Source organism: Peromyscus maniculatus, chromosome 20 (genome assembly GCF_049852395.1).
Source record: "Peromyscus maniculatus bairdii isolate BWxNUB_F1_BW_parent chromosome 20, HU_Pman_BW_mat_3.1, whole genome shotgun sequence".
NCBI lineage: Eukaryota > Metazoa > Chordata > Mammalia > Rodentia > Cricetidae > Peromyscus > Peromyscus maniculatus.
In genome coordinates, this window is record NC_134871.1 from 1022900 (window position 1) to 1094988 (window position 72089).

The following is a 72089-nucleotide window of genomic DNA, read 5'->3' on the forward strand; positions in this document are numbered from 1 at the left end:
GGTATTTGACGAATCAGAGAAAATAATTCCATTATCTATCCTATTTTGATAATTCCAAGATGTATCTAATGTACTTTCTATCCTAATTAATTTTCAACTATAACTAACTAATCTTCAACCATAACTAACTAATCTTCAACTCCCTCAGAGACCCAAGAAGGGAATAATATTAGCTAACAAAAATAAAAACAGGAAGTGCATGCAAGCAACTTCCAAAAAAATTTTGTGAGTTGACAGAAACAGCCAGCTGCCTGGGCAGTCACCTGAGGTTTCTCCGCAGTGTTGGGGCATCATCTTCAGCCTATAAGCTTAGTGTATCTGACAGACTCATTTGTGAAGTAGGATGTACACAAGGTCAACAGTTCAACCTCACATTGGGTGAGAGCAGTTCACGTACCAGAAACACCTGAATTCCACTAGTGTCCTGTCATGATTCAGGATTTTAAATTCTGGAAATTGTTGACAGTTTTTTAATTCAGCTGTCCATTCTTCTTGGCTGTGTATATATGGCTTCATCTCAGCATCCCCTTCTTCTCCACATCCCTCTATTAAATGCCAGTCTACTTTTGAGAGGCATGAGCTTTCAGCTGCTGTTCCATTGTACAACAGAATCCATCGGCCCTCTGCCTGTTAAGCTGCCTTCGAAGAAAAGGGCACCGTACCTTTTCCGGATGCGAAGGCCACTTCAGGGATGGGGCCATATTGTCCTGGCCTCAGAAGATGCCTTTTGATAAAGCCATAACCACACTTGTTTTGGCAAGAATCAGTAGTCCCTTGTTTCGTGATCTGTCTGTCCATTTTGTCCTGTTGATTTGATGATACTTTGTTGTCCAGTGGCTAACTTTTGCCAGAATGAAAGTTGACTCCATATGCAGTTTCTTCAATGCCCATATTTTCTCTAAAGTAGATTGGTACTGCCAGGAGCCGACATGTCTCAAAAAAGAAAAATTTTCTAAGTTATTAAAACATTTTAAATGCCATATTCTGTAGATCTCTGAAGGGTTTGAAGATGACCTGTCTAAAACATCTCTGCTCAATTTTTAAAACATATCTAATATGACTACAAGTTCTATGATAATGTCTAACTACTAGCTTTCATTTCTTTATATCCTAATAGTTGATAATAATAACATTCAAGAATCAGAAATTTGCATTACATTGTTAAATGGATGGAATAAATACAATTAGAAATATACATATAGCATTTTCTAACAATATCAGTTTCAAATTTGTGTACAATATAAAACAATTCAATCCAATGTAAAGTATTTTAAACTAGTAATTGTCTTTTTCTTTTCTTTCTTTCTCTTTTTTTTTTTTTTAAACAAGAACTTTAAATCTAATCTCCTTTGCTTAGCCTTTTTCCTAACCCTTGACAATAACTTGTAACCAACCCCCCTAAATACTGAAAATTATCCCAGACCCAAAACCCATTAAAAAGACCAAAAAACCACCCGCCCCACACCACCTCTTTGGGAATGTGGGCGTCGTATTCTTAAAATTGCTTCCTGCTGGGTATGGGCGAAGTTTTCTTTATCCTGAAAGAAAATTTTTAGGTTACTTGTCAAATTCTAGGAGAGGTAACTATATCCTTCATTATCCAGTCTGTGTATAATGCCAAAGTTGAGGGTTTATCTCAAGTCCTTATTCAAGTAGTCTTTGAGACTGGATCATCTCAGCTAGTCATCTCAAATTTGCTCTGAGCACCTTGTAGTTCAAAGCTGATCTGTGGATGATGTTTGTCAGCTTAATGATATTATTATTGTCCACGTGGAATTGTTGTTGTTGTGGGGCCCCATCTTCTTTCTGGAGACTTCAGTTGATATTAGGCCTGGCCGTGATTTCCTGCAGAAAACTGATAAGAGACTCGAACACAAAAACATATATATGCAGCTAGCCTTTTTTTCTAGAATTAGTTAGTACTCTATGTGACCATTCATATCTTAACAAAGTTTAAAATGTATATATATATATTAATCTTGTAAATTTTGATATAAAATTTATACTTTGAGAACAGTTTAAAGAATCAGAATAGAATCAAAGAGTTGAGATTAGTAATAGAATAGTCCCTTAATTAATTTTGCTTTTGTCCTGTACCATAGCAGAAATGGCTCTTATTCTGGCATGATACAGGGAGTTTGCATTTTCCTTTTAACAACATGCTTGATTTTAAAGAAGGAGAGAGCCATTCTCCAACTCCAAAGTCAGCTTTAAATTTTAATTGAACTGGGACTGTTAGAAGACCAATAGTGTTAAATCTTTAGAGAAAAGCAGAAACAAACATTTAGGAAGACATAAATTTTTTTTTTTTTAGATAATATATACCCATACACCGTTTCACTCTGTTTCTTGGGATAGATGATTTGTCCCTTTTCTTCAGTTGTCTCATTTGTCCAGTGTTCTTCAGATTCCTTAACCTTCATTCTCCTAAAAGACAAAAACAAAAACTTTTCCCCAAGACTAATTTTGGGGATGTTCCTTTTTGGCAAGTTATTATCTGATGAAATGAAAAGGCATGTTTTATTGATACAAGTTAGTTTAAATTGGATGTTCATGCTGGTTGATGAACTATCACCTCCTCTAATTAAGAGGTCTCTCTTGTTCAAATCGAACCTTTATCAATTTTGATGGTACCCACAGCTTATCTTCTCCTGTAGAAACAAAAGCAAAACCACGTCCCCAATGTAATACATACCCTGGTTTCCATTCTGAGGTCAGCACATCCTTAAAGTATATAGGCTGATTTAATTCTGTAGTTTTTTCTATTATCCAATGTCTCTCTGCAGCTGTTGTTCCTTTCTCATTGGCATTCAGAAAATTCAAAGTTAGAAGAGCATTATGCAGTCTATTTCTGGGGGTTTTTGTTACCCATTTCTGTTTATTTAGCATATCCTTTAGAGTTCTGTTTGATCTTTCTATAACTGCTTGACCTGTAGGATTATGTGGTATGCCTGTAATATGCTTTATATTGTAATAAGCAAAAAACTGTTTCATTTTAACAGAGACATATGATGGAGCATTGTCAGTTTTGATTTGTGCAGGTATACCCATGATGGCCATAACTTCTAGCAAATGAGTGATTACAGAATCAGCTTTTTCAGAACTCAGAGCAGTTGCCCATTGAAATCCTGAATAAGTATCGATAGTGTGGTGTACATATTTCAATTTTCCAAATTCTGCAAAGTGAAACACGTCCATCTGCCAGATTTCATTTCTCTGAGTACCCTTTGGGTTACATCCTGCTGGTAATGGCGTCTGATTGTAGAAGGAACAAGTAGGACATTTCTTTATTATTTCTTTGGCTTGTTGCCAGGTTATGGAAAAATCCTTTTTTAAACCTTTACTATTAACGTGATGTTTTTTATGAAATTCTGAGGCCTCCAGCACATTTCCTATCAATAATTTATCAATCTCTTCATTGCCTTGTGCTAGAGGGCCTGGCAGACCAGTATGGGATCGAATGTGAGTTATATATAAAGGATGATTCCTTTTCCTGATTGTATCTTGTAATTGAATAAATAGTGAAGTTAATTCTGAAGCATCAGGGATAAATTCTGCAGTCTCAATATGTAACACCACTCTTTCAGCATACTGAGAGTCAGTTACTATGTTGAGAGGTTCTGAAAAATCCATTAATACCAACAGAATAGCATACAATTCTGATTTTTGCACTGAATTATACGGACTTTGAACCACTTTACTTAAATTTTCTGATTTGTAACCTGCCTTTCCTTCTTTGTTGGCATCTGTATAAAATGTACGAACTCCAGATATGGGTTTTTGCCATACAATTCGAGGCAAGATCCATTCAGCTCTCTTTATAAGATCAATTCTATTGCTTTTGGGATATTTGCTGTTAATTTCTCCCAAAAAATTACTGCAAGCTCTTTGCCAAGGTTCACTTTCTGTCCATAATTTTTCAATGTCCTCCTTAGTTAATGGTACGACAATTTCTGCTGGGTCTATGCCTGCTAATTGACGAAGTCTCAATTTTCCTTTGTAAATCAAGTCAGAGATTTTTTCCACATAAGTTTTTAATTTTTTATTTGGTTTATTTGGTAAAAATATCCATTCCAATATAATATCTTCCCTCTGCATTAATATTCCAGTAGGAGAACGCCTAGAAGGTAAGATAACCAAAATGCAATCCAGCTTTGGATCAATACGATTCACGTGTCCTTCATGCACTTTCTTTTCTACCAATGCTAATTCTTTCTCAGCTTCAGGTGATAATTCTCTTGGACTATTTAAGTCCTTGTCACCTTCTAAGGTTTTGAACAAATTAGTCAGTTCATCATTTTTTACCCCAACAATAGTTCGTAGATGAGAAATATCTCCAAATAATCTTTGAAAGTCATTAAGAGTCTGTAGTCTATCTCTCCGAATTTGTACCTTTTGGGGTCTAATTTTTTGTAGCTCTATTTTATATCCTAAATAATTAATAGAATCTCCTCTTTGTATCTTTTCAGGAGCAATTTGTAATCCCCAGCGAGGCAAAATTTTCTTTACTTCTTCAAACATTATTTCTAAAGTATCTGCATTTGAGTCAGCTAGTAAAATATCGTCCATATAATGATAAATTATAGATTTAGGAAATTTTTTACGTATCACTTCCAATGGCTGTTGTACAAAATATTGGCACAGAGTTGGGCTATTCAACATTCCCTGTGGGAGGACCCTCCATTGAAATCTTTTAACCGGTTGAGAATTATTATAAGTAGGCACTGTAAAAGCAAATCTTTCTCTGTCTTTTTCTTGTAAAGGTATTGAAAAGAAACAGTCTTTTAAATCAATAACTATGAGAGGCCATCCTTTTGGTAACAGAGTAGGCAAAGGCATCCCAGATTGTAGAGAACCCATTGGCTGAATTACTTTGTTAATTGCCCTAAGGTCTGTTACCATTCTCCATTTACCAGATTTCTTTTTAATAACAAATACAGGAGAATTCCAAGGGCTGGTTGATTCTTCAATATGCTGAGCATTTAACTGTTCTTCTACCAGCTCTTCTAAAGCCTGGAGTTTCTCTGTTGTTAAAGGCCATTGCTGGACCCATACAGGCTTGTCTGTTAACCATTTTAAAGGTAGAGCTGTTGGTGTCTTTGGAAGATCATCAGTTATTGTGCCCTGTTCTTGTATAATATGGATGGCTGGTGACCACTCATTAGAACAATATCTTCTAATATTTCTCTCAGTAACATGTGCTAGTTTATGATTTGTTTCTGAGATTGGAGGGATGTTAATCTGAGTATTCCATTGTTGCAACAAGTCTCGACCCCACAGGTTCATAGTTATGTTAGCCACATATGGTTTTAATTTTCCTCTCTGTCCTTCTGGACCTATACATTCGAGCCATCTTGCACTCTGTTTCACCTGAGATAATGTCCCAATTCCTAACAGTTGAACGTTTACCTCCTGAAGAGGCCAAGTTGGATGCCAAAATTCTGGTGCAATTATGGTAACGTCCGCACCTGTGTCTACCAGACCAGACAACAAAACACCATTTATTTTTATCGTTAATTTTGGTCTTTGTTCATTAATAGAAGTTTGCCAAAAAATTTTCTTTATGTTTTCTCCTGAATTTTCTATTCTCTCTGTTTCATCATTCTGACCAGCATGATTTATTCCAATAGGCATTTGGTTATTTAATCGCTCTCCAGAGCAGGCATTTCCTCTATGGCTGCCGGAAAGGTTTGAACTGGATTTGCACTGGGGGCCTGCCTGAGGCCCCTCTGGGAGTTTCCCGAAGACTGAGGCAAAGGATTACCCTGTCTGTCCTTTGTTGATCTACATTCGTTGGTCCAGTGTTTTCCCTTACCACACCTTCTGCATACTCCAGAAGGAAGGGGCATTCTGTTGCCATTGTTCCTTGAAGAAACATTGTTTCTGGAAATGACCTGTCTACAGTCCCTTTTCAAATGTCCTTGCTTTCCACATCCAAAACATCTAACACTCCTCAAACCTTTTGAAATTACTTCTCCTACCCATGTATCATCATGCTCATCAGCTTCAACATTAATTGTTTCTCTAATCCAATCTTCCATAGGTGCAGATCTTGCCCTTAATGGCCTGATTATTCTTTTGCATGCTGCATTCGCATTCTCAAAGGCCAAAGATTCAATTATTGCCTTACCAGCTTCTGAATCCGAGACCGTTCTCTTTACTGCTGAAGCCAGTCTTTGTAAAAAATCTGTAAAAGACTCTTTTGGGCCTTGCTTCACCTTTGTAAATGACTCAGATTTTTTTCCTGGTTCCTCAACTTTGTCCCATGCATTCAAGGCTGCCGTTCGACATAAAATTAGGGTTTGGACATCATATAAACATTGTGCTTGTGCTGAAGCATATTGGCCTTCGCCCATAAGCTGATCCTGGCAAACTTGTACTCCTTTATCCCTCCATTGTTTTTCTATGTTTTTAGCCTCCTCCTTAAACCAAGTCAGAAATTGAAGTCTCTGGCTGGGTTCCAGAACACCTTGTGCGAGGTCCCGCCAGTCCTGTGGTACTATCCTATTATATGTTGACCAAGTGTTTAACATTTGCTTTACATATGGGGAATGCATGCCATAAGATACTATTGCCTCCTTAAACCTTTTTAAATCCAACATTTCAATTGGAGCCCAAGTATTTTGTGTAGCCATTTGATCAGGCATCTGCTGTACTGTTACAGGATAAATTAAGGGTGACTGTGTGAAAACAGGCTTTCTTTCTGCAACCTTATGATCCCGACTTGAAACAACTTCACTGTTAATTTCTTCTGTCTGAATTTTTACAGGTTTAACAAGTTCTTCTAACGCTGTTATCCTGGCACTTAAATTGACTATCTTTTTAAATATTAAAATGTGGATTATTATAGTGATGAGGTGCATAATTCCACCAATACTAATATTATATAGTTGTTCCATTGCCAGACTGCCTAAAATTTCGAACAAAAACCAATTTTCTTCCAATGTACACATAAAACCCATTTGTTTTTTAATGTGGAAAAAAATTCTCTTTTAGATAGTTTCCTTTAAAATATCTGATATATTATGACTTACCAAATCTGCGTAGAACAGTAGAAATCCGAGGGGATTTTCAAAGCAGCCACCTAGTGTCCCAGGTGTAAATGCAGAGAGAGAGAGAGAGAGAGAGAGAGAGAGGAAAGAGAGAACGCACAAGAAAGCGTAGCCGGCTAAAGCTTAAATGCAGCCACGTGTTCCCTCTTGTGCCGAGTCAAGGCTTGGGTCTGGCTTCCTTAAGCTCGGACCACGTGCGTGGGCTGCTCACAGACCTAGGCCCGGGCTAGAAGTTGCTACCCGGACTAGGACGCCAGCAGCTCGGACTAAGAAGCCGTTCGCCGCCGGCCGCCGTGTGCCGCCGCTGCCGCTGCCGCCGCCGCCGCGGGCCGCCTGCCGCCCTTGCGGGAAAGCGGACCTGCCGCCAAGCCAAGCAGTTTTTAATGGATTCTTGTCACGTTGGGCGCCAGATGTAGATGTAACCAACCGTCTTATTAAATAAGAAACACAGAAACAATGTAAAAGAGAAAGCCGAGAGGTCAGAGCTCAGAGCTAAAATCTCACCCTTCCTCCTGCTGTCCCAGCTTCGCGAAAAGAGACCTACTTCCTCTCGGTTCGTATTTTTAAAGTATGTTGTTCTGCCTTCTCATTGGTTGTAAACCCAAACACATGACTGCCTCGTCACTGTCTGAATGTACAGCCCCCTAGGTCTTAAAGGCATATGTCTCCAATGCTGGCTGTATCCCTGAACACACAGAGATCTTATGGGATTAAAGGCGTGTGCCACCACCGCCACACTCTTGCTATGGCTCTAATAGCTCTGACCCTGAACACACAGATATCTATGGGATTAAAGGCGTGTGCCACCACCGCCACACTCTTGCTATGGCTCTAATAGCTCTGACCCCCAGACAACTTTATTTATTAACATACAATCAAATTAATATTTCAGTACAAATCAAAATAATATTTCAATACAATTAGATTACCACCACAGACACCTACTTACATATTCATACAAATCAACCTAATGACCAAGTCCATGTAACAAATGGAAGATTTGAGATGCCTAGGATCTTTTTTTATCACCAATTGCATAGTTTAAGGCAGAAACTCTAGATTCCTTTTCTGTTTTCTTGTTTTCTCCTTACCTCTTCAGAGCCTATATACCTCAAACACAAATGTTTCTCCTTAATTCCTAGAGCCATTGGCTTATAGATCTCTTTCGTGTTAGCTTTCAATGTCTCACTTCTTTTGACACATATTTTCTGCATAAATCACAAAGCAATTCCTCACAGCTTTCCTTTTGACACATTTCCTCTTGTTGTTTTAATATTGTGCAACAAATTTTAAATGTTCAATTCTTTGCTTTGCTCATGTTTTTCTGTTTGCTTATTCTAGCAGGATGTTGCAGTGTCTGGGACAGCAAACATCAGGAAAGTATTTATTGCTTGAGAGTCTAGTTTCCTACTTACCAACATGTGTTGAACTAGAGTTGTTCTGAGATCATAATGGATATGCACATTTGGAGGGGAAATATCTGAGACCTGGGAGGAAAAAGTGCTATTCCACCAACCCCAGAAGGAATGCATACAGACTGAGGTACAGCTTCACTCCTGGCCAATGCTTTTTCTATTATTTACTATAGCTTTTGCAGTGGATCAGTTAAGGGTGGATAACTTGTTCTCTAGACTTACTCTGTGGCTTCTGCTTTGTTGAATAAATTCAAGGAACATTTTGATCAAAGAACTTGTCGCCAGCGATCTAGCTCTGATAATACCCATTATTAACCTAAGAAAAGTATTTAAGTTCCAAGACAGCTCCTAGAGTCAAGCTACATATTTCTTGGTGTAAAAGCTTTCAGAGGTGGTTGGTGGGCTCTGCTAGTGACTCACCAGGCCTTCACAAAGCTGTCCAGCAAACCTTCAACTACTTTCTCTGGCAACTTTGCTGCCCCTTTCTTCATATCTCTTCTAACACAGCAAGGAGAAATGGAAGAGTCAATACTTGGGAATCCAAGCCAGCAGACCATATGGAAATATTTGGAGATTAGAACCAACACATGTGCTGGACTCATCCTGGGTGAGGCATTTATATCCCCCTACAGTAAAGAGGAAATTGCCTGCGGTGGCTCACTTTAGAGCAAGCAAACATGGCCTGAGTCAAACTAGCCTCACCTCCATCACTTTCTCAAAGTGGAAAGCTGTGAGTATTCCTCACTGTTTAACTAAGGAGCACATATAAGGTACCATATATCCTAAGATAGCTGCTCTGGATGAACTGAGAAGAGAGGACACCTTACATCAATACAGAACAAGGTAGCAAACTCCCAACACTGCCACTATCACAGTAGATCACCTACTGTGAATAAAATGCCCCTCACTTTTATTTTCTTAATTTTAATTACAACCATATGAAGAAGACATTGCAATTCTGGTACAAACAAGAAATCCAGTGATCATCAGAATAAAGAATCTACATGAAGCCAAGCATCATGGATTATGTCTATAATTCTAGTATCTGGAAAACTGAGGCAGAGTGTCATTGTCATGAGTTTGAGACCAGCCTTGATTACATTGAAAGTTTCAAACCACCCTGGGTTTCATAGAGAGTTCTTATTTCACAAAAAAAAAAAAACAAAAACTAAAGAATAGAACTGAAGGATGTTAGGAGGAGGAGGAAGAAGAGGAGGAGGAGGTTGTTCAAAACAAGCAGTCAGAGAGTCAGAGTCACATGTAAACTCTGATACAAATTCCACAGTCTTTCTGTCCTGTTAAAGATGCAGTCATCAGCCCATGACCAAGAAGAATGATTGGAAGCAGAAGCATGCAGATAAAAAGAAGCAGTAAGGATTTGAGATTGCCCCATTGTGAAGCTGTTCAATGATTTTCTATAAGGCTATTGTCTTTTTATCTACTGCTGGGTCCTGAACACCAGTCTTTGGAAGGGAGAAGCCTGGGTAGATGGATAAAAATGAATGTGAATAAAGGCAATCTAGACCTCTCAGTTAGACTGGTATGTGTGTTCTAACTCTGTCTTTGCTGATATGAGGACCCTATGGGAGATGCAGATACCTTTCTTCATGGCACTAAACATAACTTACCTGTCTTAAAATGCTGAAAAGCTAATGAAGGAACCAGGGAAACAGTACCAGTTGGATCAACTACTGCCCTATGTTGATAGGGGGAGCCAGGAAAAAGTGACATCTGTAATTTGTCATACAATACTGGGACCTTTCAAAGTTTGCAAAAATTTAGTAATCCCATTGAAAGACTCCATTTTGTAGTTCAAGAACTGTGTATTTCAAACATTGTCATAAAGCCCCACAGTGTGTGCTCTAAATTCAAACAAGATAAAGGTAGTCTATCAAGCTGGAAAACCAAGTCAGTATAACATAGGAGTTTTTCAACTCAAATTCCCACCCAGTGTGGAAGAAAACAACATCCAAAACTATTGAAAGGAGAGAAAAGCATCTGAAAACTCTCACCATAATCTCTCATCTTACAGAGCTACATATTTGCTCTCATCTTTCTTCTTTCTTCCTCTTCCTTTTCTTTGTCATCTTCTTCTCTCCTCCATATTCATCTTCCTCCTTCTCCTTTGTCTTCTTCTTACAAGTTTGTAAGATGACAAAAACATCCCTTCGGCTGTTGGGAACAGATTGTCCCTTTGGCCCCAGTAGAAGAGAGTGAAGAGCTGACAGACGAGTTACATGTCTGAAGCACAGATATATTTTGATTTCAGCTTCAGTAGTTTGAATGGGATGACAGAGGCTTTTTATAGAAGTTTTGTTTTGGCCCTTTACTTTCACAAATCTGTCTTCAATCAAGAGGAATCCTGTCTCCTGCAGGGTGATATATCCACAAGAAATAGTGGTACGTTTTAGCTAGATCTGAGCTTCACAGCATCCTGAATTCATGGATTTTTAGGAAGATGCTCCATTGGGTGAAGAGCCTGGTCATCTGAAGATAGAAGACAGGTCTCCTCACCTGTTCAAAAGCTGACTTTTGCCATTTCAGAGCATAGTAAGGTGTTGTAGGTTCTTCTCATGTCTCCTTCACCCAGAACCATGACATTATCTTCAGCAGAATGGTCTTTAGCTTAGAAACAGTTGTGATTTAAAGAATTTCTGGAATAAGGTGGCAACAAACATGACTGAGCAAGTATCTGTGGAGTAGAATGTCAAATCCTTTAGTCTAGCTGGGCTGTATACTGGATTTATTTTAGTTTTTTTGAGGAATATCTATAATTATTCCCAGAGTTGCTGCACCAGTTTGCATTCCCAGAAACAGTCAATGAGGGCTCCTTTCTCCACAATCTTCCCGGAATTTGTTGTCAGCTGTTGAGCTTATCTTAGCCATTGTGACTGGATACGAGGAAATCTCAGAGTTGTTTTAACTTTTATTCCCCTAATTACTAAGGATGATGAACACTTTTGGCATGATTCCTTAGCCATTTTTATTTCTTCTATTGGGAACCTCTATCGAGATCCGTAGCCCATTTTTAACTGGGTCATTTGTTCCCTTTACTCATTTTTTTCTGAGTTATTTCTATATTCTGAATATTAACTTTCTGTCTGATGTATCACTGGTATATCTACAGTAAATGGAGACTGTTACAGAAAAATCACAACTGGACACAATGCAATGATCAATGGATTGTAGGGAACAAAGCTCCCATGGTTACACTATAGCATAGTTCCTACATCTATAGCTCAGGGAATATCATAGAAGAGGGGGCAGAAAGACTATGAAAGACAGAATACCAGGAAGTTGTGAAATAGTCTCTCTTAGACATGGCTGCATAAACAAGACTGGAACAATGGAATTATCAATTGAAGTGTTAACATGGAAATTTTCAAGGGTTCCTGCCCCTTGACAAAGAACTACTGTAGACAGAGTTTTCCTGTCCAGGGAACCACTTTCAAATTACCACACTGAGGTTTATATTAGTTATAAATGCCCAGCCAATAGTTTAGGCATGCTACTAGCTAACTCTTACATTTTAATTAAATCATATTTCTATCTATGCTTTGCCATGTGGCTCATGGCTTGTTATCTCATTTTCTGCATGTCCTATTTCCCCAGCACCTGGCTGGCATCTTCCTCTCTTGACTCTGTGACTCTGTCCTTCTTTCTCCCAGCATCCTCCATTTAATCGCCCCACCTATACTTTTTGCCTGGCTATGGGCCAGCTTTTATTAGCCAATGAGAGTAATGCATATTCATAGTGAACAAAAGTATTATTCTACAACATTTCCCCTTTTGTCTAATTAAAAAGGAAGGTTTTAACTTTAACATAGCAAGATTATATATAACAAAATTAGTTATTAAGAATTACAATTACAATATATAGTCCATTTGTACTTGGCAAAATTAGAGAAAATACTCTATTATCTATCTTATCTTGGTGAGTCTAATAACATCTAATTTATCTTTTATTATAACTAAGAAAATATATAACTATGACTATCTAGTCTTTCACTCTGTCAAAGACCCCAGAAGGGTGAAATGTTATGTAATTACAGGGGCATCAAGTTGCCTGTACAGTCACCTAAAATTCTTTTTTAATGTTAGGGCATCCAACTTTGACCCATAGGCCTAATATATTTGACAGACTTTTCTCAGAAGCAGGGTGTTTTAAAGGTGTGTCATACCTTGTCTCAGCAAAATTTGATAGTCACTTTCTTTTGTGTCCTGCTGTTCTAGTATGGACAGTACCTGTCAGTAATTGAGGCAAGGGCAATCTCTTTGCCCATATGGCTAGCTTTTACCATAAAGAAAACAAACTCCATATGCAGTTTCTGTGATACCCATCATCTTCTTTGAAGTAATTGGTGCTGCCAGGAGTAGACATGTCTGACTGTCATGAAAAACCTTAGGTTGTTAAGCATATTAAATGTCATAATCTGTACTTTTTTGAAGTTTTTAAAGACCATCTATCTATTTTAACATATCTGTGTATGACCTTCAAAACATAACTAGTATGACTATAAGTTTGACTATTACAGATGACTATTAATCTTATATTGTATATTTTAAATGAGCTGTACAATACCCCAAACAAGAGTAGAAACATACATATAGCACAACAGAAAATTAAAGACAACTTTAAATTTGTATCAGTAAACTAAAATCTATACCAATGTAAAATATTTTGAAATTAACAGTTGTTTTTTGGGGTTAGAGTAGACTCAATAATCTACCATTTTATCCTATTATTTTTATATCCTACACCCCTTTTCCCTTAGAAAGAGATCTTTGAATTTAACACCTTTGTTTAGCTTTTTTTTTTATGACTACGACCAATAACTTTTTGTAACCAAACCCCATAAACAATAACAAATATCCATAATTTATTTTTGGGTGATATGGGCATCATTCTCTAGAGTACTTCCTGTTGTTTTGGGGGCACTGTTATCTTTGAGGTTCCCTGAGAAAATCTAGGACAATGGTTAAGTCTTGGCTGGAGTAGTCTATGGGATCGGACCTTCTTAGCCAGCCACTTTGAGGCTATTCTGGATGCAGAACTCAGAAACTGTAACAGAAGTGCTCTGAGATATTCAATCATCTGGGCCATCTGCTCCCATCAGATATTTTTCAAGGGGTCTGCCTCATTCACACTTGATTTTTCTTAACCCAGAATAAATCCATAGCCTTTCACTTCTCATTGAAACAAAAGCATAACCTCTCCCCCAATGTAGCATATCTTTTGACTTAAAATTTGACACTAAGATATTTTTTAAAATATGTAGATTAAAATACAGAATCTAGACTCTCCGTGTATTTTCCATCTTTACATGGCTTATATTTTTCATTACTTTATTTCTTTTTAAAAGACTTTACTATTTTATTTATTTATTTATTATTTATTTATTTATTTATTTATTTATTTATTTATTTATTTATTTATTTTTGGTTTTTCGAGACAGGGTTTCTCTGTGTAGCTTTGCGCCTTTCCTGGAGCTCACTTGGTAGCCCAGGCTGGCCTCGAACTCACAGAGATCCGCCTGCCTCTGCCTCCCGAGTGCTGGGATTAAAGGCGTGCGCCACCACCGCTAGGCTACTATTTTATTCTTAAACTATTTTTATATACTCTTTTTCTTTTCTCTCCCAAGCCTGTGTAAATTTTTGAATACACTGTAACTCATTCAGAGGTTCTTTTTCATCTGAATCTGTTCTTACTGTGTATCTGTAGCCTTTTCTGTCTGCATGAACAAAACTCCAAATCTGTCATGCAGCAAACTGGAACTCACAGGTAGCAGCTGAGAACCATCTCTCTGTACTGTGGCCCATGTGAGAGACTGCAGGAACCCACCACACCATGCTGCTTAACACATGACAGTTGATGGCCAGCTCCATCTTGTGGGCAGTGGTCAAGAGAGGCTTCTCTGCACTGCCGCTGGCATGAGTGACTTGGAAGCCCAGCGTGGCTCTCTTTCTGAGCCTTTAGAACCTTTGAAAGCTTTCTCTGTTCTTATGTGGATCCACACCAGATGGTGGGTGCCATATGTAGGTGAAGTTTTCCTGTCCTGCGAGACACTTCTGAATTACCACACTTAGGCTTATAAATACTTATAAATACTTATAAATACTTGGCTGATAGCTCAGACTTGTTACTAGCTAACTCATACATTTAAATCAACCCATATTTCTATGTATACTTTTCCATGTGGCTCATAGGTTGTTACCTCATTTTCTACACATTTTGCTTCCTTGGTGGCTAACTGGCATCTTCCTCTTTCTACTCTCTCACTCTATCCTTTTTTATTCCCAGCATCCTCCATTTGATCACCCCACCTAACTTTTTGCCTGGTTATTGACCATTCAGCTTTTATAAGCCAATGAAAGTAATACATATTCACAGTATACAGAAGGGTTCTTCCATAGAACAAGCAACTAATGACTGCTGAGAGAAGAAGAATTAGGCTTCCTCAAGGATGAGCCCCTTGTATGGTTATCCAATACAAAGAGGTCATCTGTGACCCATATATACACTAACAGTAAAAAAATGGACTCAGAAGGTTGTATTTATATATTTGTCCATATATACATATGTGTCTGTAACAATAATAATAATAAAAGAAATTATCAATTTGAGAGTGGAGGGACATTGGAAATTTTGGAGAGAGGAAAGGGAAGGGGGATTTATGGAAGTATACTTTAATTAAAAGTGTAAAATACCTTCTGAAGTCATTATTTTAAGAATTTTTTTCTTACATTTCTTATCTTACTGCTGCTTGACAACACTGTCCAGCTTCTTGCTTTCTTCTTTGGTCACTGCTGAGATAGAGGTGTATATTTTTTTGTGTTCATATCTCCTCCACTGTCTGGCTTTACTTTATAGTAAGAAAAGTTCTCTAAGTATTTTTCCAAAGTGATTTTGATTTCCCCAAATATCCTGTGAGATTGGTAGGTCACAAATTTTACCAACTGAGGCTGGGACCATGATTTAAGGACCAGTGGTTCCCCCCTCATAATTAATTATTTTCTAAGTAAACAGTTCACTGATGCCTTCCCTGTCTGTGTTTTTTTTTTTTTTTTTTTTTTTTTTTTTACCTGAAGTTCCTGTCATCATATGGATATTATCTGTTTATTCCAAGATTCATTTCAGGGGATCTACCCTAACATAATGTCATGATCTGAGACTTTAATGAATTTTACTCCATTGTCTTTACCATAAGTCTAGTTATATATAATAAAACAAAAACTCAAAAACTTCTTCCATTGGAAGCCAACACTTACAAACTCTTGTGAGAAGTTGGATAGAAATTTCACTTTTTTGTGATAATAACTAAGCAGTTCAACTGAGAGTGATAATTCACAGTTGTTGTAGTCACAGCTATCTGGAAGAACATTTGTCAACTGGCTAAAAGAAGGGTGGGATGATGGATCACTCCATCCCCACATTCACATAGCTATTATTGGTTAACAGATCAGAGTTTATTCCACCAAAAATCAGCCCATTATTCTGAGTTAAACAGGAGTATACTATTGTAAAGACAAGATTTCTGCCTGGTTTTGTTTTGATTCTTTGTTTATGGAATAATGTTACAACAGACTTTTCTCTATTTATACCAATTTGGCCTAACCTTTCAATCATCCCAGATCTACACTTCAAATGCTGATTATTGGTGTGTGTCCCAGTGGTTGCCTAATACCTTTCATACTGTCTGTCTACACACACACACACACACACACACACACACACACACACACACACAACCACCTTGCCCATACACAAGTCATTTTATATAAATATTTTATCCATATTTTTAAAATGTATAATTTATGTCTTCAATTTTTAAACCATCTGGAATATGTTTTCAATACAGCATGAGTTTTGATATTTAATTTCTTCAAATATAGAATGCTCATTACCATCACTTTGTTTTTGAAAAGTCCATTTCTCCAATACTTTGTCACATTATCTCAACAATATTGTAATATTGTTATGTTCATGGATACGTTTCTGAGTAGAATATTCAGTTCTAGCTACCAATATCACATAAATTTTTCTTTTGTTTTTCTCTCATACATTATACCATGACCAAAATTTCTCCTCCCTCCACTCCTACAACTCCTTCCCCCCTCCTCCCCTCTCCCAAAGATCCACTCCTCTTTTTCTTCCTTTCAAAAAATAAAAGAGCAGGCCTCCCAGGGATATCCATCAAACATGGCCTAATAAGATACAATAAGACTAGGCACAAAACCTGATATCAAGGATGGACAAAGCAAATCAGTAGGAGGAAAAGGTTACCACGCACCAGCAAAAGAGACACACCCCCAACTCCCACTGTTGAGAACAAGAACACCAAGCTACACATTTAGGTATATGCAGAGAACATAGCTCAGACCCACACAGGGTATGTGTTTGTTGCATCAACCTGTGTAAGCCCCTATGAGCCCTGCTTATCTCTGTGGGCTGTGTTCTCATGGTGTCCTCTAGTCCTCTGGTTCCTATAAGCCTTTCTCCACCTCTTATGTGAGGTTACCTTGACTCTGCCAAAGGTTTGGCTGTGGGCCTCTGCATCTGCTCCCATCAGTTTGCTGGATGATGCCCCTTTGATGACAATTGGACTAGGCACCTATCTATGAATACAGTAGAATATTATTAGGAAAATTTAATATATATAAAGAATTTAAGAAACTAGGTTTCAACAAACCAAATAACCCAGTTAGAAAAATGTAGTACAGACCTAAAGAGAGATGTGTCAATAGAGGAATCCCAAATGGCTAAGAAACACTTTAAGAAATGTACAACACCTTTAGCCATCAGGGCAATGCAAATCAAAACTACTTTGAGATTCTATTTTATACCTGTCCGATTGGCTAAGATCAAAAAACACAAGTGACAGCTCATGCTGGTGAGGACATAGAACTCTATTGCTGGTGTGAATGCAAATTTGCCCAGTCTCTTTGGAAATCAATATAGTAGATTCTCAGAAAATTGGAAATTGACCTACTTCAAGACCTTTACAATGCCTGGGCATATATCCAAAGGATGCTCTGCCACTTGCTTAACTATGTTCTTAGCAGATTTATTTGTAATAGTCAGAAGCTGGAAACAACCCACATATCCCTCAAGTGAAGAATGGACAAATAAAATGTGGTACATTTACACAATAGAGTATTACTCAGCTGTTAAAAACAATGACGCCATCAATTTTGAAGGCAAATGGATGGAACTAAAAAAAAATCAACTTGAGTGAGGTACCCCAAACCCAGAAAGATAAGCATGGTATGCATTCACTTATAAGTGGACATTAGCTGTTAAGTAAAGGAAAATAATCATGGTAAAATTCACAGACCCACAGAGGCTAAGTAACAAGGATGGCTCAGGGGGGTATTTGTGGATCTCTCCAGGAAAGGGAAATAGAATAGATTTTGCAGGTGGACTGGGGACAGGTGGGGATAGCAAAAGGAAGGAATCAGGGAAAGGGTGGGAGCGATAGAGGGAGAGAGTACTCAGATTGGAATTCCAGTACAACTGGAATTGGGGCACATTTGAGGGTGATACAGAAACCCAGTGCAGGGGGAAATCCTTGGAATCTATGAGAGTGACTCTATTAAAGTCTCTTAGAAATGGAGGATACAGAGCCCAAACTGGTCATCACCTGTAACCAGGTAAGGCTCCTAGCAATGGAGCTGGGACATCAATCCAGCCACAAAACCTTGAACTTATAACCTGTCCTGCCTGAAAGATGTGCTGGGGTAGTGGCAGCACAGAGCTTGTGGCCAACCAACGATTGGCCCAACTTGAGGTCCATGCCACAAGAGGGAGCCCATACCTGACACTGCCTGGATGGCCAGGGACCAGAGGCAGGACAGCCCTGAGACCCTGGATAAAACCAAACAAAACTGAAAAAAAAAATACACATTTTAATTAGTATATCTTGTAAGTCTTGACATATGCTAGAATCCTTCTGACAACACACCAGGATGACTCTAACTTTCCACTCTCATTCATCCATTCATAGGGATTGTTAGGGTGATTGCCCTTCATTTCCACCAAATAATCTTCTCTCTATTGGTTAGCAAATTAATTTCAATAAATTTTTATCTCTGGTCTTAATTAAGACTTGTCACATAAACCAACATAACAGGTTCCCAAGATTAAGTCTGAACCATGATTCTATCAGCCACAGCACTAAGGAGACAAAGCTTACATCCATAGCCTGCCCACCCTCTAGGAGCTGAACTTGGCAGACCATGGCATGCACCCCATGAAAGGAAAGCTCAGGTGTTCAACTGCAGTTCTGAATTAGTTCATTTTGATGTCGCTATTCGCATACTCTCCAGTCTCACCGAGCTCATCTCACCTTCCTCCTTTGGCTGTGACCTTGCTTTTGTTACTGAGAAAACGGGAGCAATTAGAAGAGGATTTCCAGTTCTTTCAACAGCACATTCATCACCTCAGCACTGTCTAAGTGCGTTATTTTCCTTCTGTTAAAATGGGAGAGCTGTCCTTGTACCAGTGCAGATCAATTCTTAGATTTAGGGACTGTGTTTTATGCTGTGTCAACTACACAAAACCTTTCTGGATTCATTTATTTCTTCTTTCTTGTGTCTTTATTTTCCCCTCATTCACATTAGACTACAAACAGGCTGTTACATTTTCCCAATGAAAATAAATAACAAGCAAAAAAACAAATCTTCATTTAGAACATGTTTGAAGGAAGTCAGTCTTGGTGTTTTGTTTTGTTGATTTGTTTTTACCTACACTCATCTCGATTGCAGACTCCTTGGAGTTGTTTATACATTTGGTTATCATTTCTGCTACTTTTTTCCCTCCCTCCCTCCTTCCCTCCCTCCCTCCCTCCCTCCCTCCCTTCCTTCCTTCCTCCCTTCCTCTGTCTGTCTTTTCTTTCCTTCTCCCTTCCTTTCCTTTCTTCTTCTTTTTATAACTCCCAATTCTCCCCTTGGCTCCTGATAAGATCCTTCCAAGTTCTCCTGCAAAGGAACATCTTCCTATAGCCCCCTTAGCATTCCCTCTTCCCCTTCTATTGTATTGATTTCATTCACCTCCTTCCCTTCTATTTCTCACTCAGGTTGAATGCTCTTTCAGGTCAGGGAATGGGCTATGATGGTCTTTGACTTCTCAACATGAAGATGCAAAGCACACAATGGGGTGTCAGTGTTCCTGGAATTGATGGATAGAAATCAAGAGAATACTTGAGGTGAGAACTGACTGGCACTGCCACAACAATGAGGTCAAATTCAGGATGATTTACAAGAAGCAGTGAAGAGGGAAGATGTTTCGGTTACTACTGCAAGCATATTATGAAATTGCCTCATCTTGGATAAGATAACATGTCTCTAAGCAAGAAACATGTGTTACTTTCTGTTGGAAAAGAGCCATTTCTGGGTGCAGATTTGACAGAATTATATCCTGGATGCTATGTAGTCTGATGCCCCTATTTTAATTTTCTTCAGATCTCACTTCATTTCAGTTCATCTTATGTGAAAACGATGACTAAAAATTAAATTATGTCCTACCTTGATATTCAAAGGGGAGGAAGACCATGAATTGTACTCTTAATATTTTTTGACCAAGTATTTTACAAATTGCCTAGTTGAAGAAAAAAAATAGTTAAATTGGTGCCCCATCATTTTATATTATTAGTCACATAAATAAGATTATCTTAGTTGACTCTTTCATAAGTTATAGTTTTCTATTCTCCAATGTGACCTATTCTAGCTGTCTCTATTATGAGGGGAACAGATCTTTTATTAATCAAGGTGTCTATGTAGATAAAGATAGATGCCTACTGATAATGAAGCAAAGATGATGAACTCAGAATAGAGACATAAGGAAAGAAGCCCACTTGTAGCATACAGGACATACCTACATGTCCACTTCCAGGTGGACAGCTCAGCACAGGTCTAGCTAGCATACACCCCACTGAACTCTTATGCCAGCCATGGTGTTGCTATTGAAAAATTGCATCATGACTCATCTTATCGTCTACAGTTAGACAACGATGGCAATGGGAAAAGCAGTCAATAAGGACTATAACAACACCAAGGACTGTGTATTATCTTCCTGTCTATATTCATTGTTCTGCAGTGTGGAATAATTTCTACTTTCCTAAAGGATGGATTAAAATAAATATCAAATGATAGATACAGAATAGTTTTCGTACTGCTGAAAGAAAATTTTATTAAGGGCTGGAGAGATAGCTTGATGTTCAAGAGCTTTTGCTGAGCAGAGCTTCAGCAAACATATAAGAAGTAGGCTATGTATATCCATCTATAGCTAACCCTACTGTGTTGGATCCAGAGATAAAAGAACTGCTAGGATTTGCTGGCTGCCAGTCTGGTTCCAAATTCAGTAAGAGATCATGTTTCAAAGGATTGGGTGTACAGTGATTGGGCAGGACACTTAGTGTCTTTCTCTAGTCTCCACATCTAACTTTCCACCACACACACACACACACACACACACACACACACACACACACACACACACACACCTTAGTAAAATGGAGATGTGGATTCTTAATGAAGTGTTTGAGCCTTAAAAGGCTTAACATAAAGGGTAAACAGCAAAGACGATAGCATTGATCAGACTAGACAGAATGGGATGCTTCATGGTAAGGCAACAGTTCTTCCCTGGTGGTAGTTTTACCCCCAAGGGATACTAGGTATAGTGACCTGGACACATGTGGATGGCACTACTTGAATAAAGGGATACTAGTGGCTAAAAAGTTGAGATCGAGGATGCTTTTAAGTATCCTAAAGCACACCAAATACTCTCCACAAGAAAGAATTTCCTGGACAAAAATATTAATGATGTTGAGTATGAGAAACACTTCTCACAAGGCAAACCCAAACAAAATTTTGACCTCATCACTGAGCTGTGAGGCTTGAGAAAATGTTTCTTGCCCATCTCTGCCTCTGTTTCCTTGTATGTATAATGAAGAATCAAGATCTATCTTACAGAGTTTTTCCAGTGTTGTCTTATACTTAGTAAATATCTGCGACACTTTTGTGTGACCTGGAGAATAATCCTGTAGTATTTGGGGATTATTTAACTATGTCTCCTATCCTTGGACAAAGGTTCTTTACTTGTAACAATGTTGTCAGATGGTTATTCATTTTGTTTTCTGATTTCTGTGAGAGCCAAAAATTGTATTTAGATACTTTAATAGTTAGGTATTATTCTCTTAAATTGTTTTTAAGGTATTTACTCAAAATTTCAACTCACTCACTTGAAGGGTTTTGTCTGGAATGGTACAGCAGAAGTCACATTACTCTTTCACTCAGTAGCCCCCAAATGTCAGCAAGTTACAGCATCTGAGAGTAGATAGGGATGCTTCCTGGACCACAGCCATAAACCAAGAATAATTATGACTGTCTCACATGTATATTATGGTAATATCTACCACGAACTAACCAAAGTTGCAGGATCTTAACTAATGTTTCCTAAGTGAAATTGTCTTATGGGTTGTTTCCTTTTGCTCTTATCCTTGTTTCAAATTCAAATTTAATATCAAAGATCAGAAAACGGTGGGGGAATAGTTTAAAAGAATGAATGAAGTCCATAGAATGTGTAGATTATCTCTGTTTCCGTCCATGATGTTTTTGTCTGGAAAAGGGAAAGCAGAATTGAGTACTCCTCAGTCCTTAATGCACAGTCTCTTAAGATCATCCATAGTTGATGCAGAAGTTCAAGATTCTGAACCCAAATCACAAGGCCAAAGAAATGTAGATCAAAAAGACTATAAAGCCTAGATGTCCCTATGATGATGCTTACACAAGAAAAACCTTTCATCCAGACATGGCAACATTTCTTAATAATTCTGAGCAAAAGTGCCCATTTACTTTATGAAAGTAAAGAAAAATATTGTATGCACTATCTGCATCTCAACTCTAATCTACTCTGTTATCAGAGAGTTGGTTTCTTCTTTGCAGCAAAATTTCTCTCTTTAGCCTCATCATGTTCCTTAGTTTATATAAAATCTGTTTTCAATTGCTTAGAGTTTGGGGTTTTTGCTATAGTAGGTCTAGTTTCTCTATCATCATTTGTTCACATCAGTCGGTGTTTTTTCTTTCTTGTGTTTTATGTCCAAATGGAACAATTGAATCACCAAGAAAGGATGTTGCTAATGTCACATAGTCAATGTTCCAAAGATTCTATAGCATGCAAATGATATATAGCATAGCATAGCATAGCACAGCACAGCACAGTATAGCAAAGCATACAAGTGATACATATCATAGCATACAAGTGATATATAGCATACAACTTCTGTCATCAGTTCCTGCTCCTCCAGCACCAGCCCTCCTCTTGAGATAGGATCCTATCCCAGGTAGAAAGCTAGTTATTCTAATGTTGAATCATGTTTTACAGTCATATATTTTGAATATACACCTTCACAGGTTCCCACTGATTTATTTACTCATGACTATTAAGTCCATAGAGTGCTGCAGAGACTTTACAGCCTGGAGACATGGTAACGGAAGATGTTATCCCTTCTCTTAAGGAACCAGTAAGAGGCAATCTTTGGCATGAGGTACTTTCACTTCTCCAGTGGGAGAAGAAATCTCTAAGTCATGAAAACTTCAGTACATCCAGTCTTTAGGGTGAAGACCATTGATATTTTTCCTTTTCAGAAATAGGTGGAAAGAAAAAAAACCCTGCTAATATAACACAAGAGATTTTAAACTATTTTAAAATGAAGTTATGACTACATTTTAACAAATTTTCTAGAGCATCTAATGGTACACTAGTTTTTGAAAACAGCCTAGAAATTCTCCAGTTCACCTACCAGATGTGTTAAGATACATGAGGAGGCGTGTATTCTTTGAGGTTTATAAACAAACGTGGGATATTTGTAGTATAAGAATTGGGTTTTAGTTACAGCAACAGATCACAAAGAGTCAAATGACACTTGTGCCCACAAACAACAAGCATGGAGTTCAACTAGAATAGACTGAGCCCCTCAAAACCACAAATGCAGGTAGTGACAGGTTTAAGGTCACCCAGGCTAGTCCAGTGTTGATTCATGAGCACCAAGAGACACCACCTTTGCTAAGAAAAGTGATGCTGTGACAAGTAGGGCAACCAAAGACTAGCTGAAACCTCTCAAGGAACTTTTAAAATACAGTCTCATAAACCAATGCTCTCATTCTTCAGAAGGTGCCACAATTCAGTTCACAGCAGAAACTACTTAAGAAGAATACTCTTCTCATTGAAGGCAATCAATCAGAATCCACGTGACTTTCACAGACTGTGCAGCTATGTCTAAAATGTCCTGACTCTCACAGAGCAAGCAAACACAATGGCAGAGAGTGATAGGGCAAACTGGGACTCAGTGGCTTCACTGTCAAAGTCTTTTATTGAAGTTCATTGGGCACGAGAAGTGAGTTGTGTATGAAGTGGGATAATGCGGACTGCTCGGCTATGTCACTGCTTTGGGGTCTTGATTTCACATTTTTAAAGTAGGCGGAGAGTGAGAAGCCTTAGAAGGGCTAGTCAGCATCCATGCAGTCCTGTGAGCCTCTCAGGCATGGCCCTAGGGTGGGGTTCTAAGTCCATCCAACCTCCATCACCATTTTGCTGTCTGTGGCTAAATCACAGATCAATGGTGTGTCAGCTTGAGGGCCATTGTCACACTCTGTGCTTCTTTCCAGGAAGTCTTTTTCTGTTAAGAAGGCTCTCCTTCTTTTATCTCATTCTGACACATTTTGCCTATTAATTAAGAGAACTAAATCAGCCTCAGAAAGATAAGTATCACGTTTACTGGAATTTTGGAGTCCTAGTCTTTACAGATACATAAGATTGGAAATGTACAGATGACAAGGAAATAGAGGCAAAGTCTCTGGAGAGGAATAAAAACCAGAAAAGGAGGAGGGAGAGGGACAAGAACAGGGAAAGGGGTAGAACGTGGGGAAATAGACTCAAAGTGCATTGTGTATTTGCATGAGGACAGCCTTATGTAATCTTATATAATGAAAAACCAACGATCTAATCTTCTTTGAGCCCCATGGCCCCTCTCATTTGCATAGTGCCTTAATTTTCTGCCTCAGTCCCTCATTAGACTTAGTGAGTCTTGGTATCTGACCTGTATGCCAAAACAGAGAAGGGTCTTTTAGGAAGAAAGGCAGAATATCTCTTAAAGGAAGTGCTTCACAAGACTCTCAATTTAAACAACTACAGGCTAGGAGTGAGCAGGAATCATTGCACATTAGGAGAATAAATTTTCTATACAATGGTTCTATAAACATTTATTAAGTGCCTCTGCTATACCTAACACTGCACTAAGAACATTACATGTATTTATGTAATCAATTGGATTTAAAACTTTCAACACTGACTATGAATCTGAAAATACATCTATTTAATTTCTGATATTTTTTTTCTTTCCAGCTGTGCAAGTAGAAAAAGGCTTGACTATGTAGCTTACAATGGCCCTGGATAAAAAAAAAATCCTCTATCAAGTTAGTATACCACTACAACCAACTCTAATTTTCTCCATAATACCTTCCTTTAAAAATTTTAAATAAGACTTAAATTTTAGTATATAATTCCATGACCTTTAAAAAATATGTGCATCTATACAAATATATGCATATATAATTACCTTTCCCTCCATTATTTATACTGTCCTTTGTGTTATCACCTTAATACAGAATACAAAATATTTAAAGCAGAAGCAAAAAGCCTTAATATATTTTCAGTATAAGAAACTTTACTATCAGATGGAAATTATTTTTTGTCTACTCTATTTTGATGTATGACAATTATCTACTTGGAGCTTCTTTTGTGTATGGTATGAGATAAAAGGGCTTTCTGATTTCTGAAGAAGAGATAGTAAATGAGAGAGGTGACATAGATAGGTGGATAGAGAGGGAGATGGATCATTGATAGATACATAGTTGACAACTATTTCTTACTCTATTGGTTCAAAATACCTTGTTTTTTTTTTCTTGTCTATCTACCTGGTGTACTTTGTCAAACCAATCACCGAGGCACATAACTAACACTTTGAGGAATGTCTCTTTGTTGTGCTGGTTGATCCTCAGTCTTTAACCAATTCTTTGACCTACACTTCTTGACACCATCCTTTTACAAGTTTGCGTTGCCTATTTTTAGGTCCTCTCACTTTTGATATTAATTTTATATGACGGTCTGAAACTTACTTAAAAATAACTGGCTGAATTTGACTGAGACCATCGACTTATTGACCTGGAAATGACCTAGCATCATGTTAAGTGTTCCGATCCATGAGAACAGTGCCTTCTGTCAGGCTTGTGTCCCCTTTAGTTGCCTAAATAATGTTAACTTTAGCTTTCAGAATACAGAGGTTGCGTATCCAATTTTGCAAAACGTGTCCTAAAATATTCCATGTGCTCATGAGATTATGAAATACAGTTACAATTTTAATTCCCAATTATTTATTATTAATATACAATTGCACAAGTTAGTTTTTCATATTGAACACTTCTGTTAGCTCACCAGTCTGACATTTCAGCTCATATTACGCTGTATATTCATTAGAATTTCTATATGAATTTTAACTTTTACATAAGGGATAGTTGCTTATTTATAATATGTTGCCTTTTTATTTCTTTTAAACATACTCTAATAATTGAACTCCTGGGATTTTATTCTTCTTACTGTTGAGTAGAAATAGTGGGAATCATCACCTTGTTCATATTTCTGTTTTGGGGGGAGAATGTATTTAGCTGTAAACCATGATATATGATGTTAAAGATAATTATATGTGTACTTTCTTGAGAATGTTTCCTGAATGTGTTTTTCTTCATCTTTTTGAGATATTTATGTAGGGTTTCTTCTGTATTTGGTGGGTATGTGGTTTGACTTTGACTAAATTATAGTACACTATCCTTCTAGTTATTGTTAGATTCTATTTGTTGACTGTAGTAGAATATTATTTTAAGGTGTGTTACTTTTGTTTATGTTGTGTTTGTTTAACTCTGTGAAGCTGTGTTATGGTGTCTATGTAAAACACCTGTTGATCTAATAAAGAACTGGCCAATAGCAAGGCAGGAGAAAGGATAGGCAGGCCTGGCAGACAGAGAGTATATATATAAAGAGAAAACTGGGAGGAGAGATGTAAGATGTAGGAGCCAAAGAAGGAGAAGGAATCCAGGGACCTGTCACCCAGCTACACAGCAAGCCATGGAGTAAGATTTACAGAAATTAGAGAATTGGAAAAGCCCAGAGGCAAGAGGTAGACGGGTTAATTTAAGGAAAGCTGGAAAGAAACTATGCCAAGCTAAGGCTGAGCTGGGTGGTGGGCCCCTCAAAAAAAGAGTAAAAACAAACAACAGTTATCAACTTGTTAAAAATATTATTGTCCATTTTTATGAAGCATGTTTCTTTATAGTTACCTTATTCTGGTAAAGAATGTTTATCTGTTGTAGCTATCAAGGTAATGCTATTTTCGAAAATCAACCTGAAAGTGTTCCCATTTTCCCTTTCAGAGTTTGTGTAAATGGATACATATCATCTCAAATGTTTAATACAAATTACAAGACTGGAATTTTCTTTGTGGCTAAGTCTTGCATTTGCAAATTCAATTTATTTAAAATTTGTAAGTATTTTTTTTAATTCTTATTTTATCAGCTTTGGAAAAATCATACGATTTAAGGAGCCTGCACATTTTATCTATATTGTCACATTTACTGTTGATAAATTATTTATATCCAAGCTGGCATTTAGTATTGGTAGTGAACATTCTTCATTTCATTTTGATATCACTGTTTGTTCTCTCTGACTCATCTTTCTCTGTTTGCCATTAGTTTTCCTTGACATTTTATCAATTTTGTGTTTTCCAAATAAAGAGATTTTGAATTTGTTTAATTTTTGCTATTTTCTATTTCCTTGATTTTTATAGACATTATTTCTGCTCTAATACTTAGTTTGAATTTTAGTTCTTTTTGCCATTTATTAGTGAAGAACATTATATTTAAACTCTACCTTTGTTATCTACTATCAACAGCACTGTGCAGCTATTTAGAATTGTTTGAAAAGTTCTTACTTGTAGCTTTTTATCTGTCATATTATTATTTTTCATTTTAGAGCAATAACGACTGTTCTGTATAGTTGCTATTTTAAATATTTAATCCTGTTTGTGACTAGGCATATGGTCTTCCTTGGTGAATTTTCATAGGTACTTGAAATATTTTAAAAGAAGCAATCAGTTCAACTTGCTGTATTATGCTATTCAAATAATCTATATCTATCTTTCATTTTCTTCCTATTTTCTATAACAAACAAAACGCAAAACTCTAGATTTATCTTTCTTTAAAGCTGCCTGGTTCTTAAGTGTTTGAATGCATTCTTTCAAAGTACACACATACTTAGTGTTATGCCTTGATAAATGTGAGTATTTTATCTTCATAAAACTATTTCGACAGATATCTTTGTATGTTAAATATGCTTTGTATGATATTAACATAGTGATTCAATATTCTTCACACCTAGTGTCTGTATGGAATGCTTTTACATAATTTGAAAGTTACTCATGTCTGTGTTTAACAATTGTTTGTTGACAAAAATATTTGGGCTGTGTCTGTGCCTTATGGAGTGTCTATTTAGACCATTTATATTTAATATGTTCATAAATCTGGTTGAATTCAAAGCCAATATGCTGAGTTTTTGTTTTGTTTTATGTTTGTTTCATGTATAATTTGCTCATTTTCCCTTTCTCACTGCATTCTTTGAGACTACTATTTTATAATTAAGTTTGTTTTCTGTTGATTTTCAAGTATGCTACCGTGATTTATTTATGGTTACCCTATACCTTACTATATATACTGTGAACTCATTACAGTCTCTTTATTATATTTAAGGAATAATATCATTTAAAATATGAGCATGTTATATAGCATATTTCTAATTATTTATAAAATCCTTTATACTGTCATCATAATACTTACTACAAAGTATTTAAAATAGGAGACAAATGCCTGAAATATTTCTCCTCTTTTTTTAAATTTAATTTAATTTTATTTTACAATATAATTTAATTCTACATAGCCACAGATTCCCTTGTTCTCCCCCCTCCCACCCCCACCCAGCCTTCCCCCCAGCCCACCCCCCATTCCCACCTTCTCCAGGGCAAAGCCTCCCCTGAGGACTGAGATCAACCTGGTAGACTCAGTCCAGGCAGGTCCAGCCCCCTCCTCCCAGACTGAGCCAAGCATCCCTGCATAAGCCCCAGGTTTCAAACAGCCAACTCATGCACTGAGCACAGGACCTGGTCCCACTGCCTGGATGCCTCCCAAACAGATCAAGCCAATCAACTGTCTCACCTATTCAGAGAGCCTGATCCAGTTGGGGGCCCCTCAGCCATTGGTTCATAGTTCATGTGTTTCCATTCGTTTGGCTATTTGTCCCTGTGCTTCATCCAACCTTGGTCTCAACAATTCTGACCTTTATTGCTTTGTATAGAACTGGAATTTTATCTGGTGTCTCATTCCTTCAATCTAAATTTTTTTTTCTTTTTTTTTTTTTTGGTTTTTTTTATTATTATTATTAATTATTATTATTATTATTATTATTATTATTTATTATTATTTTACAACACCATTCAGTTCAACATAATAGCCACAGAATCCCCTGTTCTCCCCCTCTCGCTTAATGGTGTATATGAGTGTATGCATAAGTGTATGTGGTGTATGATGTGTATTTGTGTGCGTGTGGTTTGTCATGTGTGTGTATGATGTGCGTGTGTGTTTCTGGTGTACGTGTGGTGTGGTGTGGTTTGTGTGTATTTGGTGTGTGTGTATGTGTGTGTGTGTGTGTGTGTGTGTGTGTGTGTGTGTGTGTTTCTGTTTGTGCATGCACATACACAGTTCTGTTGACTATGGTGTTTATAGTTCACACAAATAGACAATATATGATTTATGACATTTCTTCTGAGTTCGTGATGGTAGAGGAATAGCAACAATGAAATGTCTAGTTTGTACCCCTGAAACATTTATTTCTTTGAAAACAAAGGAAGGTGCTTCCTTCTAGCTATTGGAGTGGGAGAAGAGGAATTTGGGAGAACAGGTCTTTCTACATTATTCCCAAACACCTGCTCAAAGTTAGCCATATCTATACTTTAGACAGTGTTTCTACAAGATCTGACAGCTTCTTCAGTCATGGTGATCTACCTTTTCAATTCTTCACCTATTGAGCTCAATCCAAGACCTTTTTCTGTTAGCTCCAGTTGCATTGCCTTTCTGAATAAGAAGTTCCTGTCACTTACAGTTATCTCAGATGAATGTTTTGTTATCTCTAATTCTTACTGAACCATTTAAAACCAACCTCATGTATATAGTGGCTCGTGTTTGTGCATGTTTTTCCTTATTAGTTCAAAATACTTCGTGAATATTCTATTATGTGGTATTGACTCTTCTCTGGCTATCACAATATAGTGAGGAAGGCAGAGAGGTAAACTGAGGCTAGAAGTAGGATATAGAATTCCATATCATATGTATCTAAATTTGGAAATAGTTTCTGGAATATACTAATAATATGGTTGGAAAATTTTCTTAGCCTTCAAGCCTATTTCTACCTGACAAATAATGGAAGCATTTCCTGCCTGAGACTTTTTCTGGATGAACTCTACTCTTAAATATACAGAAAGAGAGATACAGGTAGGTATGTTATTATTGTTTCTTCCTCAAATTTTCCGTTCCCCAAATTCAATCCTAATTCCCATTCTGCTTCCCTCTTCCTAATTAAATTCCATCAGTCATAAGTAGTTCTTTAATTGGACTGAATCTAGTCTCTGGTTCTCTTGAATTGGCATCAAATTACTCACAGTTTTCAAGACCTTTTGATGTTGCATTGTGAAGCTTGTTTGAAGCCCTGTGTCTTTGTTTTCTTCCTTCTCTCTTTTATCAGCTATGAAGTCCTTTGTGTTCTGTCTGTGTTGTAAAATTTTATTTTCAACTCAAAATGCTTTGTTTACACTCATGTATTCTTCTGGAAGATCATTGCCTTATAAAGTTGCTGTGTGTTCAATTGTCTGGCTTATCAAAATTTGTGTCTGTGAATTTCCCAATGTTCTCAATATTGGGACGCCAGTACTTATGCTAGAGATGGTGCATAAGTGCTCTTACCTGAAAGGAGAGCTGTTCCAAGGTTCTGTCACTTTCACCATGATGCTTCCTCATTTGCAACCAAGCAAAATAAGATTTCCATGGAGATGAAACAGAAAAGACTCTGTCTGATCAATTTTGATTTTTATAAATAGAAGTTCATATTGAATCTCTACTTGTAGCTTAAGCTGCTTGCTTGTCAGGTAACAGGTATGTAGGAAGTTAGTGAATTTCTAGCATGAAATATCTCTACTGGAATCAATATAAAAGACAAGTTTGGTCACTTATATTGAAGGGAGTTTAAAATTTAGTTCAAAACTAAAACCTAATTTTGGAGAGAGGGTAATTAAATGCTAAGAGTTTGGAGAGCTAGCTTAATTAATGTTTATTGACTAGGTTAAATAAATATACAACCAAATAAATGAGTAAAGCATAAGTCAATGAATAAACAAATGGAAGACTTGAATTTTAAGAAATGCTTTAAAAATCGTACCAAGTCATTAATTTGAAGCTATTTAAATCACATAGACATTCTTCTCAGTGGGAACCCAAGTTTATCTCATTATGTAAGTGAAATAAGCCTTTCCAGCATAGATGCCTCTAAATAACAGTGGGCCAGGGACAGACCTTTAAAAAACTCCAAAAAGGAAAGGCACAAAGCTACACAGAGAAACCCTGTCTCGAAAAACCAAAAAAAAAAAAAAAAAAAAAAAAAAAAAAAAAAAAAAAAAAACTCCAAAAAGAAAACAAGATGAATATGATAGTCTCTTTTTAGAGAATGCTAATACAGTTCTCTTGTGGATTATTGATAATATATTTTATCAACAGGCCTGCTTGCTTCAAACTAGCTTTAAATTCCATGACCAACTGAATGGAAAATGTGTTGGGACTTGAGTCTTCCTGCTCCCTGGGTGTCTATCATCAATTTCAGAGTCTTATCCTGTCCTTGAAAATTATTTGGTACTGTATCTTTTCTGCTCTAGATGCATGAAATATTTGTTATGTTACCAAGTAGACCATTTATCCATGTAAGTATGCATACCTCAAATTGCTAATGGACTCAAATACACATTAATTTCTGAAACTAACATGTATGGATCAGATAATAAGCAGCTGTGGTGGTAGTTTTGAAGGTTTTGTTGTGAGTAATAAGACATGAACTGATGCTGAGCTGACTGCCCAGAACGAACTTGCCTGCATTAGGGAGAAATAACAATTGAGAAAAGATGAGGCTGCTTTCTTCTGGACAAGGCTTTAATATGGCAAGACACATGGGGGAAAAGAGAATGAGATGGAGGTATTAGCTTGCCATTTCTTAACAGCTAGTATAATATAAAGGAAAGAGAGAATATATTACACCTCTGTTAAAAACACTTTTGGGGAATATAAATTTTTGGAATCTACAGTAAAAAAATGTGATGGGGGATGAGAATGTGGCAGACACAATAAAAAGTAGTCTTGAGATCCTTTTGCCCCACCTTTAGTACAGACAGAGGGAAAGTTCAAGACTCAGCATACTGATCCAGCATATGAAACTGTGTTAATCAAGGGGTACTCTACCTCTAAATGGCTTGAGTAGGGAACACCTACTGAAAAAGAAATGAAATAGCCCCTAATAGCCTCACTTGTGAGGCTCCGGAACATGGGGTGTCCAGGGGATCATCTTGAATGCTGTGGAAGCAGAGAATTGAATTACATAACTACTTATCCCTCTTTGAGACAAAGACTGCAAGAAGCTCTGGCAACACAAGAGAAACTACTTCCTAATACACTGATTCATTTAGGACATTACAGATGTTTTGGTTATTGTCAGCTCACGCCCCTATAAATGTTAATGTTAACTAGAAGACAATAGAGGAAAGACAGGCACTCTTAAGGAACCTGGGTAGGGGAGAGGACATGTTTGATGTTCACCAGTCATGATAGGACTATTTTCACAGGAGAATTAAGAAATGTGTAATCTCATTAGAAACTCAAGACTAGTCTGGGACATTATTGTCATTGCTGAGCCTCATAGTGGTATTTGATTATTATGATGTAGAAAGGCTTTGGATACCTAAATGATTTAGACTGGTATCTAAATTGAGTTCCCAAAGTATTAAAGTACCCAGAAAAAAAAAAAAGGTAAGAAAAAGACAGAGGAGATAAGAGGATCTGTCCATATCACCCAAAAGCAAGATTTATGTCAAGTTGGTAGGGGAAAAATGATGAAATTTCAAATGCTGGCCTAGTGAGTTTCTAGAAAGCTTTCGAGTAAGAATGACAGATGATGAAGAAATGGCATAACAGTACACAAAATGCTACTGATGAAAAATACCAAGCTTATCCTAAGGCTGGTTAATTATACTGCTCCCTCATGAGTATGCTGTGTATGTTTCTCCCATTTAAGAAAGTATATTAAAAGTTGGATAGCCACCTACCTGTGGACAGTTTCCATGATGAGGTATGCCCAACAAAGAAACTGTTAGCTCAACTCTGGCTAGAAGCCTTTCAGAACTGGGACCAGCTCAGATGGCAATCAGGCCAAATGAGAGCATGACCTTTTTTTCCCCACAGTTGTCTCTTAGCCTGGTGTAAAAACTCAAGCAAGCTGCTGAGTCCTTTAGAAATTTGGAAGATAAGTGAAAGTCCATGGAAACTTCCAGAATGAGGAGGCAGGTGGATTACAGAGATCTAAATTAGGTAGTAATTCTCAACCATACTTCTGTACTTAACATCTCTCTTTCAGAGAAAAACTGATATAAATGATAAAGTGTGTGTGTGTGTGTGTGTGTGTGTGTGTGTGTGTGTGTGTGTGTGCTGCATTGGGCCTTGCTAACACTTTTGAACTGTCCCTCTAGCTTTTGAATCCCAAGGTCAACTAATAGTTTCTTGGAGAGAATGTTGATGGGCCATAAAAGAGGTTGTCCACACTTTGAAAAGCTTTCAGTGTATAATACTAACCCTCAAGTTGAAAAACATTTGAGGAGACATAACAAAGACTTTGAATGAGCCATACCATGTAGATAGCCAAAGTAATTCCCAGGAACCTTAAGTTTTGGGTAAAACATGTTGCTAGGTATGAGCTACCTTTCTATTAGTTATTCACCAAAGTCTCATAAACCATAGAGACTATTTGTTATCTTTTACAAAATGTTTATCGCATACTAAACCAGATGCAAAATATCTATTGCTAAAAATGTCATACACTTTGAGTGTAGATTATTAAGAAATCAGGCTGAGACTGAGCTGGAAGCTACCTCCTCACTGTCTAGCTATCTTTCCTAGTACCAGAAGGATCTATGTGGCCTGTGGTGAGAGAATTGTTAACAGCAGTCTTGCTTGGTTTTGATATCTGCATTCTATACTACTATCAACATACCAGGTAAGATGTGCAGATGGGTGTAATGGTGGCATGATTATTATGGGTACATCCAACCACTTTAAGTAGACATAAGGCCTGAGCCATAAGGAGTAATCTATGTTTGTTACTGCAAGGCAAGACAAAAACTTACATGTTTCTGGCAGGATATCGCTATTGTTTTATTAAATGGATATGGGGTGGTTGTCAAGATGCCTTCTATCCATTTGCACTTATACTCACATATCAATGCCACTTCCAGAACCACTTATGAAGGGAAATGTCTTTTCTGTAGTGAGGGTTGATTATTATGGAGACTCATAATCAGTCAAGCTATTGACATTAAGCAACTATTGTTGTGGCATAGTGGTCCATTGCTCAGGCATAAATGGAAGAATATCAGATACCTATATCACTTTCCCCTAAATTCAGGTGACACCATGGAATAGGGGAAGGGCAGAAAAACTAACCATTATAGGAAAGGCTGGAGTATTATGTAGATATATCCTTTGGATTGCAAGATCCTGGAAGGAGGAGAGGGATTCATAAGTTCACAAAACTTAAATACTTAAGAGGCTCCTCTCCAAGTTTAATTAAGTAGCAAACAATTGCCACAGGAGAAGAGATTCTTTTGTATGGCCGCCTCTAAGTTGTACAGAAAAATTTAGTTTGTGACTTTTGTTAGTCAACACCCATGCTGGAGTGGAATTGTCAGTGATACAGCTGCCTGAATCCCATGGGATTCTTCTTCAATTAGCCCTCATCCATGCTCCTATTTTCTAGTGCCCTATCTTGAGTGAATAGACCCTTACTCATGTCTTCCCATGTACATTTGCAAAACAATAAGGAGAAATGCTTTAGGCTTTATGAGCATTTTGGCATGGCTTAGCAGAGTTTTTAGAGTCTTGGGAATTGAGATAATCTTAAGCAGGAACTAAGTTCAGTAGACGAAGAGGACATAGCATGCTATGAGCCATAGGAAATAAATAAACCTAAAATTTAAACATTACTTAAGGTGATAGAGTAGAGATGTATAGTAGCGATTCACAGGATAAGCTGGGAGAGGTATGATCCTGCCATCCCAAGTACTCTGACCTCCATCACTTGGAATAAATGGTCATTAATTTTCTGCATCAGAGTCTAGAGATATGACCACTTTTTTAAAACTCAGAAATTCAAGGGGAGATTGTGATCCCAAGAAGCAAACATTCAGGAGTGATTTCTGTGTGCTAGAGAATTCAGCAGCAGCATTTACCCAGTTATAATGGCATTTTATTTGTTTAATTCATTAATATACTCAAGTAACCAAAGAAAATTTGATACTGAAAGTTTAATGAAGATAGACTAGAGATTAAGTATTTTAAAGCCAGGTGGTGGTGGTGCATGCCTTGAATCCAAACCTGGGGAGGCAGAGGTAGGCAGATCTCTGTGAGTTCAAGGCCAGCTTGAGCCACAGAGTGAATTACAGGACAGGCTCCAAATATACACAAGGAAACCCTGTCTCACAAAAAAAAAATTTTTAAGTTGTAGCAAAGACCAAAGATGGGTACCTTTTAGAAGAGTGGCATTGATTATAAGAAGAGAAGGCAAAATGTACTATGTTGTACATTTTTTACATTAAAGGGGACACAGAAAGCACACATAATTGGGTGTTCATTTGTTGGATGTGGGCATAGGAAATGTGTTAGTTAACAATAAATTAAAAATCTGTATGTGTTTAGGCAGCTAATGTTTGATTCTACAGCCATCTTTCTGCAATGTTTTTCAAATCTCACACATTTATTGAATAACATTACCTGGACATCCAAAGCAGAGGAAATTGCCCTCAAAGTTCAAAACAAAGATTAGAGACCCAAGGTTTTAGTGTGTCCCCTGCAAATGAGTGAATGTATGGAAAAAGAACCTAACTCTCCATTTTCAGGTTAGCTTACACATGTGTTATTTCTGGTCTATTGAAAGGATTAACGGCTAGTATGTTGTTCAAAGGACTTTGGGAACACACAAATATGTAAGTGCAGAGCAAAGAACTGAATCAGATGGGAGACACCACCCAGACTTTTGGCAACCCAAACTTCACTTGGAAGCAATTAGCAGCTCAAGACTGATATCATAGAGGATCAAAGTGTTCACTGTGAAGTGATTTGAAGAACTGAGGCCACCAGTGACTTCACAGAAAACCACGCAGAGATTGTGAAACTCATTGCATTTTGCAACACTATACACAGCACAGCAATCAGACCTAATCCAGAGAAATCCTGCTGACATAAAAAAAATACTCTTTCTTATGCTTCCAAGGACTTCTAGTATCACATATTCTCTCTCCACTCCCAGACCCAGCTTTTGGTGGTCTGCTCTCTATTTTGGAAACTTCTCTAACAGTAAGCATGGTTACTGAATTTAGCCATGCACATAGCCAGCCTTCTGCTTTACAAAGGAATCAAGACTGGAGGACAAGGACTAAAGTTGGGAAAGTAAAGGCAGCCTTTAAATATACTCTCTCAGCCTATTTAAAGTAATTTTGACCACTTCCATAAACAGACGTGATGAAAGAAGAAATAAGAATGAAAATGTGATTGTAACAGGATAGTAGAGGGTTGGAAAAGAGGCAGAGAGATCTCAGGAAAACCTTTCATGTCTTGAAAAATCTATTAAGACTTCTTATTAATCTCTCCCATTATAACCTGGTCTTTTTGTTTTATGGCTTTTATTAAAATTTCTGGCTATAATTCTGTAAGAGGATAAAATGCTTACTAACTCAAAAGATCTTTTGGCATGCAAGAGACAATCCTGAATGGTGTGTTTGTGCCTGTATGTGAATGAGTGATTGAGTGTGTTTGGAATAACAGTGGCTCCTGAGATGCAAAGGGATTTCAAAGTCTAACATGGAGTTCCATCTGTGTAAAAGGATAAAATGTATAGTTGCCAAATACGAAACTTAAAGGGAAAATCAGAACAAAGAGACAAGTGGAATGCTAGCTTCTATACAAGGATCATGCTCCCAAGATCTCATTCTCCAGGGTGAAATTTAGACTTCTTTTGTTAGGAAGTTCTGCATAGCAAGCCCTTGTGTTCTTTTCCATTGATATCACATTGCACCTCCCTTTTTCAACCCCTAAATAACACACACACACAAACACACACACACACACACACACACACACACACACACACACACATACACCAGACACTTCAGAATGTTCCCTACTACATTAGTTTACTATTGTTGCTATAGCAACCACCACAGACTGTAGTTAAAACAGCATAAATTGACTCTCTTATCCTGCTAGATTTCAGAAGTGCAACATTACTCCTATTGGACCAAAATGAAGGTGTTTAGAGCTTTGTCCCTGTTTGCAGACCTAGGGATAATATACAATTTAACTTTTCTAGTGTCTAGAGACTGCCTGAATCCCTTGTTTCATTACCCCTCCTCTTCTACTTCAAAGTCAGCTGCATGCCACTTACAATATCTCTATAGCTCTGACCTTGTCTGTTTCTTTCCATCTTTTAATGATCATATAAGAATTTACCCACTAGGGTCCTGCAGGACAACCTGTCTATTCTAAAACATCCCTATGATCACAGCTGTAATGCCCCAGTGACATATGAGGTAGCTATGCATGGGAATTGAGAATTAGACTATGGCCATTTTTGGAAGGGTTGTATTTTCCCTACTATGAGAAACACTAAGCGTGTTACAGCTTCCATATATTCTTTAGATGACATCTCTGTCCATTCCCACTCCTCCTAAGAGGACAGACCCCTTCCCTGGCTATGACCTCTTTTTGGAATCTTTCTCTAATTATCTGACTTTGTCTTGGAAGATTAACTTCAATCCTTATCTTCATGCCAACATGTTAAATACTGAGTTTATTTCAGCACACATCACATGACATTCTTTTTTTTTTTTTTTGTTATTTGTGTTCTTCCTGAATAAGGTGAGGGTTTATCTGGGTCAGAATGTAAGCTTTATTCATTAGGTTTTCATTGAGAGAACCTAGGGGTTTTCATTGGTAAAGAGGGTCATTCTTATTCTTAATGGAATTCATTGATAAAAGAATGATGTTTTGCCATGAGAATATCTTGTTTTGTTCTTTCTAACTCCAGTGTTAAACCAGTGGTTAACTGAATGCTAAAAGGGCTGTGCTGCATGAATTCAGAATTCAGAACGACCTTGAAGGAAGTGATGGCAGAACCCAGAGCTAAGAGTTCTGAATCAACAACACTGGGTCTGGTTTTGATTCACCATGGGGAAAAGATATGTTCTCATCAAAACAGCTGTAAATCAAGAATATGCTCTTTGAAAAGAGAGGTCATGTCACTGCACTGGGTATAATTAACAAAAAATAGAAATGCATCCATCAGCAAGCCTGGGAAGATTGTTTTTGTGAATGTGGATAAGCCAGTGAAGAACAGCTACTTTCTTACAACAGAAGAAAATTCAAGAAAATAAAAGTATTTAAAAGCCATATTAAAATGCATGTTAATAAGGTTTTAATATTTTGTGGGTTTTTTTAAGTTCTTTGTATATTCTGGATATTGTTTCTCCATTAGATATATCGCTAGCAAATATTTCTTCCATTCTATGCATTTTTGTTCCAGTTTCATTCTGTTGCTGTGGCAAACACCATGACTAAAAGCAACTTAAGGGAAGAAAGTATTCACTTGGCTTAAACATCTATATCATAGTTCACCAGTTAAAAAAAGTCAGATCAGGAACTCAAGCAAGAATTTGAACACAAAAATCATGGGGGAATTTTGCTTGATAATTTCCATAAAGACTCATGGTTAGCTAGCTTTCTTATATAGCCCAAGACCACCTTCCTAAGGAATGATGCCCCCCACAGTGGGCTGGACCCACTTAAGGTAATTAACAATCAAGACAATCTCCGACAGAAATAAGGAAATAAGGTCAGCAACTGACAAGTGAAATTCATTATCTTTTAAATATGACATTTAAAAGCAGCAAAGAGATAGTTAATGTATTTAAAAGGTAGCTGTCCTACTTAGCATTATTATGAAACTGACACAGCCTGGTGTCACCTGAGAGAGGAGTCTCAATTAAATATTGCCCAGATCAGGTTGGCCTTTGAGCATATCTGTGGGATATGATGTAGAAGTTTAAGTCAAGTGAATACTTCCTTCTTACTTTGATGTAATCTAGGTTCAGTCTTATTGAGACGTTCCTTGTGTAGATTTTTATGTTAATGTCCCTTCCCTACTTTTCCCTCTAATAGTTATAGAGTTTATATCTGCAATATATAATATATATGGATGCATGCAAAATTTAAAAAATACACTAATTCTAAAAGTCTCTGTAGAGGGACTAGGGAGGTGGCTCAATGGTTAAGGGAATTAGCTGATCTTTCAGAAAACCTAGGTTCAATTCCTGGCACCCACATGACAACTCACAACTCTCTCTAGGGAATAGCCAATGCCCACTTCTGGTGACAATTTCTCTTGATGTAACTCTACAGAGATTTTTAACCATTTTGATTATTTTCTGTGTATGGATGTTCACCTGCATGTGTGTCTTTGTACCAGGTGTGTGTCTGGTGCCTGCTTTGGGTGATTACTCTTCTTGTGTTCCATCAATTGGAGGTTCATGAGGATGCTTTATTATCTGGTTTTGTTGTAAATATTGTCCATGGCTTCTGATATTTATCATCATTCCTTCTTCTATACAATGATTCTGAGTGTGGAATCTATAGTATAGTTCTGACTGTTTCTGTGAATCTCATGAGAAGTTTATATAATATTGACTTTTCTGTTACTAATTTATAGCTTCATTTCACTCAATTCCGGTGACTGCCCTGTGTAATTTAAAGCTGCCTTTATTTGAGACTAGCTCTATGACCTGTGATATAGATGATTTTTATCAAATGCACATTTTCTGTTTGAAACTTATTTGTTGCTCAGTGCTGTGGTGTGTTTTGAACAATGATCGATTGATTAAGTAATCGATCTGTATTTTGGTACTTTGGTATGTGACTGTTTCCCTTCCTGAAGAATGTCTTGATATTCCCTTTTGGACATCTCTCCCAGATCCTGACTTTCTATGTTTGCTTATTACTGGGTGTAACTTCTAGACAGTCATTGTTGCCTTCCATCATAAACAATTTGCCAATTCATTGTCCTCCACAGAATATTTCTGTTGAAAAGCCAGCACTTTGCATTACTATTTCACTACTGTTGATGTATATTTTTCCTTCTTTTTGTAAATTTTGAGCTTTCTCTCCAATTTTCCCCCAGTTTTCCTTCCTACTAATTTATTAGGCTTTATGGTTGCCTCTTGAATTTGTGGTTTGATGTTATTTTGTCAGTTTTGAAAACCAGCCATGTGCTGATACTCACTGCTTCTGACAAATACTACTTACATTCTCTCCCTTGGTCACCAATTATAAGTAAAGGTTATCTTCTCATCATGTCTCCTATATCTTTTGAGCTTTTATTTTCTATTCTATTTCTCTCTTATTTTTAATTTTCTCATTTCTAATTTTTATACTAGTTTACTATCATTTTTATTTTAACTTTTATTTTTGTATTTATTCTTATTTTTTCCTGTGGTCCACTTCAAAGATCATTGCATCCATATTTTAATTAATTCCTACATTGATTTACTATATTTAACCTTTTTTTACCCTATTATATGAGTTTTTAATGATATATGTTCCAGTGAATTTTCAGTCTGGATATCCATTGTGGCTTCTAGCAAGCATGTAAAATTTTACCTTTTTATTTATTTCATTACATTACTCAATACTTTATAAACCTGTTTCAATTATTCCAAACTCTGTGTTAGTCATGTATCTTCTATTGTTCCTTTTTTTTTTTTACATATTTTCTTTTTCCTTTTAGTCCTGTGTATTTGCATGCCTAGTGTTTTCATTATAGACACCAAATAATGTGCATGCGAAGAATTAGGGCTTCTGAGTTATGTTATTTTATTACAGAGATGATTCATTTGCCTTTCTGAATTGGTTAATAAAATAAGGAAAATCACTTTGTGAAAAATCTGAGTTGAGCTTGTTTTGAACTTAGTTTTCAGTTACATAAGGGCTGATCTATTTCTCATCTGTCCACATTAATATGTGAGATCTTTCAGGAGTCTTAACAGAAAGTCTGGAATTACTGAAAATTTACCTGCAGATGTTTTCTTCTGACCATCGTGAGATAGCTAAGCTCACCTTGGTTCTCATTTCCCTTTAATGCCTTCGTAGTTATTAAACAACTAGAACTTTGACTTCATGTGACTTAGGAATTAAAAAGTACAGACTTGGTAAAGAGTTCAATGCATTTCTATACACAAGTTTCATTCTACTTCATTATACACAAAAGACGAAAACACTTGGATAACATTCTTTCTGTGTAGACTCATGAGACTAGTAAAATTAGATGGAGGGAGATGGTAAGGAAGGGATCAGTTTTTGACCCTTCCAGTGGTGGCTTTGTGGAGGTTTTGTCAACAACTTCAAATATCACAATTTTATCAAATCATGTCATTGAAGGGACATTTTTGCAAGAATAAAAACCTTGCTTTAACAAGTTGCCCACCAGCATTTTAGCCATGCTTTGATAGGAATGTTGGCCTGAAACTTGCTGTCCTGTCATAGTGACAATTCCTGCATCTTCTGCTTTTCACTTAAAAATGTTTGAGATTATTTAAAGTTTGTTTAAAACAAACTACATGTACATAGGGCACATTATCTTCTCTTTGTGACCCTAAATGATTTTTATCAAACTCTGATAACTAGTAAATACTTATTGGTGGACATTATGTGGAAAAACTATTTTTGTCTTTTCTTTTTCCATACCAGGAATACCTGAGCACTCATCACATGTCCAACATTGACATATGAACATAGATAACAAATATAAGTTATACTTTCTGACTCAAATATCTTATATCTTCCAGTGACTGCTATAATTGAAGATAGTATTGAGGCCACCCACACTCTTTAAGACATTAATGATCAAGAATCATAATCATATAGCTTAAATAGACCCTTAAATTTTATAATCTAGAGCAGTAGTTCTCAGCCTTCCTAATTCTGTAATTCTTTAATACAGTTCCTCATGTTGTGGTGACCCCCCGACCATAAAAATATTTTTGTTGCTACTACATAACTGTAATTTTGCTACCATTATGAATCATAATGTAAATATCTGTGTTTTTTATATTCTTAGGTTTCCCCTGTTAAAGGGTGGTTCAGTGTACCTTCCATTGCCAAAGAGATCATGATCCAGAGGTTGAGAACCACTGATTTAAATAGAAATAGGTGTTGATCCACAGTTCTAATAGTTTAGTAAGATGTTTTAGACTGAAGTGTTCTTTGAATGCATTTGATGCCAGAAGAAAGATTTTCATGATTAATTTTTATTTAATCCTATATGTGTGGGTTATTAGAATGCCATGTATGTAGCCCTTCCTGATAAAGTCCATTTATATCACAGAAAGAAATAAGGTTTAAGAAGTAAAATTTAAATATAAGCTCCGAGTTCTGGCAGAGTTTGGAACTGACAAATTCTCATATTAAAGATGAAACAGAAAATCTTGATTCAAGTTTTACATGGTTGCACAACACTGATGAGTACTAACCATATTTCTGGCACAATTTTTAGAGTTTTATGTGTATTGACTTATTTACTCCTTACAGCTTCATCAATAAGTTATAACTTATTTCATGATTTTGGCAAAGTCTTATATGCCATAATGTGTGAAACAAACCTTAATCTAAAAATGTAATATGACACTATTTCCAGCCCACCATACTGTTATGGCTATTGAGTGTGGGAATAAGCTGGCACACAAGACAATGTGACATAGGGACTAGATTTTTCAATGTAGAACATAACTGCTGTGCCAAAAGAAATTAATGAGGGCTGGAATGGTGAAGCAAGAAAGAGAATCATGGAGAGAAATGATTTCAGTCATAAGTTAAAAATATGAGAATGAAAAAAATATGAAGATGTGGAAACAAAAATGAGACAAATTCACAAAATACTGAAAAAGGTTACCTGAGGGGAATATATAAATTAAAACTAAAACCTAAGTAGAGCAGAATTGATTTGTTCTTGAGATATGTTTATGTAAGTTAACTTTACTTATGGTTATCCCCTTTAGTATTATTTCTGTGTGATTTTCATATTCTGTCTTTGAGCTGTGTAAGGATCAGGACAAGCCCTAACTCATTGCTAAATACCTTAATCTATATTGAAAGTATATAGGAATTGGTGACACAGATGTGAGTTGTAGTATCTTTCTTTACTCAATTCTTACAATGCTAAAATGATTTTAAATTGCGACATGAAGAGAAGAAGATGAGCCTTGATCAACCAAAATCCCAATGCGATTTGAATATTCAATAGCACTATGTAAGTTATACTACAAAACTTATTGCCCATGCATTCATTATCAATACTATCATCATCGCTTCATAGACAAAAATCTTCATTAGCCCAGTGCTAGTTTCTGAAGCATACAGTGAATGTTTGGTGAATCACAGTATGAAGAGAAAAATTGATAAATTTGTAAATCTAACAGTATAAACTAGAAACAAACAGCAATCTAAATCATGCAAGGCCTTAAGAACTCATCTTTAATAAAAAAATGTTCAGAACAAAAGGTTAGCAAAAAAAATCCTGAATTTTTAAATTCCGTGTGCATAATTTTCTGATAGCAAAATTTGACTTAAATGGAACCCAAGAGAAAGCCTTAGGCTATGGGTGGAGTGTCAGGGTGGGGGTGGGGTAAATCTATCCGAAGGAGACCTTAAATACTTTCTCTTTGAAAGAAAAACCCAGTGTTTCATTTAATGGGGAGCTGTCAAATGACCTTCTAGCCCCAAAGAGGAAAAAAAACAATCCAACATCTTCTTCAATGAATTCTGCCCTAAACAATTCTACACCTGAAGTCTGCCCCTGTTGAGACTGTCAGCAACTGTGCTCATGCATCTCTGGAAGTAAACATCGGCCACTGAGATAGGGATGTTATTCACAGAGGAAATTATATCAGCCAAATTTAGGAATGTTTAAGGCTCATGATATTTCCTGTTCCTTTAGGGGAAATTTGTGTATGTTAGAAAATTCTTGAGAATCAAGAATCACTTTTGTCTCAAAATAATGTCTGTTCTTTGCTTGTATTTAACTTCTGATGATGTTAATTATGTTTGAGGATCAAGACTGAAGGTTGAAGTGGGTGGGGGAGCAGATGTGGGAAAAAAAATGTAAGATTAAAAACCCTTCCTATCTTAGGTCCATATTCTGTTGTGCATGGCCTGCTCATGATGTGTGAAAGTGAAAAAAGTCCAGGAAGCTGATTACTTACGTGGGTAGAGGAGAAGAAAGGAAGAAAGAGGTCTCTTCAAATAGAATCCATGCTTCAAATAAAATCAGAACAGAAAGAACACAAAATTGCAAATACTACCAAGATTTACAGCCATTTTTTTTTATTTGCAAAAATGCAGTCATTTTTCTGCAAGCATCTATGAGTAGATTTCTATGTATGCTTTGTTGGTTTAGTTCCAATAAAAATTCTAACCCAAGAATGTGCTCTCACTCATGATAAAGGCAGTAATGGATATCAAACACGATGACTGGGCTGAAGACACTGAGAAGACAATGGATAAATCTGCATAGTCTTTCTTTTTTTGACCTTTGCAAAATTTTATTATGAAGTCTAAAGAACTGTCAAAGTTCAGAACTTATTTGAACTTTTTGTTTAGAGTATTAAGTAGAACTATGACTTCCCATGCTAAATATAGGATGTGTGGATGTGCCTCTGCACATCTTCAGGTATGTGAGTATTATATGTAGTTGAAAAGAATGACTAGACAGGGGTCAGTCTGCTTATACAACCTTGAGCTCTGATTGAGTCTTAATCCTAAAAATATATTTTTAAGTATTATCTGGCATGTGGGTCAGCCACCAGTGAGATCAAAGGACAACTAAAACCAACTGACTAATGCAGCTATCTTATACTCCATCTTTATTTTTATGAAGCAGATCGGATGATACTGATACAAGTGATCAGTTCTATGAGGACAAATTGGGAAACCACTTGATGGGGAAAGAATAATTCATTAATAACATCTTCTGTTCCAAAAACCAAGTTGCCAGTACAATAATCATGATTCATAAGAGCCTTATGAATAAGAACTATTTTTGCAGATTTTTCAAAAGACATGGGGAAGTCAAGAACATTCTATAGCTGATATGTAGTGAAACAAGGTTTCAAATGTGTGTTCTTCTTGCTAGTTCTTTCTTGACATCAAAACGTTCCCCCCTTTGTTTAAATATTGCTCAGTTCTGAGGAACAGGGTCTTATTTTTTCCTTCAAACAAAAGGTGCAGTGCTTTATCTTTGTCTCATAAATTCATTTTTAGACTGATATTCATCTGGACATCAGCATGCAGAACAAACATACTCAAAGTATTGAGTAAAAGGTCTTCTGGCTACATCTTGACTCAAAATTGTGTCCCACCAACAGCAGTAGGCTTTCTTTATGTGTTTATGTATATGTGCTGTCTATACATATATGTGTGTATACATATAGATATGCTGATGCTTGCCTATGCATACATATTTGAAGACCTGAGGTTTATATACCTATATTTACATCTACATCTATATCTATATATCATTTCTCCATTTCTCCATCTTAGTTTTATTGGTTCTCTCACTGAATCTAGAAATGAATAGCTAGCAAGAGAGCCCCTAGGACTCAGCGGTTTCCAACTACCCTACTCTCCAGCACTGGAATTACAGACATATGCTCCTGTGCCTAGCTCCTACTTGGGTGCTAAAAACCCGAACTTGTGCCCTTATGCTTGCATAGCAAGCTGTTTACCCACTGGGCCATCTTCTCAGTCAAAGCAGTAGCCCATTCAAGTGTTTTTTGTTTTGTTTTCAAGAGAATTCTGCATCTCTTCATTTAGTCTAAAAATTGTTGAATGGTTTTTAGAGAAAAAAATTGGGGGGGGGGAGTTGCAATGTGACTTGTAGATAATGATTTTGCCCTATAAACCAATACTTCTTTTTTTGATGGTTCTATTATCTTTAGAAAGTGGAAAGTTGATGTATTTTTCTCATCCTTTCTATTGGTTTTCCATTCTTTATTTTACTATGATGCTAAAATTAGACTCAGGGCATTGTAATTATACCATAATTGCCATGATCATATTTTTCTGTCATTGAAAATTAGCACTGAGTTTGATTTTTCTCCAAAACTACAACAGCTGCTCTCTTTCTGTAGCTCTATGGATTAATACCAGAGCAAGTAGAAATGTACACACCATCTTCCTTGGCTGGCAAGGGGTGTGCCGAACCCACTGTTTCATTGAAGTTAATTGTTTCCCCAAATTACCATTTTTATTGGTAATATTATTGCAGAGGACCTACATTTCCTCTAATTACACTGAAAGCTGTTGTATTCTTACCATTGTGTAAGGAAACTTTTATCTAAAAATAAAGGGAAAAAAATGACCTGAAAACTTGTTACACATAAGATGTAGAAATCAAACCAGAGAAAAATGAAGTGACTTATTCAAGGTCACTGAATAAGCTGGAACCATGAGATGTAGACGTTTTTGTCCCCAAATGCTTGTTATTATATCAACCTGACTTAATTCAGCTTAAGTCTCATGAGCAAAGATAATCATATGAGTTCTAGTTGGTCACCTTGCTACTTTTGAGCAATGGAAGATGAGAAGAGATGTGGGAAACAAATTGATATTTGTTAGAGTTGAAAAGCTTAAAGTGTCATTTGAGCCCTGAAGGAAAGGAATTAATGATGATGAAGAATCAGCAATTTCTTTTGCTTTCTACTCTAGATGCTTTCAGACTAAAACTAAAAGGAACAAGACTTTAACCATTATCCACTCAAGTAACAAATACTGACTTTTGAGTATAGCCCCTGAAGATACAACACAGAAGTATTCCTCTTCTGTCATTGCCATGCAATAAAAAGAGTGTTCATTTCAGAGGCAAGTATAGATATGTTACAGCTGGTCTCAATGTTTAGTTTTATTCAACTGTTGAAAAATAATATGTGCTTCATTGGTTGATTGTTATACCCTGCGATCAACAAAGAGAGGAATGAGGTCTTTTTTTCCTCAAAAACTTTCAAAGTAGTAGGGAAAATAAGTATTTAAGCAGAGTTCAAGTCCAAAGCTGAACATGAACAGTTATCTCAAACTTTAGTAGGTAGGGTGAAGGTGACATTTATATTGATCCCCAAACAACTGGTTAGTTAGGTGCCTGGAGAAATGGCTTTTGTAGAGGACGGAATATAGGTCCAGCACCCACCTTGGGCAGCTAACAACAACTGCTTATAACTCCACTTTTCAGAGATCTAACACCTTCTTCTCGTACCTATGGGCATCCATACATAGAGACACATGCACATACACTCACATATACCCCCCAACACACAAATACACATAAATAACAATAAAAATATAAAAAAGAATTGCTTATTTGGAGTGATGGTCCATGTTTACAATTCAAATACTTAAGAGGCTGGGGCAGGAAGATTGTGAGTTTAAAATTAGCTTCAACTCCCTACTCCAATGAGGGAATTCTTTCTATTTGTTCAAGGAAATTAAGAATGAAATATTCCAGATAGTGGAAATTTTGTGTGAAGAGATCTGAAGTTTAGAGGTAGGCCCACGGCAGCAGCCGGCAGAGACATACAGGCTCAGCAGCATCCTGCAGAGGTAGACGGGCCCAGCGGCGGCGGCGGACAGAGACATACAGGCCCAGGGGCAGCCTGCAGAGAAATACAGGCCCTGCAGAGGCCCACAGAGGTAGACAGGCCCTGCTCAAGCCCGCAGAGACATACAGGCCCAGCGGCAGTCAGGCCCAGAGGCGGCAGCTGACAGAGACATACAGGCCCGGCGGCAGACGGCAGAGAAATACAGGCCCTGCGGTGGTCCGCAGAGGTAGACAGGCCCGGTGACAGAGACAAGCAGATGCAGCTTGGAACAGGGACGCCTCTAACCCCAACACCCAGGGAAGAAGCTATCTCCATGGGATGGAACCAGAACGAATCTGAACACTCCGTCTGAGGACAACCCAGGGCCCAGCTGTTGATCCTGCAAAACCCAATAACTTGGAGGTGTTGGTGAGACTACCCTGCTCGGCTGAAATCCATCCGGGAGAGGATTCAGATGCCTACAGTTTGAAGTCTGAAGAAACAAGATAAGCTGAGGAGTTGAAGAATAAACAAAATATGACCTGGGAACACAGAAGAAGGTACTGCCCAGCCACCAAACCAGATCACCAGAATTATAAGTATATACTTCACCGACTGAAATCAGCTGCCCCTGAAGAAACAGCCCAATAGCACCAATTTAACCAAGAACTCCTACTAAACCAAGACTAAAAATTAGAACAAGAGAGGCACTCTCAGACACAGACACCACCTGCAACAAGCAGAGGAAGAGATGAGTAGACACCAGTGCAAAAATACAGGCAACAACATAAAGACCTATATGGCAACATCACAATGTAGTAATTCTACACCTGCAAGACCTGAACATACCAAGACAGAAGAAATCAACCCTAAAAATGACTTTAAGAAGATGATAGAGGCCCTTAAAGAAGAAATAAAACATTCCCTTAAAGAGGAAATAAAAACTTCCCTTAAAGAGGAAATGAAAAACTCCCTTAAAGAGGAAATAAAAACTTCCCTTAAAGAGGAAATGAAAAACTCCATTGAAGAGGAAATAAAAAACTCCCTTAAAGAAATGGAAGAAAAAATGAACAAAAAATGGGAAGAAATCAAAGAAAGCCAAGAAAAAGCAATTAAATAGATGAAAGAAACATTCCAAGATCTGAAAAATGAATTTGAGACAATAAAGAAAACACATGCTAAGGGAATGCTGAAATAGAAATCCTGACTAAACGAACAGGAACTACAGAAACAAGCATAACCAACCGATTGCAAGAGATGGAACAGAGAATCTCTGACACTGAAGACACGATAGAGAAAATAGATTTGTCAGTCAAAGAAAACACCAAAGACAAAAATGTCGTAACACAAAACGTACAGGAAATTTGGGACACCATGAAAAGACCAAACCTAAGAATAATAGGGATAGAAGAAGGAGAAGAATACCAAATCAAAGGCACAGAAAATATATTCAACAAAAGCATAGAAGAAAACTTTCCTAACCTAAAGAAATACCTATGAAGATACAAGAAGCTTACAGAACACAGAATAGGCTGGATCCAAAAAAAAAGTCCCCTCGCCACATAATAATCAAAACACTAAACACACAGAACAAAGAAAAAATATTAAGAGCTGCAAAGGAAAAAGACCAAGTAACATATAAAGGCAAACCCATCAGAATAACACCAGACTTCTCAATAGAGACTATGAAAGCTAGAAGATCATGGACAAATCTTATGCAGACACTAAGAGACCATGGATGACAACCCAGACTAATATACCCAGCAAAACTCTCAATCACCATAGGTGGAGTAAACAAAATATTCCAGGATAAAACCAGATTTAATCAATACCTGTCCACAAACGCAGCCCTACAGAAAGCACTAGAAGGGAAAATCCAACCCAAAGAAGCTAAACACATCAATGAAAAATCAAGCAATGGATAAGGACAACACAACACAACCACAAAAAATAACAGGAATTAACAATCACTGGTCATTAAAATCCATCAATAATCAATGTTCTCAACTCACCTATAAAAAGACACAGGCTAACAGAATGGATAAGAAAACAGGACCCATCCATCTGCTGCATACAAGAAACACACCTTAATTTCAAAGACAGACATTACCTCCGAGTAAAGGGCTGGTAAAAGGCTTTCCAAGCAAATGGACCTAAGAAACAAGCTGGTGTAGCTATCCTAATATCTAATAAAATAGACTTCAAACTAAAATCAATCAAAAGAGATCAGGATGGACATTACATATTTATCACAGGGAAAAAACCACCAAGATGAAGTCTCAATTCTAAACATTTATGCTCCAAATACAAAAGCACCCACATTCATAAAAGAAACACTACTAAAGTTTAAAACGCACATCAAACCCCACACATTAGTAGTGGGAGATTTTAACACACCACTCTCACCAAAAAACAGATCTACCAGACTGAAACTTAACAAAGTAATAAAGGACCTAACAGATGTTATGACTCAAATAGACTTAATAGATATCTACAGAACAATCCATCCTAACACAAAAGAATATACCTTCTTCTCAGCACCCCATGGAACCTTCTCAAAAATTGACCACATCTTTGGCCACAAAACAAATCTCAACAGATACAAAAAAATTGGAATAACTTCCTGTATCTTATCAGACCACCATGCCTTAAAGTTAGACTTCAACAACAACAAAAATTATAGAAAACCCACAAACTCATGAAAACTGAATAATGCCCACATGAAACATCAATGGGTCAAGGAAGAAATAAAGAAAGAAATTAAAGATTTCCTAGAATTCAATGAAAATGAAAGTACAACATACCCAAACTTATTCGACACTATGAAACCAGTGCTAAGAGGAAAATTCATAGCTCTAAATCCACACATAAAGAAGATGGAGTAATCCCATACCAATGAATTAACAGCACAACTGAAAGCTCTAGAACAAAAAGAAACAAACTCACCCAGGAGAAATAGATGCCAGTAAATAATCAAATTGAGGGCTGAAATCAACGAAATAGAAAACAAGAGAACAATACAAAAAATCAATGAAAAAAAGAGTTGGTTCTTTGAAAAAATCAACAAGATAGAAAAACCCCTAGCCAAATTAACCAAAAGGCAAAGAGAGAGCACCCAAATTAACAAAATCAGAAATGAAAAGGGAGACATAACAACAGACAACGAGGAAATCCAGAGAATCATCAGATCATACTTCAAAAACCTGTACTCAGCCGGGCGGTGGTGGCACACGCCTTTAATCCCAGCACTTGGGAGGCAGAGGCAGGCGGATCTCTGTGAGTTCGAGGCCAGCCTGGGCTACCAAGTGAGTTCCAGGAAAGGCGCAAAGCTACATAGAGAAACCCTGTCTCGAAAAACCAAAAAAAAAAAAAAAAAAAAAAAAAAAAAAAAAAAAAAAAAAAACCTGTACTCCACAAAAATGGAAAACCAGGAAGAAATGGAAAATTTTCTGGATAAATACCACATACCAAAATTAAATCAAGACCAGATAAAACATTTAAAGAGACCAATAACCCCTAAAGAAATAGAAACAGTCATCAAAAGCCTCCCAAAAAAAAAAAGCCCCGGACCAGATGGTTTCAGTGCAGAATTCTACCAGACTTTCAAAGAAGAACTAATACCAATACTCTTCAAAGTGTTCCACACAATAGAAACAGAAGGAACACTACCAAACTCTTTTTATGAGGCTACAATTACCCTGATACCCAAACCACACAAAGATGCAACAAAGAAAGAGAACTACAGACCAATCTCTCTCATGAACATTGATGCAAAAATACTCAACAAAATATTGGCAAACCGAATCCAAGAATACATCAAAACAATCATCCATCACGACCAAGTAGGATTCATCCCAGGGATGCAAGGATGGTTCAACATACGAAAATCAGTCAATATAATACACCTTATAAACAAACTGAAAGAAAAAAACCACATGATCATCTCCCTAGATGCTGAAAAAGCCTTTGACAAAATCCAACACCCCTTCATGATAAAGGTCTTAGAAAGATCCGGAATACAAGGAACATTTCTAAACATAATAAAAGCAATTTATAGCAAGCCAACAGCAAACATCAAATTAAATGGAGAGAAACTCAAAGCGATACCACTAAATTCAGGAACAAGACAAGGCTGTCCACTCTCACCATATTTATTCAATATAGTACTAGAAGTTGTAGCTAGAGCAATAAGACAACAAAAGGAGATCAAAGGGATACAAATTGGCAAGGAAGAAGTCAAACTTTCACTATTTGCAGATGATATGATAGTATACATAAGTGACCCCAAAAACTCTACCAGGGAACTCCTACAGCTGATAAACTCCTTCAGTAAAGTGGCAGGATACAAAATCAACTAAAAAAAATCAGTAGCCCTCCTATACACCAATGATAAAAGGGCTGAGAAAGAAATCAGAGAAACATCACCCTTTACAATAGCCACAAATAATATAAAATACCCTGGGATAACACTAACTAAACAAGTGAAGTACTTTTTTTGATAAGAACTTTAAATCTCTAAAGAAAGAAATTGAAGAAGATATCAGAAAATGAAGGATCTCCCATGCTCATGGATAGGTAGGATTAACATAGTAAAAATGGCAATCTTACCAAAAGCAATCTACAGATTCAATGCAATCCCCATCAAAATCCCAACACAATTCTTCACAGACTTGGAAAGAAAAATACTCAACTTCATATGGAAAAACAAAAGACTCAGGATAGCTAAAAGAATCCTATACAATAAAGCAAGCTTTGGAGGCATCACCATCCCTGACCTCAAACTCTACTATAGAGCTATAGTAATAAAAACAGCTTGGTACTGGTATAAAAACCGACACACGGACCAATGGAATCGAATTGAAGACCCTGACATTAATCCATGCACATATGAACACCTGGTTTTTGACAAAGGAGCCAAAACTATACAATGGAAAAAAGAAAGTATCTTCAACAAATGGTGCTGGCATAACTGGATGTCAGTATGTAAAAGATTACAAATAGATCCATATCTGTCACCATGCACAAAACTCAAGTCCAAGTGGATCAAAGACCTGAACATAAATCCAGTTACACTAAACTTAATAGAAAAGAGAGTAGGAAGCACTATTGAACGCAATGGCACCGAAGACCATTTCCTAAATAAAACACCAACAGCACAGACCCTGAGCACAACAATTAATAAATGGGACCTCTCAAAATTGAGAAGCTTTTGCAGGGCAAAAGACACAGTCAATAAGACAAAAAGACAGCCAACAGAATGGGAAAAGATCTTCACCAACCCCACATCTGACAGAGGATTGATCTCCATAGTATATAAAGAACTCAAGAAACTAGACATCAAAATACTGAACAGTCCAATTAAAAAAAAAATGGGCTAAAGAGCTAAACAGAGAATTCACAAAACAAGAATCACAAATGGCTGAAAGACATTTAAAGAAATGCTCAACATCCTTAATCATCAGAGAAATGTAAATCAAAACGACTCTGAGATACCACCTTACACCTGTCAGAATGGCTATGATCAAAAACACCAATGACAACCAACGTTGGAGAGGATGTGGAGCAACTCCTCCACTGTTGGTGGGAATGTAAACTTGTACAACCACTGTGGAAATCAGTATGTATGGCGGTTTCTCAGAAAATTAGGAATCGAACTACCTCAAGACACAGCCATCCCACTCTTGGGCACATACCGAAGGATTGCTAATTCATAACATAAAGATACATGCTCAGCTATGTTCATAGCAGCACTATTTGTAATAGCCAGAACCTGGAAACAACCTAGATGCCCGTCAATGGAAGAATGGATGAAAAAAATGTGGTACATATACACAATGGCAGAGAAAAACAATGAAAGCATGAAATTTGCAGGCAAATGGATGGAACTAGAAAAAAATCATCCTGAGTGAGGTAACCCAAACACAGAAAGACAGTCATGGTATATACTCACTCATAAGTGGATTCTAGCTAAAAAATAAAGAACAATCAGACCACAACCCATACAACCATGGAGGCTACTTATATAGCATGGAGGTCCCTAGGACGACTGTGGCTTATAATAAATTTCAGTTTTACTCAATTATTGAAAAAAATAGCCAAATGAATGGAAATACATGAACTATAAACCAAAGGCTGAATGGCCCCCAGCTGGATCAGGCCCTCTGAATAGGTGAGACAGTTGATTGGCTTGATCAGTTTGGGAGGCAACTAGGCAGTGGGATCAAGTCCTGTGCTCATTGCATGAGTTGGCTGTTTGAAACCTGGAGCTTATGCAGGGACACTTGGCTCAGTCTGGGAGGAAGGGACTGGACCTGCCTGGACTGAGTCTACCAGGTTGATCGCAGTCCTCGGGGGAGGATTTGCTCTGGAGGAGGTGGGAATGCGGGGTGGGCTGGGTGTAAGGTGATGGGGGAGAATAGGGGAACCCGTGGCTGATATGTAAAATAAAATAAATAAAAAAAGAGATCTGAAGTTTATCATTTTGTATGGGCAGTAGATATAAGGAAAGAGGTGGTAAAATTGTCAGTTTGAAAAGATGTTGGCGCAATGACAGAACACCATGCAAGACAAGCTGAAGATTTTAAAAGTAAAATCCCAAGCCAAAACAAAACAATTAAAAAATAGTGTTTGTAAGACTATTGAACTAGCTTACACATAAGCTAAAGAGTCTTATCTAAATGTAGGGTATTTTTACTTTGGAAAGCTCATCCACTCATCAACTATTACATAGCAATTTTACATGGTTTACATGGGAGTTTGTGTGTGGAAGGATGGAAAAACATAAGGAAAATCCGATATGCCACAGGAAATGGCATTTCTCTTGCCCAAGCCCATGACATTTCTAAGACACAGATACTAAAATTCTTACGTTGATCTTTCTTCCTTTCATTGTCATGAACTATAGACATTTTACCTGATTTTTTACCTTGTTTTAGCAGTTGCTATTGTATATTTACCACTTGGAAAATTAGTACTTTCCTATCTAAGTTATGACTTGTGGAGTCACAGCTTAGTGCTTCTCCAGATCCTCTTTCTGTCTCTTTCCTCACACTTCTCTCAATGGCATGTCTTTAAGTCAGGAATGGGTAGTGGGCATCTTGACCAACACTGGCTTAGAAAACAAGTGAGTCTGAAATATTTTCTGTCTAGGTTTAATGAAGTCCTCTAGCCTTTGATTTAGATTATCTTCCTTTTGCATTGAAGCATAGCAAGGGCAGAAAATACAGGGCATTTCTTTAGATTTCTTATCAAAGGCTCATAATATTAATATCTGATGGCTTGGGGACAGCCAGTTAGAGGTGAAACTCTTCACAAGTTAAAATATTAGGAAGCGGAAACATTTACAGGATTTTAAAAGTTATGATTTCTGATCCATGGTCTTTGCAGCTTTTCCAGTAGTGAATAGGAGTGCCAGTGGGTTTATGCTGCTCTGTTTGGGGAGAACTTACTGACAGCCTTTCTACACAATAATGTCATTATTCCCCTTTTAATGAAACCTTTAGCAAAAACTTTACCACATTTTCTTCCAAAGAAATTCCCAGGCCAATCATAAAAATAAAGTCAAACTGAAGCATTAATTGTCTTTCGTCTCAAATGAATAATTTGTAATGTGAAGATTTCCATTTAGAGTTATTCTTTAGTCTCAAAAATTTGGGGCATGTCCTCACAGTCCTTGGATAAAACAGTTTGGAAAATGATGACATAGACAGTTGTACACAGTGATACAAATGAGTGGTAACCAAAATAGATAGAGTGTCAATACATTTCAAAGCTACAGCACATATAACTTAGCAAGTTGTACAAATGCATATCCAAATAGAAACATTAGGGTCCTGGCTTGAGAAATTAAATAACTGAATAAAACTCAAGGAACTAGAGGAGATATAATGCCAACTTGAATACTTAAAAATTAGTTTTTCTTCTACAAAAGACCATATTCTAGTAGCAAAAGTGGATGTGTACATGTGTGTGCATGTGTGTGTGTGTGTGTGTGTGTGTGTGTGTGTGTGTGTGTGTGCGTGTGTGTGTTGGGAGCTAAGGAGTCAGGTACAGACAACTATTGGGTTACTCTTTTTTTTTTTAAATATACCACATTTTTTTATTTAAAATTTTTTTCATTTCATGTACCAAGCATAGTTCCCCCTTCTTCCCTTCTCTTGTTCTTCCCACCCTCCATCAACTCCTCAGAGAGGGTAAGGCCTCCTTGGGGAGTCAACAAAGTCTGGAACATCAAGTTGAGGCAGGTCCAAGGCCCTCCCTCCTGCATCAAGGATGAGCAAGGTAGCCCACCATAGGGAATGGGCTCCAAAAAGCCAGTTCCTTCACCAGGGATAAGTCCTGATCTCACTCCCAGGGGCCCCACAAACAGACCAAGCCATGGAACTGTCATTCACTAGTTCAGTCCCATGCAGGTTCCCCAACTGTCAATCCAGAGTCGGTGAGCTCCTACAAGCTCGGGCCAGCTGTTTCTGTGGGTTTCCCCATAATGATATTATTATTATTATTATTATTATTAAGACATTTTCTATTCATTTTACATACCATCCAAAGATCTCCCCTCTCCTCCCTCCTCCTGCCCTTGGGGGTACTCTTGAAGGAATTCCACTTACTGTCTCTAAATAAGTTGCTCACCTGTATGTAGTAGGAAAAGATTATTTTCAGGCATCAGGCTTTTACAGGAAGTTCACACACAGGAAATGAGCAACTTATACGAGGACTCCCAAAATGCTTAGGGAGACCTAAAACAGAACTTGAGAGTCTCACATGACAACAGCAGGGAGGAAAAGCTTTAAAAAAGAATTCTTTAAGGATCCCAGTTCTCAGAGACACTATGACTATTTCAGCAACCCTAATATCCCTTCGTTGCTGGCTTTCTCACTGCTTCCCTTAAAATTAAATTCTACTACTGAAAATTTCATCTGTTTAGAATGTCAAGACATGTCTTTTAGGTAAAGCAAGAACCTATGGAGGAAAAAGACCTTCAACATTGAAATAACATGCATGTCCACTAATCATACATCTTTACAAAATGAAATAGACATATCAGGGGCACCAACAAAAATGTACATTAAAGTCAAAAACCAATTGACCCTGAGAAAGATACCAATAATTCCTGTAGAAAGAGAAATTAAATTAATAACAAACTTACCATCATGAGGAGATGCATAAAGATAGTTTGTCCTTTTAAAAGCAGAGAAATTACTTCTTTGGCATTTTTACTAAACTTAAAATTTTTAAATTGAATGCACTAATTATGCACAGGTAAATAATGTATTGGCAAAAAGAGTTAGAATAAAGGCAACAGATGAAAAAGAAAACTCAACTAAATATAAATATATAAGGCAAAGTGGTGGTTATTATATGGAAAAGATGAGAAGTACATACATGTAAGGTTTTAGAGAAAACCAAATAGATGCAGTGGATAGATGAGATAATCAACTAAGTTATAAAACATTTTTCTGAACTAAAAAATTTACTTCCTTTTTCCATTTTGTTTTGTTGGTGGTTTGTATTTTAGGCAGAATCCCACTCTGTAGCTCAAGCTGGACTCAAACTCTTTAGGTAGATCAAAATGGCTTTAAACTCACAGGGAACCTACCACCTGAGCTTCCTGAGGCCTAGGGCCTGCACCATCACACCTAACAAAGATTTACTTCTGATTAACACAGTACAATGCAAACAGCCAAAAATATCAAATGATCAAAAAAGAAAAAAAAGTTACTGAGATATCAGAATGGAAGTTTCTGTTCACAAGTGCATGTTAATGCTGTTTCTGTACTCAGTTCATGACCCCAAAATGAGATATGCAAATTTCTAATAAGAAAAGAAAGGTAATGATGTCTCATCATCTTTCCCTGAAAAGATACAAAAATGCATGCAGAATACATGAAGAATGGAGTTATCATCAAGCTATCTTAGCGGAATCTTGAACTGAGAAGAAGTTTAAACTGAGAAGAGAAATAAACGTATCTATGGTATGATGGCAACTGGTCCTGCAGAGAGCTCTAAATCTAAGAGCTCTTCACAATTTTCTAACTGTGCAGTAAGAGAACAGAACTTTGTCTTCCAAGTGAGTCAGTTGTCAAGTACACCCCTGCAATGAAGAAAGCCCAGTCTGAACAGTCATTCACCAGCAGCTGGAGAGAAGACATAATGACACTAGACAAGAGAACCAGACAGAACAATCAGAGTATTTTCTAATAGGTAGATACACAGTGACAAAGTTGGTTGGGACATTTTTCCCAACTTAGTTTGAATTTACAAATCACAGATTCAGGAGTTGACCTCAGCTGACAGGCATTATTATGGTGAGAGAGCATCATGATTTTCTCTCTCATGTATTAGGGATTCTGCTGTTATACTTTCTGGCGATGGTAAACATTGTGTTCTGGGAACACAATTTTACCAGCGATAATTGCTTTAGGGAGCTGGAGATTTGCTTGTTTTCCAAATCTTCTGTGTGTGGGCCAGCAGACATCTGCATGCATGGTGGAGAAGGATACCTGCCATATTTTCTTAGTAAAACTGTGTGTATTGTATTAACTATTTAGGTTGTTTGAAAACTGGTCAAGGAATGTCTACTTTTATAAAATGGTGCAAACATATGTGCTAAGGAAACTTAAAATCTTGTACATTACATGCAAAGCAAGTGTAAAAAGACTAAAATGAAAAAGTGTATCTGCTAGCAACATTGCTTTGTGAGGTATGACAAAGAAGCCATCACACAGGAAATGCCAGTGGATACTGATCTCTTTTATCAAGATGATCAAAAACCTCTCTCCAGACAAAGGATGGTAAAAAGAACAACTTAGCCAGACACAGAACCTATAGGTAATAATAATTGTATTCAAGCCAAGTTCATCAGGGAACCTTGCCTTAGTGTAAAGCATGCCAGCAAAAGCTGAGTTATAAATTAGACTCAACAATACTGAGCGCTGTTTTGTGAGAATATAACAGAATGTTGCAAGAACTTAACTGTGTGATGTCAAGGAGGGTCTGTCAGAGAGCCTTAACTTACCTTCAGTTGGAACAAGAACTCCTTCTTTTGTGCTGTTAGTGGAGAATGTCCTGACATCTAATATTTATACCTCAGCTGTAGCGGTAACGCCAGCATTACTGATACCCGTTTACCATGTCTGAGCGAAGGGCTGTGGATTAAAAAATAGAGACAAGAGACAGCAGGTCATTCGTACGATTGGATGTCGAATGCCTTTTATTGAAAGAGGGAAGAAACCTTAAATACAGGCTTACAGCACAAATGGAGGAACCCTCGGAGGGCAGAAGTTCGCTGTCAATGGTCTACATTCCAGACCCAATGTTCTACAATCTTGCATCTAAGTAGTTAACGCCCAAAATGCAGGATACACAAACAAGGAACTTCCCTTAAGCATTCAGAAGGGTGGATACCGGCAGGGAATCTGAATAGGGAGGACATCTGGTCAAGGTCAGCAAGCAAGGCGACAGCCACTCCCAGTAGGGGGCCAGGGCCCATGGCGCCCACACTCAGCAGCTCCCCATGTAGTATCAAGAGAGGTCAAATGGGAAACCTAGGCTTCTCTTTCCTCCTGAAAGTAGCAAAGCAGTGATTCTCTCTATCTCTTGTCAGAAACATCCAAATAAATAATAGTTGAATAAGAAATGCATCATTATACCAAGAAAAAAAACAAAAACAAAAACTAGGAAGATCTATATCAGTACAATATGGCAAGTAGATTCTAGCACAGAGAAACAATATGTCAGAAAAATCCAGCAAAGATTTTAAACAGCCTAGGTTTTTACAAAAAGCTTCTGAAAGATGTTACAAACATACTTTTCAAAAATGAGAAAATTGAAACTCTCAGCAAAGCATTAGAAGGGCTCAGCTAGGAAGCAAGAAACACTAATAGGAAAGAAATTAAAAGACCAGCACTGAAAAATATAATTGAGCTTAAAAGCTCAGTAGGTGAGCTCAGCAGCAGAATAAAGATGAGAGGGGAGAAAATTAAGCTAGAAGAAAGAACAAATTAGATTAACCATCTCATCAGAGACAAATATGTGAGTAAATAACAATATATAAAATGTCAACGATCTGTTGGAAGTTTAAAGAAGAGGGAACCATCATGCCATGTGAGCTGTGGATAGTGAAGAAAGAAGATGGGGACTTCTAGGATTATATAAATAATAGTTGTGATCATTTTCCATATGTAAAGAAACAAAACCAAGAGTTTCAGGATGCTGTGTAAAGCCAATACAAGATTACTGCCCCCCCAAAAGAAACACATCAAAATCATAAAATTATGAGATTAAATATAAAGAAAGCCTCAGAATGGTTAGAGAGAAACAAGAGGAAAATTATTATCAAGTTGGCAACAGTTTCTGATCAGAAGCCACTGATGCCTTGAGGAAATGATGCAAAACACTTCTAATCCAAAAGGGAAGGTATGAAGGGGAATGCGCTCAGCATCATTGACCCAAGGAAATTCATCAGAATGGCTAAAACAGAAAAGGTGGAGATGCTGCCGGGAAGCAGAATTACTCATGTATCCATCACATACAGAGGAAACATAATACAAAACATTCAACTGGAAGAAGCTTGGCTCCTCATCTTTGAAAAACCTAAACATTCATGTCCTATATGACCCAGGTATTACACCCCTGTTTGTCTCAGATGAATGAATACATATCTTTATTCAAATGCTATATACACATACTTCTGTTATCTTTGTCTATTACAATCTAAATCTTCAAACATTCCAGATATCTTTCAATGTAAGTTTTATTACACAAACTGTAATGATCCAAAAATCTAAATATTCCAATAAAAAATCAACTCACTGCGAAGGAAACAGTAGTGTGCACTCATGCATGCAAGCACTCACATGTACACATTCACACATGGTCACTTTTCTTTAACCTTACATGTCTTTTTTTTATATGATGGCTTCCAGTTTTGTGATTTATGGCATACACCTGTGTGTGAATGTGTGTGTGCGTGCGTGAGTGTGTGTATGTGTATGTGTAAGTCTGTGTCTGTGTCAGTATGTGGGTTTTGTGCTTTTTGTTTGGCTCTTTCTTTTTCTGTTAATTTGTTTATTTTGTCCTATTCAGGTGTGTTTGTTCTTATTTTATTTTATCTTATTCCTTTTTAAGAAACATTTAGATGCCTGTTTGTTTTCTAATGAGATAGAGCAAGCAAGGGTATGCATTGGGTGGGAGGGGAGGTAGGGAAGATCTGGCAGGAGTCGGGGGAGAACCATAACCAAAATATATTATATAAAAAATCTATTTTCAATAAATGTGAAGAATATTATCCTTGAAAAAAAAATCTTGGGAACAGAAAGAAAACTTAGGAAAACATGTTCTGAGCTTAGGAAGGAGCATGTTTCTTTGTGTGTTCCTTCCTAAGTGGTACAAAAGAACATAGAGTAGAAGGCACATCTTGTTCTCTGTGCTCCTGACAGCACCCTGTGTGAGAAAGATTGTTCCAGTCTATAGAAAGGAGCTTGACAAATGAGTTTGTCTAGCAGTAGTATCCTACATTAGAAGTCTATTAGTCTGTGTTCTATATTTAGGCCTTGATCAGTAATTAAGGAGTTTTTAATAACCTCATTTGCCATTCATTTGGTATATTTTTCAATGTCTTCAAAACACAGATAATGGAAATGAAAGCTTTCAGGTGAGAGTTATTTAGGTTCCCAATAAATAACATATATTTCAAACCTTGTATTAATTTCTAGGGTTATGATAACAATGGTTTAATTTGATGGTTGATGACAATAGAAATAAACTTTTCTCTCACATTTCTGGAGACTGGAAGTCCAAGATCAAGTTGTTGGCAGGTTTGACTGTGTAAAGCTATACAAGTCAAAATGCAGAGGACAAGTGACTGTGGCCTTCTCAGTGCCAGCTGATTCATCTGCAGCACAATTTTGCACTCGAGGTTCTGAGAATACCACAGAAGAGGGGGGTAAAAGACTCTAAGAGTCAAAGGACCAGGAAGTTTCCTGTGAGACTGTTCCTTCTAGCTATGGCAGGGATGCTCAACCCCTGAAATCTCAATATGGCTGCCTCAACAAGTTTGAAACAATTTCAATACCAGCTGACATCCCAACAAAGATGGGGGAATTCCACTCCTAGATGAAGGGCTACAAACAATTAACATCTGCTGAAAGAGTGAAGTTAGTCTTCTGTAGCTAAAGAGTTTCTCTCCAGGTCCTGCCAAGCCCTCGCAGTTCTACAGCCCACTTATAAAATAATCACTCAGATGCTTATATTACTTACAAACTGTATGACCATGGCAGGCTTCTTGCTATCTAGTTTTATATCTTAAATTAACCCATTTAACCCAATCTATAAGTTGCTACATGGCTCCTGGCTTACCGGTATCTTAACATCTGCTTCTCATGAAGCAGCTGACAGCATCTCCTGACTCAGCCTTCCTGTTCCCAGCCTTCTCCTCTCTCTTTGTCCCACCTATACTTCCTGCCTAGCTACTGGCCAATTGGCACTTTATTTATTAGCCAATCAGAGCAACACGTTCACAGCATAGAGAACATCCCACAGCAGTCTTCCTCAAGTGTGAGACACCTGGTTGGTTATCCAATACCAAGTGGTCAAGCCTAAAAACATGCATGCAGGTAACATTAAAAGGACTTGGCAGGGTGCAGTCAATGTTAATTTTTAAATGTTTATATGTAACAACAATGGTTAAAGAAGAGGAGGCCTCTCTAGCACTTTGCTTCTTCCTATTCTCATGGGGTCTTCATTTATCATGGTCTCTTGCTTCTTGTTCTCCCTCTCTGTTCTTGATCCAGCTGGGATCTCCTGCTCCCCTAAGCTCTCTTTCCCTCAAACCTTGCGCTTCATTACCCCCACTCACATCCAGATCTACTCTGGTGATAGGATGGCCAAACACCCTAATTATCCTGCTAAAAATCTCATCCAATGACTGAGGGAATCAGATGCAGAGATCCACAGCCAGGACCCAGGTGGAGCTCCGGGAGACCAATTGGCAAGAAAGAGGAGGGTTTGTATGAGCGAGAATTGTTGACACCAAGATTGGAAAAAGCACAGGGACAAATAAGCAAATGAATGGAAATACATGAACTATGAACCAATAGCTGAGGAGCCCCCAACTGGATCAGGCCCTCTGAATAAGTGAGACAGTTGATTAGCTTGAACTGTTTGGAAGGCATCCAGGCAGTGGAACCGGCACCTGTCCTCAGTGCATGAGCTGGCTGTTTGGAACCTGGGGCTTATGCAGGGATGCTTGGCTCAGCCTGGGAGGAGGGGACTGGACCTGTCTGGACTGAGTCTACCAGGTTGATTCCCCAGGGGAGTCTTTGCCCTGGAGGAGATGGGAATGAGGGGTGGGATGGGGGGAGGGGGGAGGGGGGAGGACAAGGGAATCTGTGGCTGATATGTAAAATTAAATTAAATTATAAAATTTAAAAAAAAGAAAAGAAGAGTAGACATGAATTTAGGGAATGGATGACAGACAAGGGAGGGGTATGAGGGAAGAGAGGGAGGAGAGAAATGATGGAATCATATTGTAAATATATATATCAGATCTAGAAAGATAGCTTAATCAGAAAAGTGCTTGCCTTTAAGCTGGACAACATGAGCTTGATCCTAGAACTCAGGGAAAAATGATGATTATTTGTGATTCCATCACAGGGGAGGCAGAAAAAAAGCAGCTTGCTGGGTCTTGCTGTTGTGGAGTGTTACTTTAATTATGTAAATATGTGTTATATTTGTTTATGCTGCATTTGTTTAATTATGCAAATATGTGTTCCATTTGTTTCACCTTGCTTGTCTAAGATACATGATTGGTCTAATAAAAAGATCAATGGCCAATAGCTAAGCAGTAGAGGAATAGGATAGGCTGGCAGGCAGAGAGAGTAAGTAGGAGGAGGAATCTAGGCTTGAGAGAAGAAAGAACAATGAGAAAGAGAGGGAGACATCTAGGGCCAGCGAGGCAGCTCCTATTCAGGAGACAGGAAATAAGACATACAGAATGAAAGAAAGGTAAATGTCTCAAGGCAAAACATAGATGAAGAGAAACAGGTTAAGTTATAAGAGCTAGCAAAAAACAAGCATGAGATACAGCTGAACACTCATAACTAATAAGTCTCTGTGTCATGATTTGGGAGCTGGTTGGTGGCCCAAGAGAAGGCCTGATACAGCTCACTACCTAGTCAGTGTAGCTAACCCATGAGTTTCAGGCCAATGAGGGATCCTGTCTTAAAAATCAAGGTGGGTTAAACCTGTGGAATAATATCCACAATTGTTCTAGGACCTTATACACATCTGTATACATATGTACACACTAAAGGAAATTGGCAAGTAAGGAAACCTGGGTGATGCATATACATGAAAAGAAAGTAAATATTGAGAACCATTTGATCAATGTGAATTAAAATGAGATTCATTACTGGTTGCAGAAGAATAAAAATAAATACTGAAAAATGTTGAGATTTCATTTCTAAGATAGTACTGTCAGTTGGCAGTTTGTAGAGTGTGATCAATATGGGAAAATAAATTTTCAATGTGAAAAGTTAATTTTTAGTTTACTCTATGCTTAGCTATTGGTTGATAATGAAATCCCCGTAAATAAGCCAGCAGAACATCAGGAGAGAATTAGAATGTTTAACTGAGAAATCAAGGATGCTAAATGAAGGCATAAGGAATGTTTCTAAGGTGAACAGACTTGGAAAAGGGGGAGTCATCAGAGGCTGGGTTTGATTGCTATTCAACACCATAAAAGTAATGTTTCTCACTGGCATATGTATTTATAACAGGCTTTCTAAAGGCAAGAGTCCTCAAGCTGAATACATGCCTAAGTGTATAGTGTCCTTCAACAAAGAGCTTCAACAATGCACTTCCATGAAAACTATACCAAATGAAGAAGAATTGGTGCAAATGTGCTATTTCTCATGCTATTCACCCACCATGAGTAATAAAGTCCTTTGCCTTTGAGTCAGACATTTCCTATCTTCTGCCAGAATTCATGAAACTTGTGACAGGCAAACTTTTAAGCTTACAAACCAGATAAATGTCCAAACTTTGAGCACTTCTTGAGAGAGAGGTATACAAATTAATTGTTGCATGGTTTATGTCAATAAAAATAGAAGCAAATGAAATGTCCAGTGATAGAAGAATGCGTTTTAAAGTTGTGGAATATAAAACAGCAATTAATATGAGTACAATTAATAAATGGCATTTAATATTGCAGCTGCAATTATTACAAAGGCATCTGCCTGGTGGCAGTATTATAAGGTCTAATTTCACATTTATATTAACATAAAACTGAATATTAAGTTTATTCTGTTCAAACAATGTATGCAAATGATTGAGAACAAGCCATGGTCTCCCTAGTCTCACAGATGGTATAAAGGAATTCTAATTCATTGTAGGAAGAGAGACATGGGCTTCAGGGTAATAGTTAATTATCTCTGGACTGGGTGGGAAGATTACAGAGATAGAGTGAATGATGGTGGGATTTCGGTTTCATTTATAATACTCTAGCTCTAAAAACAATAAAGTTGGAATTAAACATCACGGCATCCTAAGCATTTGTTAGTGTTTATTTGTATACGTGGGGAGTTTACATAAAATTACTCAAACTCCTCTCATATTTAGACTGTATTATTTCCAAAAGGCAAAAGTTTTACAAGGTCTGATGAGAACTGTAAATAAAATTCTTAGTTAAAAATCAGTATTAGCTGGGTAGAGTAGAGTATATTTGGAGTCAGAAGAAATGGTGGAAGTTCAAGTTCAGCCTGAGCTATACAAGAAAGGCTCTGTTTTAAACAAAGAATCTACATCCCCCACAGTACAGTGGACAGTAGAAAATCAAGATGTTGCTCCCAATTTGGATGGCAGCCCTCTGAAAGAGCATGTCTTCTCCTTCACAGAAGCACCACCTATCCATCCCCTCCTTTTCTCTGACCTGCCTTGGTTTGTAGAAAGCAGGGTTTTTTTCTCTATGAAGCGAATTATGAGTCACTCAGAAGAGCTCAGGCCTCTGTACATTTTTTACCACATGTCATCAAATGTCACACAGCTCAACAGCAGGAATTTTTTTTTCTCATAATGATAAATACAAAGTCTGGGTTGGTTTGGGGGTTTCAGATTTTTTATTTCTGCTAATCCTGAGAAAACCTTTGTCAACTCAGAGAACAAAAAACATCTTCCATATGCAGTGGCCGTCTTGCTGCTAAACTATCTCCCATCTTCTAGATTAATAGACTTTTCAGTATTATTTTAAAATAATTTTACAATGCATGTTTTTGAAATAAAAAGTATCTGAATAAAATAAATGAAAAGAATTATGAATGTCTACAGTCTAAAGAGTTTTTTTTTCATTTTTTATGTATCTGAGCTATGACTACATTCACATTTAATCTCACATCTCCCAACTTACCAAGCAATAGTAACATTATAGGTAAGCCTAACAATAATTTTAAAATGAGACACTTACTTAGTGCTAACTGTATATCAGAAACTATTCTAAATCGATCCCCAGCTTAACTCATTTAACGCTCATCTCTGTTAGCTAATGCTACTAATTGTTCCTTGAAATAGATAAGGGAGGTAGGAGAGAGGAGGAAATGGAGAGAGAGAGACACAGAGAGATACAGAGAATCCCCCACAGCTGTAGGGACCAGGATGCTAATCTAGCAGTTTTCTTCCAGAATTCAATTGACTGAAGACAACAGGGGTCTTTTATTATCAACTTTAAATTCTAAAGAGGAACACATTGAATCTTGTTAAAATTATTAAATGGGGTAGCTTTTCTTTACATTCTATGAATATAAAATATATGGATCAGAAGGAGGAATGAGGACAGTTATTTGACCAAGAACATTAGAACTGTCAAAACACCATGATCTGAACATTAGAACCTGGGTACATTAGTAACTGGGATATTGTAATCAGTACCTTTCCAAAAAGAGTCGGGTGAGCAGAGATGTGGTAAGCCTAGTGTCTCAGAAGGCATAGAAACATCTCGATCTGGAGGAGGGGGGAATAGGAGGTGGGCTGGGGGGGAAGGGGAGAGGGGCAGGAAGGAAGAGAACAAGGCTGTTATGTAGAACTGAATAGTATTGTAAAATAAAATAAAAAAATTTAAAAAAATCTCAAATTTTCTAAGAAATGGTCTTGATTAGGGATTGGTTAACTGAGTAGAACTGATGCTATTTTTTTTTCTTTGTGAATATCATGGAAATTCCTCGAGATAAGAAATGCTAACTCAAGACCATCGTCTGCAGACATGGTGAGTCTACGGTGGAAATAGAATGAAAAGTTTAATCTACATGAGTTTGACTTACCATGTAGCAGGTATGTATGGTTCCTACATTATTGTGGATACTCTTTCAAAAGTGTTATATATGTGATGAACTTGATTCCCATAAAACTATGTTAAGTACATGCTATAGTTGCTTTCATTTTAAAGGTAGAAAAGTGGAGTAGCAGAGCCCAAATTTCAAATCTTTGGAAGTCAAAGACCAAAGATGGTCCCAACTATTATGAAGTTTCTTCTCCTATTTATCACAACAATGCATACATCATTGTTCAATGTAGAGAATGAGCCTCAGAGAGAGGCTAAGAAAGTTTCCCGTGTTGTTTTATACAATTATGATTAGAATAGAGACTATTTAAGTCTCATAACTGTCCACCACTAGGATTTAGCTCCCCCAGCCTCCCTTCTCTCTCATCATACTTTCTATAGCTTCTGTCACATTTCTGCCTCCTTGATTTATTGGCTCACAGCAATGGCGATCTCCCATATTAGTCACAGATTTGTGACTCTCATCACCTGTTTATTATCAGTTATCAATAACTGCCCTTTAAATGGTACCACACTCCTTGGCAGTTTAGAACAGTGTGTGTGTCTGAGAGACTGATGGGCTATCTCTAAGGGCAAGGAGAAAATACCACCAGGGCTCTGGATTGAGGAAAATTCCATGAGGGCTGTGACATGTCCATCACTTCTGGGAGACTACTGTAAAATGATGCCCATGGAAAATGGGCAGAGTTGGACCACCCAATTTCACTGCTGGAGGTTCCTGTAAGAGGCAGTGGATCTGTCATTTTTTTCAGTTCCTACATTCTGATTCTAAGGCTGACTAATGCCCACAGTGTGGTGGCTCAACCCACCATTTGTTCATCTTTAGCATGAAGGAGGTGATGCACATTCATAGCTCTCTCATGAGGATCAGAGATGACTTAAAAGACAGTGTCTGGAAGGACCATGTTGCAGCTAAGTATGTCATACCAAGTGTGTAACAAACTGGTAGTTAATTTATAGTGCTGTGTGTGTGTGTGTGTGTGTGTGTGTGTGTGAAAACATTACAGGTATTTAAAGTATAGAGCTCATTATTTAATCTCACATCAAAATATTAAAATTTTCCTTTTAAAAATGTCATTTGATATTTGTTTGTATTTATGGGATGTGGTATGACACTAGATTTTTCAAAATTATTTATGTGTCTCTTTGTGAGTATGTGCATAAGTGTGTGGCTACTCAGGACAACTGGAAAAGGATATCAAATCCCCTGCTGCTGAAGTTACAGGTATTTGTGAGCAACCTTACATGTGTGCTGAGGATTGAAATCTAGTCCTCTGGAAGAGCAACTGCAGAGCCATCTCTCCATTCCCCTCACTAGATATTTTAATAGAACATGTAATTCATTCTAAATCCAATTGGGTCACTGACTCACGAGATGTTAATTTACCAATATGGGAAATTTTTATTCTTAAAATTTTAACAGACAACTTATAGTTTGAATATACTTATGGGATGTGATGTAAAGTTTCAAGAAAACTTGATTAAATATTTGCATGACAAGTACTCTTTCAGAATCAGTCTTTGAAAGTTACTACAAGTTCGCCATTTATAAATCAAATAATCGTTTAGTTCCTGAGGCAAAGTCACAGTTTATAAAAAACAGATGGTCCATATTTTTATGTCCAAATGGACACATAGCATAATTCAAGACTTTTTTGCAGGAAAAATTCAAATACAGGAAAAAGTTACAGACCAAAGATTATACTCTGGATATTTCTCCTATATACCTTGTGAGATCATTTTATTCTCTTTGGCTTCTTGACTTCCTATCAAGGAGTACACGTGTGATGCAGAGAATCATCTGCATATTTAAATGCCTGACGTTTCTCAGGCATTTTCAATCATTTGACCTGCCCTATGTGTGCCCATTCTATGCACACTGATCATGTCTAACCAAGCTGCTGCTTCTTCTTTTTTTTCATTACCCAAGGCCAAAGATGTAGCTTTCTCTTCATGAAATAAAGCAAGTCCCTTCTTCAAAAGCTTGTTGATAATTCCTTGTATAAGGTGTCAGGCCAGACCTCAGAGACAGAAGTTGTCTTTGAAATTCATGTAAGGATAGGAATGGAGAGAGAACTCTGTGAGTAAAGTGTTTGCTGTGCGAACATAATCACCTGAGTTCTGATCCCTAGCATCTTGTAAATAGCAGGTTGTGGCACTCCTTTTTAATCCCATCTTTTGGGGCTGGAGACAGGGAATCCTTGTAGTGTCCTGTTCAAGTGGTCTAGAGAAGATGGCAAATGCCTGGTTTCATGAAGGATCCTGTCTCAAAAAAAAAAAAAAAAAAAGCTAATGTCAACCTCTGCCTCTGCCCCCAACACATGAACTATTCCCTACACAAGTTCACCCATGAAAACATCCCGCTAACACACATACACAAGATTAAAAAAATAAAGAAATTCATCTAACATGGAGGTCATGATAGCTGGCCTCTTCTACCCACATTCTTTGCTACCAGTTAATCTGGATACTAGTTTTAAGTAAGCCAGCATGAGATCAAGCTGGGATCTTTAGCCCCTGGGAAAGGAAGGATGTGGTCTCTCAGTAAAACCGATGGGCTGAGTGTGCAAGGCTTCTATGGCTTCAGGACACGGTTATTAAGGAGTGATTTTACATCCAAATATGGCTTTCACTCATATTTGGCATGATGTATTTATTACCAGTGTGTGTGTGTGTGTGTGTGTGTGTGTGTGTTGTTTGCTTGTTTTTTTTTTATCCAAACAGGGTCTCACTAAGTAGCTCTAGCTGTTCTGGAACTCACTATGTAGATGAGGCTGATTTCAAACTCACAGAGACCCACTTGTCTCTGCCTCCGAAGTGGTAATATTAAAGGTGTGTTCTACCATGCCTAGCTAACTTTATCACCAATATTAATGGTGATTAAAGTACCCAGGACTTCTAATTCTGCATGAAGAAGAAGACACTATATTAGCAAATGTACCAGTTTACCTATTGAACAAATATTATGGAGCCATTGTTCTCCTAAAACTAGAGTTAAAATATGGAGAGTGCAGGCAGCCCCTTCTTAAAGGAATTCATAAATTAATGGAGGCATGAATATTTTGGCCATTCACCACACAACAAAAAATTTTAAAAGATAATTCCATTATCAAAACTTGAAGTTTTCTTAGAAAAATAACTACTAATACTAATTTATAAGTTAAATGTTTTTAAACTACAAAATGTAGGAATATGAGAAACGTACATAAATGTAATTAGTCAATAAATCAGCAATATCTTGAGCTCTATCATTGTTCTTCCGGACCCAATAATAAATAGGTGGAGGCAAAATAATAGAAAAGCACAGGAGAGGGTGTTAACTTTGCCTGGGAAAGATATTTTTAGAAAGAATAAGAAGCTAAGTATTTGGCAGGAAGACAAATTGACAATGAGTAATTTCAAGCAAATGACACATATTCAGTATGTGTTTCCTATTATTACTATAATTAAAGGAAGTGTCTATATAGTAGTCTTTGAAAGATAAAATGAGACTGGGGGCAAGGGAAGGGGCTTGGAGGCAGAGAAAATTGTTGTGCAAGAGAGGGGCACTGTGCTCTATTGTGCTACCACAAAATGAGCAATGGTCCAGGACCATTGCAGGATGTGGTGTGTGAGAAGCTGATGTACGTATGCCACAGTCTGAAGGGGCTTTAATATCAGGCAAAAGAGTGTATACTATACCCTAAAGACTACAAGATCTCAGTAATAGACTTTAATTTTTTAGACATATGATCACCTTTGCATTTTAGGCTGGTCACCAATGTGGCAGTAGACAGAAAGTTTTAGTGGATAATAAGGGGCAGAGAAAAATTTTAAAATAAGCAAGAACATTATGAAGTTTTTCGGATGGGGAGCTTTCTATGTTTCCCAGCCGGGTCTCATATCCCTGAATTAATATGACCCTCCTGCCTCAGTTTCCTTGTAGCTAGGTCACAGGTGTGCACCACCAAATTGACTCAGCTGCAAATTAACCAATTTATTTTGAATTTTGTATATTAAGTGACATCAAACATAATAGAACATTGCTGTTTTCTTGCAACATTGCCTATAATAGCAAAAAGGAGCAAGACACAATCCAAACATCCAGTTGCTGGGGTAGAATTATATGAATAGCACTATCTGGTGTAGTCATGAGTAGAATATTATGCACCAAAGCTAATGAGTATAAATGTAATTATATAAGCACAGTTGATCCTATAAATTGGCATTATTAAATATAATCCCTTTCACTTTGTGGCGTGTTAGGAAATAGTGCTACTTGTGGACACAAACAACACAAATATGGCTCTTCCCTTATCTCTTCCAGCAACTTCAACATGACCCCACAAAGTGGGTAGGAGAGTCATTGCACATGCCTAGCCACCAGTTCTCACAAATAACATAAGACACTTCTTAGTTTTCAAATGAGGGAAGGAAATGAGACCAAGTACTGCCCGAGAAGAGGAGGCTTCAGGGGAGATAAACATGAGGTAGGTGTGATAGCCCAAGATTTGCAGCAGGAATGAGTCAGTCTTGAGGTTTCAGGGAAATGGGACAGCACCTTTGTAGATCCTGTCAAAATATTTTACTTCCCCTCCTACCTCCTTTCACAAATAGCTTTAAAATTGTTTTTTAAGAGATGGATGGAAAATATTATCTTCAATCATACTTTTCTGCCGTTATTGAAAATTGCAGTGAAAGACCTTACTGAAGAGAGACATAATAATATAACACAGACCTGCAATTGGTCAAAGTGAGGAAAAGGAAGTGCAGAGTTCTCGGTGCTAACAGAGACATCTATGTAACACACGCTATTCCCAAGGCTCAGGGATCATTATGGAAGAAGGGGGCAGAAGATTATAAGATAATAATAACCAGAGGTGGTGGGTGACTCCAAGGAAAGTGATTTCACGACAAAGCAAGGTGACCACACAGATCATTTCACAGCCATTGAGACAGTATGTACACTGGAGCTAAACAAAATCTCACAGTTGAGACAATATGCACACTTGAGCTAAACAAAATCTCAGCATGAAGATGGGAACTGGACATGAAGCCCAGTCTCTAGGCAAAGGTCTATTGGCAGCTCATAGCTGCTCAGAGAGGGAGAGTCTGTTTTCTCCAAGGGTGTCCCCTGGTGAGTTGACCATGCTCCCGTGGAAGTCAATGTATCTAAGAGTGTGCAGGC